Raw genomic sequence first — 72,089 nt, 5'->3', positions numbered from 1 at the left:
TAAACACCATGGGACCATGCAGCCGTCATACCGCTCAAGAAGGAGACAGGTTCTGTCTCCTAGAGATTAACATCCTTTGGTGCGAAAAGTGCAAATCAATCCCAGAACAACCGCAAAGGACCTTGTGAAGATGCTGGAAGAAACAGGTACAAAAGTATCTATATCCACAGTAAAAACGAGTCCTATATCGACATAACCTGAAAGGCCTCTCAGCAAGGAAGAAGCCACTGCTCCAAAACCGCCATTAAAAAGCCAGACTACAGTTTGCAAGTGCACATGGGGCCAAAGATCGTACTTTTTGGAGAAATGTCCTCTGGTCTGATGAAACAAAAATAGAAATGTTTGGCCATAATGACCATCGTTATGTTTGGAGGAAAAAGGGGGCAGCTTGCAAGCTGAAGAACACCATCCCAACCGTGAAGCACGGGGGTGGCAGCATCATGCTGTGGGGGTGCTTTACTGCAAGAGGGACTGGTGCACTTCACAAAATAGATGGCATCATGAGGAAGGAACATTATGTGGATATATTGAAGCAACATCTCAAGACATCAGTCAGAAAGTTAAAGCCTGGTCGCAAATGGTTCTTCCAAATGGACAATGACCACAAGCATACTTCAAAAGTTGTGGCAAAATGGCTTAAGGACAACAAAGTCAAGGTATTGGAGTGGCCATCACAAAGCCCTGACCTCAATCCTATAGAAAATGTGTGGGTAGAACTGAAAAAGCGTGTGCGAGCAAGGAGGCCTACAAACCTGACTAAATTACATCAGCTCTGTCAGGAGGAATGGGCCAAAAGTCACCCAACTTATTGTGGGAAGCTTGTGGAAGGCTACCCCGAAATGTTTGACCCAAGTTAAACAATTTAAAGGAAATGCTACCAAATACTAATTGAGTGTATGTAAACTTCTGACCCACTGGGAATGTGATGAAATAAATAAAAGCTGAAATAAATCACTCTACTATTATTCTGACATTTCACATTCTTAAAATGAAGTGGTGATCTTAACTGACCTAAGACAGGGAATTTTACTAGGATTAAATGTCAGGAATTGTGAAAAACTGAGTTTAAATGTATTTGGCTAAGGTGTATGTAAACTTCCGACTTCAACTGTATGCAGGCACCACTTTTCCGTTATTTATTTTTATACTTTTTTTTTTAAACAAGTTATTTTTTTCATTTCACTTCACCAATTTGGACTATTTTGTGTATGTCCATTGCATGAAATCCAAAAAAAATAAATGTAAATTACAGGTTGTAATGCAACAACATAGGAAAAACGCCAAGGGGGATGAATACTTTTGAAAGGCACTGTATAAACTGCTTACACAGATACATTATATTTGCATGATTTACATTATTCATAATGAATTCATAATTAACTTTTGGTTCCTGCATGTGACTGGCACAGTCTCCTATCTTAACTTGTAGAACATATTCTGGGCGTTCTGCCAAAAGGTCTGAGGAGGGGGTCATGACAGTCTCCCCCTCATACAGTGGGGGAAAAAAGTATTTAGTCAGCCACCAATTGTGCAAGTTCTCCCACTTAAAAAGATGAGAGAGGCCTGTAATTTTCATCAAAGGTACACGTCAACTATGACAGACAAAATGAGAAAAAAAATCCAGAAAATCACATTGTAGGATTTTTTATGAATTTATTTGAAAATTATGGTGGAAAATAAGTATTTGGTCAATAACAAAAGTTTCTCAATACTTTGTTATATACCCTTTGTTGGCAATGACACAGGTCAAACTTTTCTGTAAGTCTTCACAAGGTTTTCACACACTGTTGCTGGTATTTTGGCCCATTCCTCCATGCAGATCTCCTCTAGAGCAGTGATGTTTTGGGGCTGTCGCTGGGCAACACGGACTTTCAACTCCCTCCAAAGATGTTCTATGGGGTTGAGATCTGGAGACTGGCTAGGCCACTCCAGGACCTTGAAATGCTTCTTACGAAGCCACTCCTTCGTTGCCCGGGCGGTGTGTTTGGATCATTGTCATGCTGAAAGACCCAGCCACGTTTCATCTTCAATGCCCTTGCTGATGGAAGGAGGTTTTCATTCAAAATCTCACGATACATGGCCCCATTCATTCTTTCCTTTACACGGATCAGTCGTCCTGGTCCCTTTGCAGAAAAACAGCCCCAAAGCATGATGTTTCCACCCCCATGCTTCACAGTAGGTATGGTGTTCTTTGGATGCAACTCAGCATTCTTTGTCCTCCAAACACGACGAGTTGAGTTTTTACCAAAAGTTATATTTTGGTTTCATCTGACCATATGACATTCTCCCAATCCTCTTCTGGATCATCCAAATGCACTCTAGCAAACTTCAGACGGGCCTGGACATGTACTGGCTTAAGCAGGGGGACACGTCTGGCACTGCAGGATTTGAGTCCCTGGCGGCGTAGTGTGTTACTGATGGTAGGCTTTGTTACTTTGGTCCCAGCTCTCTGCAGGTCATTCACTAGGTCCCCCCATGTGGTTCTGGGATTTTTGCTCACCGTTCTTGTGATCATTTTGACCCCACGGGGTGAGATCTTGCGTGGAGCCCCAGATCGAGGGAGATTATCAGTGGTCTTGTATGTCTTCCATTTCCTAATAATTGCTCCCACAGTTGATTTCTTCAAACCAAGCTGCTTACCTATTGCAGATTCAGTCTTCCCAGCCTGGTGCAGGTCTACAATTTTGTTTCTGGTGTCCTTTGACAGCTCTTTGGTCTTGGCCATAGTGGAGTTTGGAGTGTGACTGTTTGAGGTTGTGGACAGGTGTCTTTTATACTGATATCAAGTTCAAACAGGTGCCATTAATACAGGTAACGAGTGGAGGACAGAGGAGCCTCTTAATGAAGAAGTTACAGGTCTGTGAGAGCCAGAAATCTTGCTTGTTTGTAGGTGACCAAATACTTATTTTCCACCATAATTTGCAAATAAATTCATAAAAAATCCTACAATGTGATTTTCTGGATTTTTTTTTCTCAATTTGTCTGTCATAGTTGATGTGTACCTATGATGAAAATTACAGGCCTCTCATCTTTTTAAGTGGGAGAACTTGCACAATTGGTGGCTGACTAAATACTTTTTTCCCCCACTGTATCTCTAACCAGCACCTATAGGAACCAATGATTGTCTGAGACAAGATGTACAATTCAAGACTCTCTCTTCAGACAACACCATTTCCCTCACACATGAATATACACTTAGCATTGTTGAAACATTATTCTATTCTATTATTTAATTCATAATAGGAGTTAATGAAAAAAGATACAGCTTTGAAAACCCCCACCAACCTCAACATCCTCCACCCCACAACACACAGCAATCCTACTCTGAGAAGCTTGATACATATGGATCCAGAGCTGCATATTATGCTAACAGGTTACCATGGTAATCAGACTTAGTACACTTTTAGAGAATGGGAGATCGATGACTCTTTACAATATGTTTTCTATTGAATCTTTATTTAGGGATCTGGAACCAGAGCAGGAGAGGAGGGAGATAAAAGATTACATGTTTGTGCTTTCTGGTGTTTTATCAGTGACCCTGAATGAGCAAAGCTCTTTCCACATAGACAGGAGTAAGGTTTCTCTCCAGTGTGTGTGAGCTGGTGTGTAGTCAGGGTGATATCTCGAGCAAAGCTCTTTCCACACAGATCACAACTATAAGGTTTCTCTCCTGTGTGTATGCGTTGGTGTGCAGTCAGGGTGGAATATCGAGCAAAACTCTTCCCACACTGGTCACAGCTGTAAGGCTTCTCTCCTGTGTGTATGCGTTGGTGTGCAGTCAGGGTGGAATCTCGGGCAAAACTCTCCCCACACTGATCACAGCTATAAGGCTTCTCTCCTGTGTGTATGCGTTGGTGTGCAGTCAGGATGGAATCTCTAGCAAAACTCTTCCCACACTGATCACAGCTATAAGGCTTCTCTCCTGTGTGTATGCGCTGGTGTGAAGTCAAAATTCCTGACTCCGTGAAGCTCTTCCCACACTGATCACAGCTATAAGGCTTCTCTCCTGTGTGTATCCGTTGGTGTCTAGTCAGAGTTCCTGACTCCATGAAGCTCTTCCCACACTGATCACAGCTATAAGGCTTCAATCCTGTGTGTATACGTTGGTGTCTAGTCAGGTTTCCGGAAAGAGCAAAGCTCTTCTCACACTGATCACAGCTATAAGGCTTCTCTCCTGTGTGTATGCGCTGGTGTCTAGTCAGGTGTCCGGATAGAGCAAATCTCTTCCCACACTGATCACAGCTATAAGGCTTCTCGCCTGTGTGTATGCGTTGGTGTCTAGTCAGAGTTCCTGACTCCTTGAAGCTTTTCCCACACTGATCACAGCTATAAGGCCTCTCTCCTGTGTGTATGTGTTGGTGTTTAGTCAGGGCTCCTAATTGATTGAAACATTTCCCACAATCAAAGCAGGGGTAAGGCCTCTCCCCTGTATGAAGTCTCTGATGAGATTTTAAGGTTTTAGATGCAGCAAAACTCTTCCCACACTGAGAGCAGTAGTAAAGTTTCTCTTTGATGTGACTCCGCTGGTGAATTATCAATTCCTTCTGTTTAGCAAAACTCTTCCCACAGTCAGAGCAGCAATGATGAGGATTCTTTCCTATACCTCTCTGCTGGTGTTTCTTGAGGTGTTCTGATCTGGAGAGACTCTTTTCTGTCTTTTCAGCATCATGATGTTGTTGAGGCTCCTCAGATGAAAAGCTCCTCCCACTGAGAGGGCAACGATTCGGGCTGTCCCCTGTGAAACAAAGACATTGAAAAGATAGATTTTGGGTCCATAAAAAGATGGGTCATTCCACGAAATGAATGCATTTTGCGTCCCTTTGATATTCTTTCAGTAGAAATTGTGCACCCATATTGAACTTAAAATTCTGATATATTAAATGAAGTGCCCTTTAATAAAGAACACATGGAGAATTCGATTAATCAGATTTTTTATATGAATAAAGACTTGCTAAAGTGACACAATTCAGCATTTTGACAGGTCCCTCAGTCAAACCTGTTTAACTTCTACAAAAATGTTACCCACCTAATACAATACTTTCTCAAAGTTTTACCTTCATTGAGTACGGTTACATGCACAGGATAATATGATTATTGGGAATAGTCAATTAGTACAGGAGTTTGATTTAAACGCTGACATGCTTTGAAAGAAGAAGAATTTCCCTAATAATCCTGTTTACGTGGACACATCTGAAATCAGGCTACCTGATGGGACTTTGATTAATGCAAAAAATTGGCAATCTAAATAAACGTTCTACCACAGAGGCCATGTTATTTTTTAAAAGCATATTTAATTCTGAGTTCGGACAAATAAAGTTTGTGAAAACTATTTCTAAGCTGCATACTTTCAGTTTTTCTGAACTCACTGCACTCGATCAAAAGAAGGTAGCTTGTGCCGCTTGTGCTAGCACATGTACAGATTAAATACACCACTATAACTCTGATTAAAGTGTTTACAATTCTAAAGATTGCTCAGAAAACCAGGTGTTTTTAAAGGCGTCTGCTTACTTCGGTTATGACCTCACGCCAATTAAGATAAGCAGAGTAATGTGTTTACATGACTAATGCCATACTCGGCCTACTGCCATAATCAGTTTAATAGGAAATGACTAGTGTGCATGTAAAGCCCTAGTTATTTGGTTGCTTTGACAGTCATTTCTGAAGATTATGTATTTCATGTGATTAGTGATTAATTTACATCTATCCCTCATTTTAAGTTCAACCCTGTTACATGAACTGAACTCTAGTTTTAATATGGTGAAACTATTCCTTATTTTGTTTTGCAAAAGATTAAATATCTAATAGTCAAATCATAGAGTAAAAGCAGGTGAGCTGGTTCTACTCTTTTTGTCAATTCTCTGGTGTTTTGTGGTGAAAAACTGAGCAAGTGACCCCTTTTACCCATAAATTAACATGGTAGAAATATTTTAACAATTACATTTTTTTGAGAAAATTGCATTCAATTGCCACTCCCTGTTGCACAAACCTAGCTTCCATTATCCCTGTCATAAGCGAATTTGCAGCTAATTTAAAGGACTATTTTACCAATGTAAACTATGGGTTGTGTTTGTTTTCAGTAGTCCCCTGTTACGGTCAACATAGGCACTTAATATAGTATTTATTTTTTATTTAACCTCTTGAAATGGGAAAACATGTTTTTTATGAAGTTAACACGTGCTCTTTATGACAGATCAATAAAATTAGGTGAAATCAAAAGTTTATTTTGACCAAGTTACACTTCTCAAATTTGAGTAGAATGACCAGATATTTTCATCAATATATAAATGAATCAATGAATAGTTACAGATGCAGACTGTAGTCTAATCCACACACCATGGTTCTTACTTAATGAAATCAAATCTCCATGATCCTCTTCTCCTCTCTCTGTTCCACTCTGCCCCTGTGTTTTCCTACAGTCGACCAGAACCAGAAGTAAAGTACCGGGAGGCGGTCGACCTGGGGACTCCTGGAGGGTGGAGGGGGACGGGCTAGATTTGTCCTGTTGGCGGCAAGAAGTATTCTACATAGATTAACATTAAACCAAATACTTGATTAATTTAGTCTAAACCTCTGATTGATTTGGGTGCATCCCTTGAAAATCTCCTTTTACCTGAAATGTTCAATCATTCACTACAGCCCACAAATCGAAGAGCATTGGATTGGTGGAGGCATGGGCTAGTTTCCACAATATTTCTTATACCAGTCATTTCCTATCAAACAGCGAGGAAGAGGCGAAGCGAGATGGATAACTGGGCCCAAAATCTGGCTTCTGGCTTATTTGATCAAATATAAATTTCGTAACGATTAGGTTGTTAGGAGTGTATTGGTAAAAGTAGGACACGTGACATCCCGGCAACTTTGAGAAGAAAAAAAAACGTTGTATGGGAGTAGTGCCTGGTTGTGACTAGTTACCACAAACAAAGTCATAAACCACGCCCATTTCTACAATTGATCTTATTAAAATGTGATCTTAACCCTAACCACACTTCTAACTTTATGGTTAACCCTAAATAAATAAAAAATATGATACAGGGAGGGCCGGTGGGGTAAGTAACTGATCTTGCCACAGGTGTTGGTAGTGGTGGTCAGCTAGTGAAGAGGTCCCTACGTATTCACGTCACGTAGCCTAGGCTAGACGTCTCCCTACTGAATTTGAATCGTGGGAAAGCCAAATAAAAAATAATGAATAAGAAAAGGCAATCGAGTTTGATTAAATGTTTAAAGTCCCAAAATCTTGAGAAAGATGGTAAATCGAAACCAGAACGAGCCAGAGAACTGTCCGTGCCTGAGGAGAGGAGTGAGGGGCAAACTGTTCCTGGTGGCGATGCCTTAGCTAGCAGCGCTGCTAATCCCGCCAGTTCAGCATCACCACCGGCACCTCCACTAGCTAGTAGGCAGAGTAGCGAGTCAGACTCAGCAGGAGAGGGAGACGGGGAGCTGGGGTAGGGGGGCAGTCCATCCACCGATGAAGTGCTCGGAGCTGGTGCAATTTGCAGGTCAAGAACAAGCAAACGTATAACCCCTGGCTTGTCATTTATAATTCAAAGTTGGGCTGTACAACATGCAAAAAGGTAGGGAGCTTGGGTCTAGTAACGACTGGAGGGATTAATCTAGCAAAATAGTGGGTGGAATGTACAGTAACATCCTCTGCCTCAGACGTAAAACAACAAAGAGACCTCAGAAAAAAGGTTTTTGAACATGCTCCAACCAAGGCACATTTGGTGGCAGCAAGCCTTGTAGACAAGGCTAAAGAGGACACCCAGGTTATAGTTAACACTCAAAATGAAAAAATAGACACTACAGCCAGAGTCTTCAGAACAGCCTTAGAAGGAGGCTAAACGTCACAGCCACAGGCCCGCTCATGGCTTTGAGCAAGAAATGTACTCTCAGGAGTTAAATGGACTTGACATGGGGATAGTCATTGTGGGAGGTTTTGAAAACTAAGGTAGGACTTTATTTTTTCTTTACAAACTTGTTCTATGCTGTGAAGGTAATCTGAATATTTGCTTCATATTATCACATAGGCAGGAGGCCTATATATTCTGATGTGTGTTCTAATGTAGCCTACATTGATTTATTTTATTTGAAGTTATATTCCGATATTGTGATATTTGTTCTACTGCTACATTGATGTCTTGAAAAGTATATGAAATGTGGTTATGTAAGCCCTACAGCTGAGTATGTGTGGATACGCATATGGCGGGTGTTCTGCAGTGTCTTCTAAAAATGTTGCTGTACATTGATGTCTAGAAAATTAGCCTATAAGAAATTCGGACTTGTGTAAGCCGAGCAGCTATACTCAACTATGTGGGCATACTGCCGTGACATTTAAAATGCTTTCAATTAATCAGCTCCTTGGAGAGTGCTGTCCGTTTCACCACCATAGATAGTAGGCTACTTAGCTGTTTACTCTTTCTGCTGCGCTGCTACGTTGTGTTTGACACTTTTTTTCTCAATGTGTTCCGGTACCTCAGAGCCCCTCGGATAACCACCACTCTAGTGCTCACTAGTGATGGGTCATGCGCACAAGCATCGGCTCTGAGAGCCGGCTCTTTGTAGTGAATCAGAAGAGCCGGCTCGCATCGAGTGAGAGCCGGCTCCCAGTTTTTTGCCCATTCGCTGCTTAGGTTTCACTTTCACAGAGGTCTGTTATGATTGGCCAGCATGGCGACCAGCATGCGGCATTCACGTGAGAATTAAGGATGTGTAAACAGAGAGGGGGCGGGGCAGACACACCACTTGACTCCACTGCAAGTGAAGAGAGAGACAGAGCGGACTGAGGAGCGTGTGTGCGTCTTGCATTGTCGTGTCGTTTAACTATGAGTGACACTAGAAAGCGAAGCAGCATCTGGCTGCAGTTTAAAGATATTGGGAACAAGAAAGCAGAGTGCCTTCACTGCAAAACGAAGGTCACTATAAGAGCAGGTTCCACCACAAACCTGCATAGACATACAAGAACTGTCCATCCTACAGTGCAGTTAGAGGAGAGAGGGCAAGCCAGCTCACCATCTACTGATCCTGGTGTGTCTCATACCAGAACAACAGCTGCTGTAACGTCTACTGCCATCCCCATGCGTGCAAGTATAACCTCTCCTACTGCAACTGATGTGATGGAGGGGAGACTATGTATTGTTGCCACATCAGTTCCTTCTGAGAGAATCTTCTCCAAAACAGGGCAGATACTCACGGAGAGGCGAAATCGTATCAGGCCTATCAGCCCATCCAAGCTGAGGCATCTGATCTTCCTGAATGCCAACCTGCCCTGAGGACTAATGCTGTTTGCTGGAGTTTGGTTCTGGTTTTGATTCTGTTCTGTGGATTTGTTTGAAGTTTATTGTTAATTTGTGCAATAAAAAAGTTTAATTGAAATAAACAAATGTAAGAGTGGTTTTGTCACAGAATAAATGCACAGAATTAGGCATTATAAGGTCTCTCATAAAAACACTGAAAGCAAAAGGGTTTTCAACACATAAACCATGATTTTTTTTCAAAGTTAAGGTAAAATATAGGCTACAAAAGATCCTAAATAAAGAGCCGTTCGGGAGTCGAAAGAGCCGGCTCTTCTTTGGGAGCCGAGTCAAAAGAGCCGGCTCTCAGAAAAGAGCCGAACTTCCCATCATTAGTGCTCACTATGTGTTACCGGACCTCCCGAAATACAAATTAAGCACTGCGATATAGACGTTTGACTTTGTGGCAACTAGTGGAAACACGCATATCTACCCTCTCATTGGCTATTATGGTCCCACCTGATCTTGCCTCTTCTCGACAGCCTTCCATTTTTGAAGACATTCATTTCTTTGTTAGACCTGCATCTGGTCAAATTATTGATAATGTGTTCAAAATCAGTGAAGGGATGTGAACATGTGCACACTTTGCGAGAAAGTGTAGTAGTAGGCTACTTTGTTGAAGTAAAAAAAAATCCCAACAAGTTTTTACCGTCATGTTTTGTTTTGTCCAGCCGTTTAAACCGAACACAGGAATGTGGAGGATCAAACATGATGAAAACTAGGCCTATACATTTTATACAGCACAGCAGACCTATAATGTTGAAACCAGACTTACCCGATTCATGGCGGAAGCTATTGTTTCTTTATATGACATGAAACGTTTTCGGCTACAACAGTACAGTTTGGCTGATTTGCTGTTGTCTTCTTCTTCTTCTTTAAGGTTTATGGCAGACTAGACCTATTTTTGTATTGCTGCCACCTCCTGTACGGGTAGTGAACGACAAATAAAAATATCCATTGCGGGAAAGGGGGGCCGGGGGCGCGGAAATACACTACCACCATCATAAACAATACAAACATTTAATGAATCCCAAAATGCCCCACCCCTTCAGTGATAATCCAAATCATATCCCTACATAGGCTCAGGGGCCTGTGTGGACGGAACATATATCGACCGGATTCCTTCTAATGCCTCTGCTGTAAAGTCCCAAAAAACGTTCAGCTGCACTCACAATTGATGCCTATTTTCTCAGATTTCTTCTTTGTTTGTACTGTGCATTTTAAATCCAATGCAATAAACCAGGGGTGCCACTTTGGTTTTAGATGTGGGGGGGACATAACCTGTCTGGGAGTCCTCCCCCAGAATTGTTATGGGTATCTAAATGTCATTTTCCGCATTTTTACACAATCCAATATGCCGTCTCCATTTAGAACAAAAAGTAAGCAAAAATGCCCACAGTCATCAAGCTAGGTAAGAGATCAGAATTTTTTTTGTTTAAGTGAATAATAAGACTGAACTACATCAAAGGTAATTCAATAATAAATATTGTGTTGCACCTTTAACCAATAGCCTAACAAATGAACAACTCTTGAAAAAAATACAAAGACTTTTGATTGTCTTTATTAAGACATCCTCTATATCAAATTTCAGCCAGACTGACCAGCCAGCCCGAGCCGCCTGCACGTCTAACCCACACCAGTCTAGTCAATAACTCAACTCTCTACCCAACACAATTTCCATCCCATCTTGAATTGTTTTAATACTTATGTAAAAAAGCTATTTCTGATGTTTTTATTTTTTATAAATTAGCAAAAGAAAATCTATAAACCTGTTTTCACTTCGTCATTATGGGGTATCGTGTGTAGATTGATGAGGGGAAAAAAATTGTATCCATTTTAGAATAAGGCTGTAACATAACAAATGTGGGAAAAGTCAGGGGTCTTCCGTATGCACTGTAGGTTAGGCTACTATGGTGAGCGAGCATTGTGCCTTTTCATTATCAATAAGTATTGATTACCCATCAATTTGTCTCTGCCTGCAAATCGTCCTCCTAAAAGGTAGGCTATATTCTATAGGACTATGCAAAACATGTCGCTGTCATCATTCTTGCTGCTTCCAGTTCAGTAGCCATACCTGCGAGATCAGATGCACGTGTGGCCTCAATTAAATAGAGTAGGCTATAGCCTATGCATGGGCGAAGAAGCACAGGGCAGTTATCTTTCCAAGGAAATGCACTTCCTAAATAGGCCTATTATTAGGCTATAGTTTACTAAACTCAGATAATTCAAAGATCATTCGTAAAAATCCAAATAACTTCACAGATCTTCATTGTAAAGGGTTTAAACACTGTTTCCAATGCTTGTTCAATGAACCATAAACAAGTAATGAACATGCACCTGTGGAACGGTCGTTAAGACACTAACAGCTTACAGACGGTAGGCAATTAAGGTCACAGTTATGACAACTTAGGACACCAAAGAGGCCTTTCTACTGACTCTGAAAACACTAAAAGAAAGATGCCTAGGGTCCCTGCTCATCTGCATGAACGTGCCTTAGGCATGCTGCAAGGAGGCATGAGGACTGCAGATGTGGCCAGGGCAATAAATTGCAATGTCCGTACTGTGAGATGCCTAACACAGCGCTACAGGGAGACAGGACTGACAGCTGATCATCTTCGCAGTGGCAGACCACGTGTAACAACACATGCACAGGATCGACAGGACTGGCATAAAGTGCTCTTCACTGACGAGTCGCGGTTTTGTCTTACCAGGGGTGATGGTCGGATTCGCGTTTATCGTCGAAGGAATGAGCGTTACACCGAGGCCTGTACTCTGGAGCGGAATCGATTTTGAGGCGGTGGGTCCGTCATGGTCTGGGGCGGTGTGTCACAGCATCATCGGACTGAGCTTGTTGTCATTGCAGGCAATCTCAATGCTGTGCGTTACAGGGAATACATCCTCCTCCCTCATGTGGTACCCTTCCTGCAGGCTCATCCTGACATGACCCTCCAGCACGACAATGCCACCAGCCATACTGCTCGTTCTGTGCATGATTTCCTGCAAGACAGGAATGTCAGTGTTCTGCCATGGCCAGCGAAGAGTCCGGATCTCAATCCCATTGAGCACGTCTGGGACCTGTTGGATCTGTGGGTGAGGGCTAGGGCCATTCCCCCCAGAAATGTCCGGGAACTTGTAGGTGCCTTGGTGGAAGAGTGGGGTAACATCTCACAGCAAGAACTGGCAAATCTGGTGCAGTCCATGAGGAGGAGATGCACTGTGGTACTTAATGCAGTTGGTGGCCACACCAGATACTGACTGTTACTTTTGATTTTGACCCACCCTTTGTTCAGGGACACATTATTCAATTTCTGTTAGTCACATGTCTGTGGAACTTGTTCAGTTTATATCTCAGTTGTTGAATCTTGTTATGTTCATACAAATATTTACACATGTTAAATTTGCTGAAAATAAACGCAGTTGACAGTGAGAGGATGTTTCTTTTTTTGCAGATTTTATATTGCCTAGAAATAGGCCTAAATATTGATCACCCATTATTTCTCCGTCAGAAAATCTTCCCTCTCCTAAAAGGTAGGCTGTAAAAATAGCTCAAGATAAAGTGCAAGTCTATCCAACTCTGCTCTCTTCAAACCACATTTAGCATATTGGCTGATATAGCCCTGTAAAAACATATAATCTATGGTAATTTAACCTATTTCTTAAGTAATTTTTTTGCGTTTTTGATATTGCCTATAGGGCGCATCACATACGCCTAAAATAGCATTACGGGACTGAGGTTGGGTTTGGGACCAGTTCTTACAGTAGCGGGCAGGAGTCGGACAGAAACCCAGCAGGTGTGGGTGGGAACGGGATGAAGAATCTGGTGTGCACCATGACAGTGAAGCCTGTAACATTAGAGATGTTTCCATGTGTTTTCCCGTCCATAGTGAAAGTTGCGCCCCTACAATAAATTATACAAAGTCCACCTTTTTAAATGTGCAACATTTAGTGGCGCAGTGGTCTAAGGCACTGCATCGCAGTGCTAGCTGTGCCACTAGAGATCCTGGTTCGAATCCAGGCTCTGTCGTAGCCGGCCGCGACCGGGAGACCCATGGGGCGGCGCACAATTGGTCCAGGGTATGGGAGGGAATGGCTGGCAGTGATGTAGCTCAGTTGGTAGAGCATGGCGTTTGCAACGCCAGGGTTGTGAGTTCGATTCCCACGGGGGGCCAGTATGAAAAAATAAAAATAATGTATGCACTCACTGTAAGTCGCTCTGGATAAGAGCGTCTGCTAAATGACTAAAATGTAAATGTAAAAATGTAAGGATCCTGTTGGCGAGTTACATTTAATGATGTTTCTAATCCAACTACCATGGTCTTCAACGTTACTCCCTTCTTCCATTCTCACCACCTCCGGATAGGAGACATGCTGGACAGCCCTTATTCTTGCCACCTGGGTCTCCTTCACCCTAACAGGACACTTCATTAATTCTGGTTCATGCTCGCCACCACAATTGTAGCATTTCACCTCAACTGGCATACAATACACCTCCCGTCTACATACACTTGACACACGTCCAAATAGTTTACATTTATCACACTGCAAGGGTTTGGGCATGAAGGCTCTTACAGGATATCTCACATAACTCAAATATACGTACGAAGGGAGAGACTCTTCTTCAAATAACAAAATAATGGATGGAATGGTCTTCCTCACTCCATCACCATACGGGTCAGTCAGCGTGCATCAACCACTACATCTACTTCTTCAGTTACATCCTTTACACTCACTTCTAGAGCCACTCCAGAGATAACCCCCTTGATAGGTGCCCTGCTTCACAGATCCACACGACACATTCCAATCCGATATCTTTTTCAGGTGCAAAGCACGCTCCTTCTGCTCCTTGGACATATAAAACAATTAAAAAATGAATACATCTTGATATTTTCACCAACGCCACCTCATCTAACGCATCTATGATTTTCATAGAGACTTCAGACGGATCTCCTTGGTATCTCGATCGATCCAAAACTATGGAGCCAGATAGCTGCCAAAAGGTTGAACGTACATATCGTTAGGATCATAAGAAAATCCATACGCAAATTGTTAGGATCGTAAGAAAAGCCATGAGTGAGACATAAAACATAACCGTGAAAGTTAATCGGTGAACATACAAACACCATGTTACGATTACGGACTAACATTTTAGGCTAGAACAAATCTTGTGTTACAATTCTGACGTACAATAATACCTTTCAGAGTTTTGGCAGTTTCATCTCACCAACAATCAAAAAAATTTACACCAAACGGCCTGTAAGGAGTGCTACGCCAACAAGCATAACACTGTATAAAAAATCCTGAAGTCAGGGAAACCGGAAAGAGGTAGCCGGCATGTTTTCAAATGAAAAGTCTCCACTCGCTATTACTCCTCAGTTGAGTTTACTTTACATTTAGGTAGCTAATGTAATGGATTTGTTTGCCAGTGCAAGTCTAGATAGCACTAGCTGTATTATGCCTACAACAGTGAAGTTTCAGTCCGCTAGGTGTATCTCTACAGCATGGGTATATTTCTGGGTGACGTGGACATCCCCATGCATGCACCTTATCAAAAGTTATACAACGGGTGGGTCTAATCGTGAATGCTGATTGGTTAAAAACTCATTCCAGCCGGTGTCTATTCCACAAGTTACCACCAGCTAAATCTATGACCTTAAAATGCCTATTTACTATTTATTTATCTGACTGTGCAATCCACTGTCTCATCAGCCCAGCCAGGCACTTTATAAACTTGATCTCCACTGTAAAACATTATTTCACATTTCTTTTACACTAACATTTACTTTTCAACAGCGGAGATTTGTATAAACCTTGCTGTCTGTCTCTCCGACATTTGCAACATTGTTTCAATATTCAAATTCGATCTCCAGCTGTCTCATTATAATGTGTTGGGAGTCGGGACGAGACAGACAGGCAGGCAGTGTTTCTCAGCCAGTCTAAATCATTAATCAGCTGGTATCATTTTAAAGGATATATACAAAGATATGTAAATTGAAAAAAGGTCAAACAAAACGAAGTGCAGCTAGTTTGCAATCTTTCCAGCTTCAGTTTGAAGTGATTGTGTTAGCTCGCTGTGTTGTTAGCTAGCTCCTCTGAACAACAGTGTCCTGACGAGTGAGTACATTTTCTATGCCAGGAGAAATCGCGCCTCATTAGCTCATTGCTATGGATGTATCTAAAATACTCTTAAAACAAATGCAAATGCAGCTGTTATTCTGGCTGCACTTTTTGACATGACTGTAAGTTAGCCGTAGTTGGTTAGCTAGCAAGCAAGGGATAAGAATGTTGCCAGCTGGTATGGCAATGGAACATTGCCATAGATACAGAACAAAAAGACTGAACGACTGGGTCGCGTCTCTAGCAACCAAACCAATAGAACAAACTACCAGCCGGCTTGGGTAGCAACCCTAGATTTGTGTCGGGACTATATCTTGTGGAAGATATAGTTCCGACTTGGGCCTGACAACTCATCTCTGGCCTGACAACACCCGTGCCAATATACAGTGGGGAAGAAAAGTATTTAGTCAGCCACCAATTGTGCAAGTTCTCCTACTTAAAAAGATGAGAGAGGCCTATAATTTTCATCATAGGTACACGTCAACTATGACAGACAAAATGAGAAAAAAAATCCAGAAAATCACATTGTAGGATTTTTAATGAATTTATTTGCAAATTATGGTGGAAAATAAGTATTTGGTCAATAACAAAAGTTTCTCAATACTTTGTTATATACCCTTTGTTGGCAATGACACAGGTCAAACGTTTTCTGTAAGTCTTCACAAGGTTTTCACACACTGTTGCTGGTATTTTGGCCCATTCCTCCATGCAGATCTCCTCTAGAGCAGTGATGTTTTGGGGCTGTCGCTGGGCAACACGGACTTTCAACTCCCTCCAAAGATTTTCTATGGGGTTGAGATCTGGAGACTGGCTAGACCACTCCAGGACCTTGAAATGCTTCTTACGAAGCCACTCCTTCGTTGCCCGGGCGGTGTGTTTGGGATCATTGTCATGCTGAAAGACCCAGCCACGTTTCATCTTCAATGCCCTTGCTGATGGAAGGAGGTTTTCACTCAAAATCTCACGATACATGGCCCCATTCATTCTTTCCTTTACACGGATCAGTCATCCTGGTCCCTTTGCAGAAAAACAGCCCCAAAGCATGATGTTTCCACCCCCATGCTTCACAGCAGGTATGGGGTTCTTTGGATGCAACTCAGCATTCTTTGTCCTCCAAACACGACGAGTTGAGTTTTTACCAAAAAGTTATATTTTGGTTTTATCTGACCATATGACATTCTCCCAATCCTCTTCTGGATCATCCAAATGCACTCTAGCAAACTTCAGACGGGCCTGGACATGTACTGGCTTAAGCAGGGGGACACATCTGGCACTGCAGGATTTGAGTCCCTGGCGGCGTAGTGTGTTACTGATGGTAGGCTTTGTTACTTTGGTCCCAGCTCTCTGCAGGTCATTCACTAGGTCCCCCCGTGTGGTTCTGGGATTTTTGCTCACCGTTCTTGTGATCATTTTGACCCCACAGGGTGAGATCTTGCGTGGAGCCCCAGATCGAGGGAGATTATCAGTGGTCTTGTATGTCTTCCATTTCCTAATAATTGCTCCCACAGTTGATTTCTTCAAACCAAGCTGCTTACCTATTGCAGATTCAGTCTTCCCAGCCTGGTGCAGGTCTGCAATTTTGTTTCTGGTGTCCTTTGACAGCTCTTTGGTCTTGGCCATAGTGGAGTTTGGAGTGTGACTGTTTGAGGTTGTGGACAGGTGTCTTTTATACTGATAACAAGTTCAAACAGGTGCCATTAATACAGGTAACGAGTGGAGGACAGAGGAGCCTCTTAAAGAAGAAGTTACAGGTCTGTGAGAGCCAGAAATCTTGCTTGTTTGTAGGTGACCAAATACTTATTTTCCACCATAATTTGCAAATAAATTCATAAAAAAATCCTACAATGTCATTTTCTGGAAAAAAAATTCTAATTTTGTCTGTCATAGTTGACGTGTACCTATGATGAAAATTACAGGCCTCTCTCATCTTTTTAAGTGGGAGAACTTGCACAATTGGTGGCTGACTAAATACTTTTTTCCCCCACTGTAGCTAACGTTAGCTTGCTAATGACAAGCTCATTTCTGCTGCCTGGATGCTTTCACGTTTCTCTCGCGCTAGCTAGCACATGGACAAGCAGTAGCCTACTGCAGTAGTCAGATTACCCCAATTACCAACATTTTATTTTTACACTTACAAATATTTGAGAACAGTCAGCCCTTCAATGCTAGCTAACTAACGTTAGTTGATTGTAACATTGACACTGTCTGTGTGCGGACTACAGGTTTAACTAACGTTTTGGGGGCTTTCTTCATGTTTTTTACACAAATCAATGAATCAATAATTGAATAACAATCAATTTAGTAACAAATCAAAATGATAAACTGAAAGATAAGTCTTAGAAAGATGCTCATCTGAACCACATGACAGAGGATGAGAACCTACAATTACAATTACTATAGCAGCATTCTTCTGTACATCTGTATGTTCCATCAGCTGCGCTAAAACCCGGTAAAGGGTTTTACAATAAATATGTCTAGATCTTTTTGGAGCAAATTTATTCTAGAAGAGGCCTCTGGTCCATATAAAAAACAACATATAAATGAAGTGATAAACAGATGTTGTTGAGCAGATCATGGATTTAATTTAGTGATCAATTGAATACATCAATACACACCTAGTATTGTTGAAACATTATTCTACATTATACAATTATTTAGTGGATATTAGGAGTTAATTAAATAAGATACATCCCTGAATACCCCCACCCACCTCATCATCCCCCTCTACACACAAACGGTTCACTATGACAATTTCCATGACATTTAGCCATTTAGATCAAAATGCATGAGAATAAATGGACACGGGACCTACTCCTAGATCAGCACTCCTATTCCAACACACTTGATACACATGGATCCAGATCTGCATATTATGCTAAACAGGTTACCATGGTAATCAGACTTAGTAAACTGTTCAAGAATGGGAGATAGAAAACATATTGTAAAGAGTAATGTATTGAAACTTTATTTAGGGATCTGGAACCGAGAGGAGGGAGATAAAAGAAAACTTTTTTGTGTTTTCTGGTGTTTTTTCAGTGACCCTGAATGAGCAAAGCTCTTTGCACTGTGGTGGACATTTTAATATTCATTACATACTATACTGTTTAATTAGACATACTATGCTGTTTTTACTTAGAGAATTGTCCATTGTTCTATGTGGGAAGTGCAGGGAGATATCAGCTATCTTGATCTACACAGACGAGCTAAATCACTTTTTTCAACTCTGTTTCCAGGGCCTATTTCTGCACATCTGCTAACTGTCACAAAGATAAAATTATGTACTTTCTATAAAAGGCAAAATACATCTCTGTTCATTGAGCTTTCAACTCTGACTATTCTTAGTGATGATTGATTGCTTAATGTTTTCAAATCTCACAATAAATATGTTGTTTGAATGAATCTGCAGTCTCACTTCCTATAGAATTTCTCTGACAATCAAAGACAGGAGTAAGGATTCTCTCCAGCTTGTGTGAGCAGGATTTGAGTTTAATAAGCATACTGAGTAGAATATCGTTAGATACAGTCGCAAGTATTTATATTTTTTAAGAGAAACCGGGCTGGCAGATAGGATTTAGTTCCCATGTTGCTGGCCAACACTCCAGTACAGTAGGTGACCTAATGCACCATGATGTTGGATGCCAACCGTCGATAAACCCCACAGAAGTAAATATATTTTCATTGTTAAGGTGGCCACTTGAGTTTCTGGTCATATAATGGATTATTTGACTTTCAAATCAGTGGAGGTGAACAAGTGCACACTTTGTGATGAAGGAGAGATAATTAAGTAATAGACACAGATTCCTTTAGTAAGCTACTTTGCTGATGGAAACAAAATCCCATCAAGTTTTACCATCATGTTTTTTTTGTCCAGCCACTTAAACCGAACACTGGAACATGGAGGATCAATTGATGATGAAAACTAGGCCTAGACATTTTAAACAGCGCAACAGACCTATAAGACCTGTTAAAAGGAAACCAGACTTACCGGATCCATCGTGGAAGCTATTGTTTTCTTCAGTGTTTCTTACTAAGACAATGCATGTGTAGGCTACAGTACAGTTACTATGTTGTCACAGTGTTCAGATAAGGTTTAGTGGGTTGTCGGGAGAGAATTCCAGTCTCAAGGCTCAACTGTGGCACCCCTAGACCAGAGCAATCAAACAGCTATTTAAATATCAAAGCTCAATTACATTATGACAACATAACGTTTGACATCTCATGTAGGCTAATCCTACTTCAGAAAGTTCCTGGATAACATTTTACCTGATCTATAAAAGTTTAGTAAAGTCAACAAAACGTTCAACAACACCCCGTTCCCTAAGAATGCTTTTGTCTGCTATCGTCTACTTTTACCTGACAGCATCTTGGAACAGAGTTCTATATTAGTCCAGATGTTCTCAAGGCTATTGTTGCATCTCCCTCCCTTCAGCCTTAGAAACATAAAGATAGACAACAAACACACTTTATAACTGGTGAAAAATGACACCTGATACTTCAATTAAGCAGGAAAAAGCACTTATTATAACAGATGTGTAGCGCTGTAAGTAACGTGTTTCTCTGTTGATTATTTTAAACCTGTTTTATTCTCAGGACCATGACTAAAACATTGAGTGTTGGGACACAGGGCAAGAACATATCCTGGTATCTTCTACATAATACAACTAAACATTTAAAAGATACATTTTAAAAAATTAATATGCAATAAGCAATGAAGAAAAAAAACAATAAAACATGAAACCACATTGCAGATGTATGTTTTAGAATTACATTTACATGCAAACATTCGTTCCGCGTAACAAATCCCCAATAAAAAGTAGAATGGTAGGTATAAGATATTATCAAGTGTATTTCCAGAGTGAAGAGAGAGAAGTTTGGTAGGAGACCTTACTGGCCGTGAGAAAACAGAAGAGTGTGAGGTCTGTGGTTGACATGACCTATAAGTAATGATGGGAAGAGCTGGCTTCCTGCCCCCATGATGCCTCTTCCTAACAACCAACACATAATTCGATTCACAAAAAATGTGTTAACATCTTTCTGGATGACACTTAATATGCACTAAAAATATTAAAATCCTTTAAAATAAATGCAACAACATAATTTGACCACACTAATAGGCCTACGGCTTCTGTACTTCTGTATATCCCATCAGCTACACTAAAACCTGGTGAAGGGTTTAACAATAAATATGTGAACATCTCTTAGGAGAAAACAAATTATACAAGAGGCCTATGATTTAAGCAGATGTTGTTAAGCAGATAATGGATTTAATTTATTGATCTATTGAATACATGAATACACACCAAGTATGGTTGAAACATTCTACAGTTATTTAATGGATGATAGGAGTTCATTAAATAAGACACAGCCCTGAACACCCCCACCCACCAAATGGACACTACTACTCCTAGATCAGCACTCCTACTCCAAGAGACTTACATTTTACATTTTAGTCATTTAGCAGATGCTCTTATCCAGAGCGACTTACAGTTAGTGAGTGCATACATTTTTCATACAGGCCCCCCCTTGGGAATCGAACCCACAACCCTGGCGTTGCAAGCGCCATGCTCTACCAATTGAGCTACAGGAACAGAGTTCCAGACTCAGGTTTCTGGATAGACTTGATACATATGGATCCAGAACTGCATATTATGATACACAGGTTACCATGGTAATCAGACTTAGTAAACTGTTTGAGAATGGGAGATAGAAAATATATTGTAAAGAGTAATGTATTGAAACTTTATTTAGGGATCTGGAACCGGTGCAGGAGAGGAGGGAGATAAAATATGACATGTTTGTTCTTTCTGGTGTTTTTTCAGAGACCCTGAATGAGCAAAGCTCTTTCCACATAGACAGGAGTAAGGTTTCTCTCCAGTGTGTGTGAGCTGGTGTGTAGTCAGGGTGAAATCTCGAGCAAAACTCTTCCCACACTGATCACAGCTATAAGGCTTCTCTCCTGTGTATACGCACTGGTGTGTAGACAGACTTCCTGATTGATTGAAGCTCTTCCCACACTGATCACAACTATGCTTCTCTCCTGTGTGTATTCGCTGGTGTGTAGTCAGGGTGGAATCTCGAGCAAAACTCTTCCCACACTGATCACAGCTATAAGGCTTCTCTCCTGTGTGTATGCGTTGGTGTGTAGTCAGGGTGGAATCTCGAGCAAAACTCTTCCCACACTGATCACAGCTATAAGGCTTCTCTCCTGTGTGTATGCGCTGGTGTCTAGTCAGACTTCCTGAATCCATTAAGCCCTTCCCACACTGATCACAGCTATAAGGCTTCTCTCCTGTGTGTATGCGTTGGTGTGTAATTAGGGATCCTAAATGATTGAAGCTCTTCGAACACTGATCACAGCTATAAGGCTTCTCTCCTGTGTGTATTCGCTGGTGTGTAGTCAGGTTTCTGGATAGAGCAAAGCTCTTCCCACACTGATCACAGCTATAAGGCTTATCTCCTGTGTGTATTCGCTGGTGTCTAGTCAGACTTCCTGAATCCATTAAGCTCTTCCCACACTGATCACAGCTATAAGGCTTCTCTGCTGTGTGTATGTGTTGGTGCTTAGTCAGGCCTCCTGATTGATTTAAGCATTTCCCACAATCGAAGCAGGGGTAAGGCCTCAACCCTGTATGAATTCTCTGATGATATTTTAAGGTTTTAGATGCTTTACACCTCTTCCCACACTGAGAGCAGTGGTACAGTTTCTCTACGATGTGAATCCGCTGGTAAATAAATAAATAAAAATACGATATAGACATTTGACTTCGTGGCTGTAGTAACTAGTTGAAACACGCATATCTGCCCTCTCATTGGCTATAATTGTCCCACCTGATCTTGCCTCTTCCCGATTACCTTCCATTTTTGAAGACATTTATTTTTCTATGTTAGAGCGGCCACTTGAGTATCTGGTCAAAGAATTGGTAATGTGTTCGAAATCAGTGAAGGAATGTGAACATGTAGTGTATTAGGATTATGCCTTTGTTAAATGTTTTTCATGATGGAATGTTGTTTATGTTAGTTCAAAAGTAGCAGTTGTAGGGTGACGCCCCAGGGGAGACGGTGATTGGACCGCAGAGGGAGCCACCCATATTTTCACATTGTTTATAAGTATATGCTGGGGGCACAGGAAAGCAGAGCAGCCATTAGAATTCAAGGACACTGCTCTCCAGACCCTGCAAGTCTGTAACTCATGCTGAAAGCTTGCGATATGAATAAAACGTATGATCCAGGTTCAGTATGAGCGGACTCCTTTGTTTATCAGCAATAATTGCCAGCATTTACTCGATACGACAAATGGCGCCCAACGTGGGGCTGGTCTGCAAATCTTCTTTGCTTCATTCGTAGCCGACAAGCTAACTCGTTCTGAAGTCATGGCCAGAAAAGGGTGAGTTTTTTCTCACAAGCTTTGGGGGTTGTTAGTTTGGATACTACTTGTGTACACTGGAGGAATGTACCATTACGACCGAAATGTGCCTCGTGTGGCGTTATTGCTGTCGACTGGGGGTCTGTAATAATTATTTTTAATTTTGGGTGCATTGGTAATTGGCGCAAATAGGGGGAAGAATTCTAGAGCAATCGATGGAAGTGAATAAGGCAGAGATACGTATACATTAGGGCATTGTGAATCTGATAAAGACCCCAGGGGAGCCATCATATAGGATGGGCCATAAATCCTGATTATGCATTCGGTGTTTCAGGTTAGTTCTGGGAACTATGCAGTGGACGGTTATATTGTAAGTTATTCTCATCTTGTAGCCGACGGGGTATCTGCTTGGGGTGACCGCTCATATAATATCCATATCTCACGGCAGCATAAAGTTAGAAGGGGATAAATGGACAATGATTTAGGCACAATGCAGGTTACTTAGGGCGTGGTGCAAGCCACAGGGTAGCTAAAGGCTAATGGTAATGCTGATGCTAAATGCTGGTTGGGTTTTATGCCACATTGTACATAAAGGCTAAGGCTAAATGCTAAATGCTAATTGTGTTGCGTGCTACATGCTAACGGGTGTCCTTGGGGGTCCATTGCGATGGGATAAGCCTCTTAAAATATGTCTGTGTGTGTAGAATTCAGAGTTCTACGCAAATGTGAGCTCTGTTATGTGTAATTGTTTGATTATAAGGTATAAAATAGTGAAGCTGTAGCGGAATGCTAGCGTTCTGTTGTCTGGGAATCGTATGGTTGGATGTATTTGCGCATGCGTTTAATTTTATGACACTACACTACAAAACGTGGGAGTTGGAGTTTATTGCACGAGATTATGAGACGTTGGTTTACGGTACTAAACTACAACACGGTGGGTACTAAAACTACAACAGGGGGATTGTGGGTAAAGTGTCATATTTCTGTTGGGCTGTGCCGCAGGGGGAGACAGAGAAACACAGACGAGGGAACAAAGAGGAAAGATTTGAAAATGAATTAAATCTTCTAGTTGTTACATCGGCTGTTGGTTAAAGATGAAACTTGTTTTGTGACCTATTGAATTGATAAATTAGATATATGTTGACGGATTATAATAAATTAAATTAAATGACGATTAAAATAAATAAAAATTTAATAAAAATGTTATTGATCTATTTAGTCCTGAGTTGATTCTTAGAGCGAATGTGAACGAAGGAATATTAAATATGGTTGAAATAACTCAGTGATTGCATTAACTACTAAAATATTTTTGTGTCTCTGTTCTTTTGTCATATGAGAGGAGCAATAGGACAATACGACAGGAGAGAGAGAGAGAAAGAGAGGGGGTGCTGACGTACACGTCACGTGACGCGACAGAGGATCAAGTCAAAAAGGTTTTGGTACTGGTCTGGTTACAAAATCTTCCCCTACAGGATATTTGATGTTATGACAATTTCACATAGGCTTGGCAAATACTGATTCATTAAAAATGGCATTTTAGAGTCTCTGGCATCACTTGGATTTGATTGCAGTTGTGTTGGGAATCAAGGACTGACATTATTCTGTAAAAATTAAGATAATTAGGTGCTTATAGAGCAAGGGGGTTTATGGTAATTGTAGTGTTGTAAGGTTAGAAGGCTTTGTTTTTGGGATTGCTGTGAAGTTGACTAACTTGCATTTTCTTTCCTGATGGGTTGTGCTAAGATAGCCACTAATTGATAAATTGGTAAGATAGGATATAGAAATAAAAAATTGGTTTTAATTATTCATAAGTTTTAATTGATTCTTTAATTGATTTTTTATTTTAATTAAAAATATTTGTTGAATAAAATTTTTAATAGAATTTTTTGATATTCATATTTTTGTTGATTGATTAAAAAAAAAAAAAAAAATTCACAATAAAGGAATATAAAAGAGTAGTTACAATGGGGAGAAAGGACAGCAAGGCTATGAAAGTGATTACACCAGTTGGTATAGTACAAAATAGTAATCCTTTAACTAAAGTATTGTTAGGTTATCCAGCAAATGAAACAAAAGTTGCCCTTCATTCTCAAACAAAAACTGATAAAAGATTCCAGCGATAAGATAAACAGAGGTATAGAGAAAATGCTAAAGGAAGGAAAGGCGACAGAAAAACTAATGGCAGAAGTTAGTACACCTTTCTCACATACGGATTCAGCAAAAAGACACCCACCTTACGAGAAGGAAGTAGAGCTTAGGGATGTTTATCCTCAGCTTCCAGTGATCATCCAGCAGGGTGATTGTTGCATCGGAGAGGAAGATGAACGAATAATAGATAGAGGACAAGCAGAAACGACCAGAAAGATGAATCCAAAACTCCAGAAGGAAGAAAATGAGATGTCTGGAAGAGAAGAGTGAGGTTAAGGAAGATGGAACTTGAAGAAGATGATGAAGATGAAGATCAGAGTGATTGAGAAGAGATCATGGGTGGATATGACTCTGTGATCAGAAGGAAGTTATCAAGAGAGGAAAGAAGGATACTAGAGATTGGAGTTCAGATGAAGACAGCGATAAAGAGGAGACTAAAGGTGCTGTGTATTCAAAAGGAGTTTATCCTACAAGGACTGGCACAGAAGAAATAGAAGGAGATATAGACCGATGCTTATCATGCCTGGATAAAGCGACTAGTTTAGAAGAAGTAACACAACTGGATGAACAACTCAAGAAGAGAAGATACAGAAGGAGAAAACCTGCTGAGAAAATAATCCCAAGAATTGGAGGAGAAGAATAATACATTGAGGTCAAGGAAAGGCCAATAGTAAGAAGATGATGGAAGATGATATTTCGAGGACAGAACTTAGAATATACGCTTTTGAAGAATCCTGATATGTCAACAGCAAGAAAGAACAGGATCAAGAAACTCTCAGAAAACTCAATCATACAACTGGTGGAGAAGAGAAGCTTTGGTTATGAAGAATCAGAGTGAACCAAATCAACAATCACTGTTACAGCTTCAACTGAACAAGGCCAACCGCAATTGTACCAGCCACCAAGGGGGGTACCAGGTGTTCCATATCCACAGCCAGTTTCTGGACAGACACAGAATTGGAGAGGAAGAGGACGAGAAGGCTTAGAAGGAGGAGGAAGATTTCAGCTACACTTCCAGCAACTTTCAGAAGACTGTTATAATTGTGGACAGGTTGGTCACTTTACCTATGAGTGCAACAAGTCAGGAGGAAACATCAGAGGGAATTTCAGAGGAAGATACAGGGGCCAGTCAAGATCATCTGGAGGACCGGTGAACCCCTACAGGGGGCCGGAGCAAGGAGTCTAGAGCCTAGAAGATCCGAAAGGGGGGTGTCAGCTGATAGCACCGATTAGAGAAGAAGAGAAAATATCTAACAATTGAAGTGAAAACAAAGGACTATGAGAAATAATGGTGAATAGTGGAAAAGCTTTTATCTGTGTTCAGCCTAAAGAGGGTAAACATCTCACTATGTAAAATTAACTAATTAGGATAGGGATTTGAGGTAGTAAACAGCTAATTACTCTTAAGGAACCAATTGAGCTCTTATATAAAAAATCAAAGAGAAATTAAAATAGACATACTAATATTAGAACATATACCTATTGCATTGTTGGAAAGAGATGCATTGTGTAAATTGGACTGTACAATAAGATGTACACTAAACGGCTGTCTGGTAGAGGATTTAAAAAAAGTAGGGTTTTTGGGAATCATATTGGCTTAAAAAGATAATATCATAGGAAGGATGATAATCTATTAGACTGCCTATTAGACAATCTGTCTGGAAAATTAAGTTAAAAGGGGTGACTGTTATTCTGGGTTACATTCTTACACCAAGAGATTTCAGGCTAGGCTAAAAGGTGTTTAGTCGTTTGCCAAGTCTGTGTGTAAAGAAGTCATCACATATTCTAAAATTGGTGGTAAAGGATTTTGTGAATAAATCAGTGGAAAAGGTTTTTAAAGGTTAGGAGAAAAGATTAGATTAAAATAAGTTAGGAGAACTAGGTTGAAGGGACTCTAAGACAGTAAGCTAAGTTTCAAAGTTAGTAGTAAGAGAGAGAACAGTGGTGAAGGACACTTTAGAGTAGGAAGATCAAGGTAATTGTAGGTGTATTTTTATAATCAAAAGGTTGAAAGTCAGGGATTAGAGGTAGGACTGAGAGTTGAAAAAGTGACACTAGTGGTGATAGATGGAAGCACAAGCAAAGAGTTCAAAGCTTTGGGGAAAATGGATGAAGTAACAACAATGACATCAACACTTCAGTCTATTATAACAACAGTGAGAAGCAATTTAACTCTTTCAACATTGATAGTTATTAAAGCCATAAATATATCGCATTTGATTATAAGGGAACCAATAGCTCCAGCACCAATTTTAGACGAAAAGACTGTTATTAGGGTTAGGATGAGTGATCCAGCTCATCTTCATTGTAGATGTGAGAGATGGAGTGGAGAGGGGACGTTCCTCCCACATGGAGAGATAATTATGGAGAATAAGTATTGTTATCAGGACCAGATGTAGAAGCTGTTGCACCTAGTCAAAGGAAGTATATTTTGTACAACGATATGAAGTGGAAGAGGGTTATGAGTGATTGTTCATTTATTTTGCGTAATGTTACAGAGAAAGATCAGGGAGAATATATGTGTACTTATCTAGTGCAAGCATTAAAATTTGTTCCGGTTAAGAATTATTGGTTAAAAGGCTATGTAATTCGTAAAGTGACGCTTATAATGGAAGATTTGAAATCTGTTGAAGTTTCCGCAGTCACCAAAGGAGGTCAGGAGAAGTATATTATTACAGTGGCCACTCCAACAGTAAATAATACACATAGGATATCGGTAGCTTTCCCACTAGAAGTAGTTAAGGGTGTTAATACATCAACTAAATCAACTACTTTAATGGTAACTTTGGAAAGGGATTAATGATACGATGGCAATAACAAATGTAGGAAGTATGACACAGACACAAACAACAACTTTTCTGAAATTAAAGGGGGTAGCAAGAAGGACTCAGGGGTTTATGTTACGGATGGAGAGTGCTTTCAATGATAGTACGAATAGGGTTAAAATAGGAGAGCAGATAGTAGTAGAGAACAATATAGATTCATCTGAAATAGTGAAGGATACTATCATGGAGGTACAGGATGAGGTCTTTGATTTTAATGACAGACAAGGAGAGGTATCTGATCAGTACCGCTCGTTAGGGAAGAGAGAAACTAAATGGATGGGTTTGATTCTTCTGTTGTGAAAATTAGAGATAGCTGGGCAGGTAGGAATCTTTGGTTCCAGCAGCTCATTCTGTAAGATCAGTGAGGAATCTTGAGGGTCCATGTCTGTTGAGAATTCCAGCCAAACATTTTAGAGACGGTCGCTCGACCTCTATCAAGTATGTGTCAATCTTATGCTTTGTCATGACTGTTGTATCAGCAACAACGATCAGTAAACAGATAAAATAATGTCGTTGTCAAAACATTTGTTTAAGCCTAGGTTTAAGTGTTCTTGGTTAAATGAATTACCCTCTGGGAATTTGTTAAATGGGAAGAAAAATCAGGTAACAGCGAACCCTGAAGCACTGGAGGTGAAACCATTGAGGGCTAAAAGTTGTTTTGTTCTAATAAAACATATGATGTAAGGGGTATGTTTATGGGAATATCAGATTGTGATGATTATATGATAACTTTGGGTATGCATGACCTTAAGGGTAGTAATGAGAAATATAATGTAACTTTTTATGTTCCAGTTAGTAAGAAGAGCAGGACTTTGAGGGTTAAAAGATTAGCTTTTGCCTGACAATGTGACTATTGGGAATTTTAGAGATATTTGGAGGGTTTGTGGTGATGAAGCATATATATTCTTACCCTATGGATGGATAGGATGTTGTTACATGTCAACGTTGAAGCTTCCATATGAGGTTTCTACCATTATAAGAGGGGTAGCACCGGACACAGATAAATCTAGGGTTGAAAATAGGGTGAAAAGAGACATGGCGACATGTCATAGTCTTCAAGCCTATCATTGAAGGATAAATCTTAGGGAGAAGGGGGGACTTTTTCCATGGTATGGTGTAACATTTGGGAAGATCATATTGATAGTATTAGCTATACTTTGATTCCAGATAGTTCAGATAGTTATAGATGCATTGAAGAATATAAGGGATGCATTTGGTAGATCTGAAGGAGCTGGATGGTCAGCGAAGACTTGGTTGCAAGATCAGTTAGGCCAGTAGGAGCAGTGATGGATTACATTTTAATAGCAGTTCTGATAGCACTGTGTGTGATGTTTGTAATTTGTTACTGACCTTTGAGAAAGCTATGATATTGAGATAGGTTGGAGTAGTGATGCCTGGAGACAACACTCAGATGCCGGTGTTGACTGTTCCTGATCTGGATGAAGATGGACAAGTAGAATTGGATGGATAAATATCCTTTTTGATGATTTGATCATTTTTCAAAAAAAATTCAATATTAGTGTGATTTTAGTATGATGTTATGAATCAAAGGGGGGAAATGGTTAATGTGATTCATACATCATTTATATATCATTTTTATATTCGTAGTTGATATTGATGTTTAATTTGAAAGTGTTGTTTTGCAAAAGATACTGTTTGGCCTTTTCTTTTCTTCCAGAAGCATTTGGGGGAACATGTAGAGATTGAAATACTCAAACAAGGACAATATGAAGGGACAATATGAAAGGACAATGACTGGAGGAGATGGAACCAGGAAGGAGTGGAAAGGTTCTGATTCCATCATCAACAATGCATTGGAAGTCGGGACTACGGGGGAAATGAAGTGTAGTGGACTACATTCCAGTGTCTGCAATGAAATATAGACATATTTGCATGTGTAATACATAATTTGTGTCATATTCTTAGGTATTAATTTTTGTAGAATGATATTTGATGTTATTGGATACATGTGGGGATCTTAGATGTTTTTGTTTATTTCGTGAATGCTTAGGGACAGGGAGTCTAGGCAGAGAGAGGTCCACTGTAGGGTCCAATGGGTTGACCAGCCTTAGAGTGGACATTTTTTGGATAGTATTTTGTTTGCAGGGGCTTACATGTGTATTTAATTGCATCATAGTTTCAAATGCATTGATAGGGATTTATGAGTTTATCGGGAGTACCTAGGTGGTTGCCTGGGGCAGAGGGACCGTGAGAGAATTTTACTGTCTTGATTGATGGATGGATTTGGAACGAAGGTTGCCGGACAGTTTTTCGCTCTCACACTCCATAAAGATTTGTTCATATTTCATAGTAATTTATTCACGCTTCATAAACATTTGTTCATATTTCATAGTAATGTATTCACACTTCATAAACATGTATTCATATTTCATAGAAAGGTATTTACACTCTAGAGGAGAATGGTTTTGGTTCAATGTTAAAGATACTCAATAAGATAAATTGTTACTGGTCATAATCCTATTCTGTATGTTTTCGAGACTTTTAGTTAGTCTCGAAGGGGGGAAATGTAGTGTATTAGGATTATGCCTTTGTTAAATGTTTTTCATGATGGAATGTTGTTTATGTTAGTTCAAAAGTAGCAGTTGTAGGGTGACGCCCCAGGGGAGACGGGTGATTGGACCGCAGAGGGAGCCACCCATATTTTCACATTGTTTATAAGTATATGCTGGGGGCACAGGAAAGCAGAGCAGCCGTTAGAATTCGAGGACACTGCTCTCCAGACCCTGCAAGTCTGTAACTCATGCTGAAAGCTTGCGATATGAATAAAACTTATGATCCAGGTTCAGTATGAGCGGACTCCTTTGTTTATCAGCAATAATTGCCAGCATTTACTCGATACGACAAACACTCCCAACAAGTTTTACCGTACTGTTTTTTTTTCAATTTCCAGCCGTTTAAACAGAACACAGGAATGTGGAGGATCAAAGATGATGAAAACTAGGCCTAGACATTTTATACAGCACAGCAGGCCTATACTGTTAAAAGGAAACCAGACTTACCGGATCCATCGTGGAAGCTATTGTTTCTTAGTATGACATGAAATGTTGTAGGCTACAGTACAGTTAGACTACTTTGTTGTAGTGTTCAGATAATGACTAGGGAGTTGCCGAGAGAAAATTTCATTCTCATGGCTGCAATTGATGCGGCCCTAGACTAGAGATATCAAACATCTATTTAAATATCAAAACGTAATTAATTTACGACAAATAAACGTCTTATGTAGCCTAATCTTACTTCAGAAAGTTCCTGGATAAAATTTTACGTGATCTTTAAAAGTCAAGTAAAGTCAAGAAAACTTTCAACAACACCCCCTTTCACTAAGAATCCTGTTGTCTGCTATCACCTACTTTAACCTGACAGCCACTTGGAACACATGCGCAAAGAGGGAGTATCTCAACAGGCCTATCTCTCCTGAGGGGGTGTCTGGGAATTACTGGTTACGGTTTTTCGCTGCTGCTATAATGGCATCTGCTGTACACTACCAGCACGACCTAATTCACAAGGAATTCTCCGGTCAAAAATAAACGTAAATCTTCTAAACTAAGCTACAGCCAAATATACTGTATTTATAACTAACCCCCTTCTGTCTATGTATATAACTTGTATACAATAACATAAAGTTGTTATTTCAAAATAACAGTAAACATAATGCTTTTTGGCTACAATATAGCTAACGTTAGCTAGCTAATGACAAGCTAATCTCTGCTGCCTGAATGCTTTCACGTTTCTCTCGTCTGGGTTTATTGCTGTTAGCTAGCACATGGACAGTCAGCCTCGAAGGCTAGCTATCAACGTTAGTTGATTGTAACATTGACACTCTGTGTGCTGACTACAGTTTGGAGGCCACTCTAAAGATGAACCCTCTATCCTGACACCTCTGGAGCAGTGCTGCAGGTAAAACTTGGGTGCATGATTAAGCATTAAGACGCAAAAAAGTGTTATCATTAATATATATACTCAAATATAAAGGGTGTTGTTCGGGTAGACACGCTAGAGGAGAGCACATGATAAATGAAAAATATAATTTATTAATTTCTTTCTTTCTCAACTTTCACTCCATTTCTCTCTAGCTCTCTTTCTCCCTCTAGGATACGTCGCTCCACCCTCCTGCGTGTCCTCTCCCTGCTACAGTCTGTGACGTCACGAGGGACTCTCTTTTCCACGATCCTCTATTCTCCGTGGCCCCTCTCTGAGCTGCACCTCTCTGCCCTGGACCGTCGCCTAGCGACCGTGCTCAGAACCGTGAGCAGCTGCCAGGAGCGACAGTGTAGCCGCCATGGAGGGGGCGAGGATGATGTCACTCATTATAAGACCTTGGTTACACCTATGACACATGCAGGGTACTCTCTTAGAAAAAAGGATTCCAAAAGGGTTCTTCTGCTGTCCCCATAGACAAACCCTTTTGGGTTCCAGGTAGAACCCTCTGTAGAAAGAACCCTTTAAGGTTCTTAATAGCACCTTTTTTTCTAAGAGTGTAGTGTTGCCACACCCACTCGACAACCACACTTCAACCCTCAAAATAAATTGTTGGGGTGCATCACCATGGCGTTGATTAATTGTGTGACATCATTGTATCAGCAATCCACAAGAGTGACATAAGGACATTTGGAGTTCCTGGCATTATTTGTTTGGCTTCTAACTGTTAGAGAGGATAGCTGCATCCCAAATGTAAACCAACATTATATAGAGAGTAGGATGCCATTTCAGACAGACTATTTGTAGGTCTATTCTAGTCTGGTGTATGGATGTGATGTTTAAATCACTGTGTACATTTATTGTTAGGCCTCATGAAATAAAGTTGATTATATTGTTATGTAATACATGGAGCGTACTTAATGAAATAGAGGCCAGTAATGAAATACAGCTCAGTCTCAAGCCATGAGACCACAACCCATGTAGAACTTAACCAAGACCCTATAGTATACTGCACTGCTCAAAAAAATAAAGGGAACACTTAAACAACACAATGTAACTCCAAGTCAATCACATTTCTGTGAAATCAAACTGTCCACTTAGGAAGCAACACTGATTGACAATACATTTCACATGCTGTTGTGCAAATGGAATAGACAACAGGTGGAAATTATAGGCAATTAGTAAGACACCCCCAATAAAGGACTGGTTTTGCAGGTGGTGACCACAGACCACTTCTCAGTTCCTATGCTTCCTGGCTGATGTTTTGGTCACTTTTGAATGCTGGCGGTGCTTTCACTCTGGTGGTAGCATGAGACGGAGTCTACAACCCACACAAGTGGCTCAGGTAGTGCAGCTCATCCAGGATGGCACATCAATGCGAGCTGTGGCAAGAAGGTGGTTTGCTGTGTCTGTCAGCGTAGTGTCCAGAGCATGGAGGCGCTACCAGGAGACAGGCCAGTACATCAGGAGACGTGGAGGAGGCCGTAGGAGGGCAACAACCCAGCAGCAGGACTGCTACCTCCGCCTTTGTGCAAGGAGGAGCAGGAGAAGCACTGCCAGAGCCCTGCAAAATGACCTCCAGCAGGCCACAAATGTGCATGTGTCTGCTCAAACGGTCAGAAACAGACTCCATGAGGGTGGTATGAGGGCCCGACGTCCACAGGTGTTTACAGCCCAACACCGTGCAGGACGTTTGGCATTTGCCAGAGAACACCAAGATTGGCAAATTCGCCACTGGCGCCCTGTGCTCTTCACAGATGAAAGCAGGTTCACACTGAGCACGTTACAGACGTGACAGAGTCTGGAGACGCCATGGAGAACGTTCTGCTGCCTGCAACATCCTCCAGCATGACCGATTTGGCGGTGGGTGAGTCATGGTGTGGGGTGGCATTTCTTTGGGGGGCCGCACAGCCCTCCATGTGCTCGCCAGAGGTAGCCTGACTGCCATTAGGTACCGAGATGAGATTCTCAGACCCCTTGTGAGACCATATGCTGGTGCGGTTGGCCCTGGGTTCCTCCTAATGCAAGACAATGCTAGACCTCATGTGGCTGGAGTGTGTCAGCAGTTCCTGCAAGAGGAAGGCATTGATGCTATGGACTGGCCCGCCCGTTCCCCAGACCTGAATCCAATTGAGCACATCTGGGACATCATGTCTCGCTCCATCCACCAACGCCACGTTGCACCACAGACTGTCCAGGAGTTGGCGGATGCTTTAGTCCAGGTCTGGGAGGAGATCCCTCAGGAGACCATCCGCCACCTCATCAGGAGCATGCCCAGGTGTTGTAGGGAGGTCATACAGGCACGTGGAGGCCACACACACTACTGAGCCTCATTTTTACTTGTTTTAAGGACATTACATCAAAGTTGGATCAGCCTGTAGTGTGGTTTTCCACTTTAATTTTGAGAGTGACTCCAAATCCAGACCTCCATGGGTTGATACATTTGATTTCCATTGATCATTTTTGTGTGATTTTGTTGTCAGCACATTCAACTATGTAAAGAAAAAAGAATTTAATAAGATTATTTCATTCATTCAGATCTAGGATGTGTTATTTTAGTGTTCCCTTTATTTTTTTGAGCAGTGTATATTAAACCCTATAGTAGACCCTATGTTATACTATATTAAACCTTATAGTAGACCCTATAGTAGACTATATTAAACCCTATAGTAGACCCTATATTATACTATATTAAACCCTATAGTAGACCCTATAGTATACTATATTAAACCCTATAGTAGACCCTATAGTATACTATATTAAACCATATAGTAGACCCTATAGTATACTATATTAAACCCTATTGTCGTATCGAGTGAGTGGTGGCAATTATTGCTGATGAACAAAAGGAGTCTGCTCATACTGAACGTTGATCATAAGGTTTATTCAGACCACAAGCTTCAGCATGAGTGACAGGTGACATGACACCTGGAGAGTGACGCCTCAGAATGGCTGCTCGTTCTGCCTTTCTTCTTCGTTTTCCCCCCTATTTATAACCAATGATGCTCCCTCTTCTGGCCAATCCCCAGTCTCCCCTGTCTACAACACACTTCCGGTCTGTTGTATGTGACGTTACACCTAAAACCTTCCCTCTTGATACTAACATAAACAACATTCAATTTCTTCATGAAAAACATGTAACACCATCATAATCTTAATACACTACATATTAGTATACTATATTAAACCCTATAGTAGACCCTATAGTATACTATATTAAACCCTATAGTAGACCCTATAGTATACTATATTAATCCCTATAGTATACTATATTTAAACTCTATAGTAGACCCTATAGTATACTATATTAAACCCTATAATATACTATATTAAACCCTATAGTAGACCCTATATTATACTATATTAAACCCTATAGTAGACCCTGTAGTATACTATATTAAACCCTATAGTAGACCCTATAGTATACTATATTAAACCCTATAGTAGACCCTATAGTATACTATATTAAACCCTATAGTAGACCCTATAGTATACTATATTAAACCCTATAGTATACCATATTAAACCCTGTAGTAGACCCTATAGTATACTATATTAAACCCTATAGTAGACCCTATAATATACCATATTAAACCTTATAGTAGACCCTATAGTATACTATATTAAACCCTATAGTAGACCCTATTTTTAATAATAAAAAGTAATAATAAAAATAGAAAGACTTCTTTCTTCTGTGCTGCCGACAACGCAGCTTATAAAGACAATTTCCCTGACGTTTACAATCACATTCACGGTAAATGCTGCGGAGGTCGGCTTAAGTGTTATTACCTTTAAAATTCAAGTGCAGTATGCTTGTCCATAATGCAACTTTGATTGAATCCCAGGCAGTCATCTTTTGTTCAGGTCTTCTGGTGTTCAGAGTGCATCCATAACGGAACCCTATTCCCTACATAGTGCACTAGAGGGAACAAGGTAACATTTGGGACGCACCCAAGATCATCTTCTATTCAGGTCTGGTTGTAGTCTTCTTGGTTCTGGGTTTGTGGACTGTGCTATAGAGCACAGAGGGCTCCTCCTCAGCTTCTTGTGCTGGAGGTCTGTTATGAAAGGAGACGCAAAATGTCATCATCAATCTTCACTTCTGAGGTCTCATTTTATGAAATTATGTAGATGTTAATATGTTTAAACCAAACAACTGCTGGTCTGCTTAACATACAAGTGTTGTATGCATTCCTAACTGTCAAGCACAAGTACCATCTAATTTAAAAATTATCTGAGATGTTGGAATGGCTGGACTTGCTCACCGGGTGGCAGCACTGGGGGGTTTGAATTTCAGAACATCATACTGGACATCCTCATCCTCTTTCTGTGGTTGAGACAGTTGGACAGGGGAGTACAGAGGCACTTCCTGGTTATTGGAGCAATAGAGGTGGACATTGGCGTAGTGAACTTCACCCTGCTCGTCTGTACTGCAGTAGGGGCCATGGCCATGCCTGAGACGTTGTCATACACTGGACTGAGTCTCCCTGGAGAGGAGAAAAGACAGACAATAGAATCATACCTTGGGACTATTCCATTGGTTCCATTGTGCCAGGCAAGATTAATCGAGCACTGACAAAAACATCTGAAAGAAAACAAATACTTTTTGACCTCAACTCACCTGCCCATTCCCTGCTGTGTCCCTTGTGTCAGATTTGGAGGCTTTCTAAATCATTGAATAACAATCAAGTTAGTAACAAATCAAAATGATAAAGTGAAAGATAAGTCTTAGAAAGATGCTCACCTGAACCACATGAAGCCAGAGAGACAGAGGATGAGAACCACAACTACAATTCATATAGCTGCATTCTTCTGTTCTTCTGTATATCCCATCAGCTGCACCAAAACCTGGTAAAGGGTTTTACAATAAATATGTCTAGATCTTTTTGGAGTAAATTTATTCTAGAAGAGGCCTCTGGTCCTTATAAAAAACAACATATAAATGAAGTGAGAAGCAGATGTTGTTAAGCAGATAATGGATTTAATTTTATTGATCAATTGAATACATGAATACACACCTGGTATTGTTTAAACATTATTCTACATTATACAATTATTTAATGGATAATAGGGGTTAATTAAATAAGGTACAGCCCTGAATACCCCCACCCACATCAACATCCTCCTCTACACACAAAGGCTTCACTATAACATTTTCCATGAGGACATTTGGCCATTTAGACGACATGTTTGTGCTTTCTGGTGTTTTTTTCAGTGACCCTGAATGAGCAAAGCTCTTTCCACAAAGACAGGAGTAAGGTTTCTCTCCAGCGTGTGAGAAGGAATTGAGTTTAATAAGCATACGGAGTAGAACATTGTTAGATTCAGTCGCAAATACTTATATTTTTAAAGAGAAACGGGGCTGGCTGATAGACTTTAGTTCCTCGATCGCTGTTGCTGCCCAATACTCCATTACAGTAGGTGGCCTCATGCACCATAACGTTGGATGCCAACCAACGATAAACCCCACAGAAGATGATCTATTTTCATTGTTAGGGTGGCCACTTGAGTATCTAGTCATATGATGAATAATCTGACTTTCAAATCAGTGGATGTGAACAAGTGCACACTTTGGGAGGAAAGAGAGATAATTAAGTACTATCACAGATTCCTACACACTATATAGTAGTAGGTTACTTTGCTGTAGGAAAAAAAGTTTTAGTCTTTCTGTTGTTGTCCAACCAATTAAACAGAACACGGGAATGTGGAGGATCAAAGATGATGAAAACTAGGCCTAGACATTTTATACAACACAGCAGACCTATACTGTTAAAAGGAAACCAGACTTACTGGATCCATCGTGGAAGCTATTGTTTCTTCAGCGTTTCTTACAAAGACAAGAAATGTGTAGGCTACAGTACAGTTACTATGTTGTCACAGTGTTCAGATAAGGATTAGCGGGTTGCCGGGAGAGAATTCCAGTCTCAAGGCTGCAACTGATGCACCCATAGACCAGAGCAATCAAACATTATTTAAATATCCAAGCTCAATTACATTATGGCAACATAACGTCTCACATCTCATGTAGGCTAATCTTACTGCAGAAAGTTCCTGGATAAGATTTTACCTGATCTATAAAAGTTGTGTAAAGTCAAGAAAACGTTCAACAACACCCCGTTCCCTAAGAATCCTTTTGTCTGCTATCGTCTACTTTTACCTGACAGCAACTTGGAACAGAGTTCTATATTAGTACAGATGTTCTCAAGGCTACTGTTGCATCTCCCTCCCTTCAGTCTTAGAAACATAAAGATAGACAACAAACACACTTTATAACTGGTGAAAAACGACACCTGATACTTCAATTAAGCAGGAAAAAGCACTTATTATAACAGATGTGTAGCACTGTAAGACACGTGTTTCTCTGTTGATTATTTTAAACCTGTTTTATTCTCAGGACCATGACTATAACATTGAGTGTTGGGACACAGGGCAACAACATATCCTGGTCTCTTCTACATAATACAACTAAATATTTAGAAAATATATATTTCACAAAATGAATATGCAATCAGCAAATTTAAAACAAAGAAAACATGAAACCACATTCCAGATGTATGTTTTAGAATTACATTTACATGCAAGCATTCGTTCCGCGTAACAAATCCCCAATAAAAAGTAGAATGGTAAGGTATAAGATATTATCAAGTGTATTTCCAGAGTGAAGAGAGAGAAGTTTGGTAGGAGACCTTAGTAGTCGTGAGAAAACAGAAGAGTGTGAGGTCTGTGGTTGACATGACCTATAAGTACTGATGGGCAGAGCTGGCTTCCTGCCCCCATGATGCCTCTTCCTAACAACCAACACATCATTCGCTTCACAATAAAAATGTGTGAACAACTTTTTGGAGAACACTTAATATACAATAAGGAAAGCTGAAAGATATGTGATAGAACAATTACAAGATTATGTTTAATACTGTTTATGCATCGAATGGTTGTTTTATGCAATAGAATAGGGTTCTTAGAACTCTTTCATCTGTGTGTGAACTCAGTTGAGCCTCTGAAGCTTGGGCTGGCAACTGATTAAATGATGACTAGGTGATAAAACCAACATCCACATTCCATTCTATTATTAGTGGTGTATGACAGGGAGATGTCTCCGGTCTGACTGAGCCTGCATTTAATAGACTGAATTGGTGTCTGTGTGTGTAAGGTACCAGGGACGAGATCTGTTATGAATAGCTGATAAGAAGAACCTCATCTTGGAGGCCAAACCCTTGTTTCCATACAACGAGAAGTCTTCACAGCAGATACTGTCTGCTATTGTACGAAACCCAGAGTTTGGCCTCCAAGACGAGGTTCTTCTTATCAGCTATTCATAACAGATCTCGTCCCTGGTACCTTACACACACAGACACCAATTCAGTCTATGAAATGCAGGCTCAGTCAGACCGGAGACATCTCCCTGTCATACACCACTAATAATAGAATGGAATGTGGATGTTGGTTTTATCACCTAGTCATCATTTAATCAGTTGCCAGCCCAAGCTTCAGAGGCTCAACTGAGTTCACACACAGATGAAATAGTTCCAAGAACACTATTCTATTGCATAAAACAACCATTCGATGCATAAACAGTATGATAACAATCTTGTAATGTCTCCACCACAGGATTTACAATAAATATGTGAACATCTTTTAGGACAAAACAAATTATACAAGAGGCCTATGCTCCTCATAAAATAAATTGTTTATTAAATATTTTAATAATGTGATAAGCAGACGTTGTTGAGCAGATAATGGATTTAATTTATTGATCTATTGAATACACACCTAGTATTGTAAAAACATTATAACATTATTTCATGGATAATAGGAGTTAATGAAATAACATACAGTCCTGAACACCCCCACCCCACCACACACACAGCATCCAGAGTTGCATATTATGCTACATGTTAATCACTTAGTAAACCCTTAGAGAATAGGAGTTAGATGACTCTTTACAAGATATTTTCTATTGAAACTTTATTTAGGGATCTGGAACCGGTGCTGGAGAGGAGGGAAATAAAAGACAACATGTTTGTGCTTTCTGGTGATTTTTCAGTGACCCTGAATGAGCAAAACTCTTTCCACATAGACAGGAGTAAGGTTTCTCTCCAGTGTGTGTGAGCTGGTGTGTAGTCAGGGTGAAATCTCGAGCAAAACTCTTCCCACACTGATCACAACTATAAGGCTTCTCTCCTGTGTGTATGCGCTGGTGTCTAGTCAGGTCTACTGATTGATTGAAGCTCTTCCCACACTGATCACAGCTATAAAGCTTCTCTCCTGTATGTATGCGTTGATGTATAGTCAGGTGTCCTGAATGATTGAAGCCCTTTCCACACTGATCACAGCTATAAGGCTTCTCTCCTGTGTGTATGCGTTGGTGTTTAGTCAGGGATCCTGAATGATTGAAGCTCTTCCCACACTGATAACAGCTATAAGGCTTCTCTCCTGTGTGTATCCGCTGGTGTGTAATCACAGATCCTGAATGATTGAAGCGCTTCCCACACTGATCACAGCTATAAGGCTTCTCTCCTGTGTGTATGCCTTGGTGTGTAATTAGGGATCCTGAATGATTGAAGCTCTTCCCACACTCATCACAGCTATAAGGCTTCTCTCCTGTGTGTATGCGTTGGTGTGTAATCAGGGATCCTGACTTCCTGAAAAGCTTCCCACACTGATCACAGCTATAAGGCTTCTCTCCTGTGTGTATGCGTTGGTGTGTAGTCAGGTGTCCTGACGTCCTGAAATTCTTCCCACACTGATCACAGCTATAAGGCTTCTCCCCTCTGTGTATTCGCTGGTGTGTAGTCAGGGCGAAATCTTGAGCAAAACTCTTCCCACACTGATCACAGCTATATGGCTTCTCTCCTGTGTGTATGCGTTGGTGTGTAGTCAGGTGTCCTGATCGACTGAAGCTCTTCCCACACTGATCACAGCTATATGGCTTCTCTCCTGTGTGTATGCGTTGGTGTGTAGTCAGGTGTCCTGATCGACTGAAGCTCTTCCCACACTGATCACAGCTATAAGGCTTCTCTCCTGTGTGTATGTGTTGGTGTGTAGTCAGGTCTCCTGATCGACTGAAGCTCTTCCCACATTGATCACAGCTATAAGGCTTCTCTCCTGTGTGTATGCGTTGGTGTGTAGTCAGGTGTGCTGATTGATTGAAGCTCTTCCCACACTGATCACAGCTATAAGGCTTCTCTCCTGTGTGTATGCGTTGGTGTCTAGTCAGCTGTACTGATTGATTGAAGCTCTTCCCACACTGATCACAGCTATAAGGCTTCTCTCCTGTGTGTATGCGTTGGTGTGTAGTCAGGGATCCTGAACGATTGAAGCTCTTCCCACACTGATCACAGCAATAAGGCTTCTCTCCTGTGTGTATGCGTTGGTGTCTAGTCAGGTCTCCTGATTGATTGAAGCTCTTCCCACACTGATCACAGCTATAAGGTTTGTCTCCTGTGTGTAGATGTTTGTGTGTAGTATGGGCTCCTGATTGATTGAAGTATTTCCCACAATCAAAGCAGTTGTAAGGCCTCTCTCCTGTATGAATTCTCTGATGATATTTTAAGGTTTTAGATGCAGCTAAACTCTTCCCACACCGAGAGCAGTGGTAAGGTTTCTCTCCATTGTGAATCTGCTTGTGAATGATAAATTCCTTATGATTAGCAAAACTCTTCCCACAGTCAGAACAGCAGTGGTGAGGTTTCTTCCCTATACGTCTCTGCTGGTGTTTCTTGAGGTGTTCTGATCTGGAGAGACTCTTCTCTTTCTTGTCAGCATCATGATGTTGTTGAGGTTTCCCAGATGAAAAGCCCCTCCCACTGAGAGAGCAACGATTAGGGCTGTCCCCTTTGAAACAAAGACATTGAATAATTAAGTTTTGCAAATATAGGTCCATAAACAGATGTCTTACCATGAAATGAATGCCTTTTGCGTCCCTTTGTTATTTTCCCAGTAACAATTGTGCACCAATATTCAATATTAAATCTGTTTTATTAAATAAAGTGCCCTTTAATACAGAACACATGGAGAATACGATAAATCAGATTTTTAATATGAATAAAGACTTGCTAAAGTGACACAATACAGCTTTTTGACAGGTCCCTCTGTAACTTCTAGAAAGATTTTAACCCACCTAATACAATCATTTCTCCAAGTTTTACCATCATTGAGTACGGTTACAAGCACAGAATAATATGATTATTATGAATAGTCAATTAGTATAGAAGTTTGATTTAAAACGTTGACATGCTTTGAAAGAAGAACTATTTACCTAATAATCCTGTTTACATGGACACATCTGAAATCAGGCTACCTGATGGGACTTTGATTAATGTAGAATATTGCCAATCAAAATAAATGTTCTACCACAGCGACCATGTTATTTTTTAAAAGCATATTTGATTCTGAGTTTGGACAAATAAAGTTTGTATTTGAAAACTATTTCTAAGCTGCATACTTTCAGTTTTTCTGAACTCACTGCACTCGATCAAAAGAAGTTAGCTTGCGCTGCTTGTGCTAGCACATGTACAGATTAAATACACCACTATAACTCTGATTAAAGTGTTTACATGTCCTAATAATTCTAAAGATTGCTCAGAAAACCAGGTGTTTTTAAAGGCGTATGCTTACTTCGGTTATGACCTCACGCCAATTAAGATAAGCAGAGTAAGGCGTTTACATGACTAATGCCATACTCGGCCTACTGCCATAATCAGTTTAATAGGACATTTTTAGCGTGCATGTAAAGCCCTAGTTATTTGGTTACTTTGACAGTCATTTCTGAACATTATTTATTTCATGTTATTAGTGATTCATTCACTGTCCCTAATTTTGAGGTCTACTCTGTTACATGAACTGAACACTTGTTTTAATATGGTGAAACTGTTCCTTTTTTTTTTTTTGCAAAAGAAACATTAAACATCTAATAGTCAAATTATAGAGTAAAAGCAGGTGAGCTCTTTTTGTAAATTCTCTGGTGTTTTGTGGTGGAAAACTGAGCATCTCAACCCTTTTACCCATTCATAGACATGCTAGAAATGTTTTAACAATAACTTTTTTTGTGAAGATTGCATTCAATTGCCACTCCGTTGCAAAAACTAGCTTCCATTGCCCCTGTAATAAGCGAATTTGTGGCTGATTTAAATGACTATTTTACCAAGGTAAAGTAGTGGTGTTCTTGTTTTCAGTAGTCCCCTGTTACGTCAACCCGGTTACTTTATTTGGCACTATAGTATTTGTTTGTTATTGAACCCCTTGAGATGGGAAAACATGTTTTTAATGAAGTTGAACAGGTGCTCTTTATGACAGAATGTTAAAATTAGTTGAAATCAAACGCTTTCTTTGACCAAGTTACACTTCTCAAAATTGGGTGGAACGACCAGAGATTTTCATCAATATATAATTAGTCAATTAATTGTTACAGAAGCAGACTGTAGTCTAATCCACACACCATGCTTCTTACTTAATGAAATCAAATCTCCATGTTCCTCTTCTCCTCTCTCAGTTCCACTCTGCCCCGGTGTTTTCCTGCAGTCGACCAGACCCAGCAGTAAAGTACCGGGAGGCGGTCGACCTGGGGACTCCTGGAGGGTGGCGGGGGACGGGCTAGATTTGTCCTGTTGGCGGCAATAAGTATTCTACATAGATTAACACTAAACCAAATATTTTATTAATTCAGTCTGAACCTCTGATTGATTTGGGTGCATCCCTCGAATATGCCCTTTTACCTGAAATGTTCAATTGTTCACTAAAACCCACAAATCTAAGAGCATTGGATTGGTGGAGGCATGGGCTAGTTTCCACCATATTTCTTATACCAGTAATTTCCTTTCAAACAGCGAGGAAGAGGAGAAGCGAGAGGGATAACTGGGTCCAAAATCTGGCTTCTGGCTTATTTGATCGAATATACATTTAGTAACGATTAGGTTGTTAGGAGTGTATATGTAAAAGTAGGACACGTGACATCCCGGCAACTTTGAGAAAAAAAAACACATTGTATGGGAGTAGTGCCTGGTCGTCACTAGATACCACAAACAGTCAAACCACATTCATTTCTACAATTGATCTTATTAAAATGTGATCTTAACCCTGACCTTAACCACACTTCTAATGTTATGCTTAACCCTAAATAAATAAAAATACGATATAGCAGTGCTTAATTTGAGCCGGATCCTGCCGGAACAGCATCAGGCACTTCTCAGATTTGACTTTGTTTGTTCTGGCAACTATTTGCCAGGATCTGGTACCTCTCGCAGCATGATTTATTAATTGTTAAGTCAAGTTGCCTCCTCGTTATTTCTCCCGCCCCCAGAAAGACCATGTAAAAGCGCTGTGATCTTCCTGCGTAATCATCCTATCCTGCCACACTGATTCCAGACCTGCTCTCTTAATTGTACATAGAGGTTATGGGGATGGCCGGTGGGGGTAAGTAACTGATCTTGACACAGGTGTTGGTAGTGGTGGTCAGCTAGTTAAGAGTGCCCTACATATTCGTCTCCCTACTGAATTTGAATCGTGGGAAAGCCAAATAAAAAAATGGATAAGAAAAGGCAATTGAGTTTGATTACATTTTTGAAGTCCAAAAAGAGAAAGATGGTGAATTGAACCCAGAACGAGCCAGAGAACTGTCAGTGCCTGAGGAGAGGAGTGAGGGGCAAACTGTTCCTGGTAGTGATGCCTTAGCTAGCAACCAAGGCACATTTGGTGCCAGCAAAGAGGACACCCGGGTTATAGTTAACACTCAAAATGAAAAAATAGACACTACAGCCAGTCTTCAGAACAGCCTTAGAAGGAGGCTAAACGTCACAGCCACAGGCCCGCTCATGGCTTTGAGCAAGAAATATTCTCTCAGGAGTTAAATGGACTTGACATGGGGAGTCATTGTGGGAGGCTTTGAAAACAAAGGTAGGACTTTATTTTTTCTTTACAAATTTGTTCTGTGAAGGTAATCTGAATATGTGCTTCATATTATCACATAGGCAGGAGGCCTATATATTCTGATTTGTGTTCTAATGTAGCCTACATTGATTTACTTTATTTGAAGTTATATTCCGATATTGTGATATTTGTTCTATTGCTACATCGATATCTTTAAAATTATATGAAATTCGGGTATGCAAGCCCTACAGCTGAGTATGTGTGTATATGCATATGGCGGGTGTTCTGCAGTGTAGTCTAAAAATGTTGCTGTACATTGATGTCTAGAAAATTAGCCTATAAGAAATTCGGAATTGTGTAAGCCCCGCAGCTATACTCAACTATGTGGGCATACTGCAGTGACATCTTATATGCTTTGAATTAATCAGCTCCTTGTAGAGTGCTGTCCGTTTCACCACCATAGATAGTAGGCTACTTAGCTGTTTACTCTGTCTGCTGCTACGTTGTGTTTGACACTTTTTTTCTCAATGTGTTCCGTTACCTCAGAGCCCCTCGGATAACCACCCCTCTAGCGCTCACTATGTGTTACCGGACATCCCGAAATACAAATTAAGCACTGCGATATAGACGTTTGACTTTGTGGCAACTAATGTAAACACGCATATCTGCCCTCTCATTGGCTAAAATGGTCCCACCTGATTTTACCGATTGCCTTCCATTTTTGAAGACATTTATTTTCTTTGTTAGAGCGGCCACTTGAGTATCTGGTCAAATAATGGATAATGTGTTCGAAATCAGTGAAGGAATGTGAACACTTTGGGAGGAATGTGAGATAATTAGGGTATAGTCACAGATTCCTAAACATGATATAGTAGTAGGCTACTTTGTTGAAGTAAAAATAATCCCAACAAGTTTTACCGTTTTACCGTTTTTTGTCCAGTGGTTTAAACCGAACACAGGAATGCGGAAGATCAAACATGATGAGAACTAGGCCTAGACATTTTATACAACACAGCAGGCCTATAATGTTAAAACCAGACTTACCGGATCCATTGTTGAAGCTATTGTTTCTTTGTATGACATGAAATGTTGTCGGCTACAACAGTACAGTTAGGCTGATTTACTGTGGTCTTCTTCTTCTTTATGGTTTATGGCAGACTAAACCAATTTTTGTGTTGCCGCCACCTACTGTACGGGTAGTGAACGTAAAATAAAAATATCCATTGCGTGGAAATACAGTACCACCATCATAAACAATACAAATATTTAATGAATCCCAAAATGCCCCACCCCTTCAGTGATAATCCAAATCATATCCCTACATAGGCTCAGGGGCCTGTGTGGACTGAACATATATCGACTGGATTCCTTCTAATGCCTATTTTCTCAGATTTCTTCTTTGTTTGTGCTGTGCATTTTAAAACCAATGCAATAAACCAGGGGCGCCACTTTGGTTTTAGAAGTGGGGGGACATAACCTGTCTGGGGGTCCTCCCCCATAATTTTTATGGGTATCTAAAGGTCATTTTCTGCATTTTTACACAATCCAATATGCCATCTCCATTTAGAACAAAAAGTAAGCAAAAATGGCAACAGTCATCAAGCTAGGTAAGAGATCATAAAAAATATTTAAGTGAATAATAAGACTGAACTACATCAAAGGTAATTCAATAATAAATATTGTATTGCACCTTTAACCAATAGCTATATCAAATTTCTGCCAGACTGACCAGCCAACCCGAGCTGCCTGCACGCCTAACCTACACCAGTCTAGTCATTAACTCAACTCTCTCCAAACACAATTTCCATCCCATCTTGATTTTCTTTAATACTTATGTGTAAAAGGTATTTCTGATGTTTGTTCTTTTTATAAATTAGCAAAAAAAATCTAAAATCTATCTGACTGTGCAATCCACTGTCTCATCAGCCCAGCCAGGAACTTTATAAACTTGATCTCCACTATAAAACATTATCTCACATTTCTTTTAGACTAACATTTAGTTTTCAACAGTGGAGATTTGTATAAACCTTGCTGTCTGTCTCTCTGACATTTGCCACATTGTTTCAATATTCAAATTCGATCTCCAGCTGTCCCATAGGTATGAACGTGTTGGGAGTCGGGACGAGACAGACAGGTAGGCACCGTTTCTCAGCCAGTCGAAATCATTAATCATCTGGCATCATTAAAAAGATATATACAAAGATATGTCAATTGAAAAAGGTCAAACAAAACGAAGTGCAGCTAGTTTGCAGTCTTTCCAGCTTCAGTTTGAAGTGATTGTGTTAGCTGTATTGTTGGCTAGCTCCTCTGAACAACAGTGTCCTGACAAGTGAGCACATTTTCTATGCCAGGCGAAATCGCGCCTCATTAGCTAATTGTATAAAAGTGATAATGCCAGAGAAGCCGGTGTTTGCAATAACTCTGTTGCAGTGGTCTTAGGTAGTCTCCGTATAGGCTGTTCCCTCCATTGCGACACTGCTCATTATATCCTAATATAGGCCAACTTGCCTACTAGCCAAAAAAAGTGCAGAGCATGCATGATGTGTGCAACTCATCATTGCAACATATTTGAACATTTAATTAATCCTTCATTCATTTCAGTCAGTCAGTATGTCATCCATTCTGTCATTTGTCTGAGTTGCAATAGGAACTAAATCAAAGAGAATAGAACAGTCTTATCCATTTGTTTATTGAAATCCATTTGTGTATTCAAAATTATCTAAATTCTCCAAAGTTCTTTAGCCTATCATTTTAATAATGCAATATTTAATTTAGGCCTATCCAAATTTGCCATCATTTTGGGTACTTGTGTCTTGCAGGATAATTTTAGAACTCTATTTGTGTTTTATAACAGTTTTTATTATAGGCCTCCCCTTTAAAAAGAGACCCTAGCTCACAGGCCTCTAAATATAGTCTCTAAATACATTTTAAACAAAATAGTTGAAGAAGCACATGCAGGGGCTGATGGGGAAAACAGATCTGGCAATAAGAATAGGTTATAGATCGTCTTGACCATTTGGGACCCCTTGGCTATTAAACTCAGGACAGGTTATAGCCAAGACTTAATCAATGTTTAGTTTTGTCTCATTTATTGATATTGATATAGCCTCTGCGTGATGGGGTTGTGCAACGCAAATGGTTCTAACAAGCCTACATACAGAGTGGAATTATCCAATACAACAGTCAAAATGCCTAATATAAGGCCTACAGTCCCTGCTCCCAAATACTGGAAAAAGTGTGATTCATTAGGTTACATGATCCCCACAGTAGCCCCACACGGCTATAAAAATAAAATATGCAATTTTATTGCCATTCAATAACACACAACAGCATGGCATATTTAGATAGTGGAATAGGCCTAGCCTAAATCATATTTACTTTCTATTTTGCAGCTCAGGCGGTTATTCTAGACAAGGCTCTTTCCTGAAGGCCCAAGCCTCTATACTACGCCATCTACTGGTATAACGTCGTTATCAAATGCTGTTCTAAAACAAGCTCTAGACTTTTATTTTGGAAATAAAACCGGAATCTGCAAAGCAACTAGTGTCTGGGCTAGAGTTGCTTGATTGACTAACTAACTTTGACTAACTACGTTCGGTTCATGTCCTTTGCAGATGCCACAATCCTGACAAAAGTTTGTACGTATAAAAAAGATCTGTAACCCGAGTAAAGGGAGACGTAAAGTAGGAATTGAATGTGTAAATGTTAGTTCATCGTCGTAACCCTAATTGCTCCTGTAAGTCGCTCTGGATAAGAGCGTCTGCTAAATGACTAAAATGTAAATGTAAATGTAACATAGGGTTTGTACATTGACAGATCTAATTTAACAGTTATGTTTCACACAAACAAGTGCATACTTTAGGAGGAAGGAGAGATAATTAAGTAACAAGCATAGATTCCTACGCATTATATGGTAGTAGGCTACTTTGCTAAAGGAAAACAAATATTAACAAGTTTTGTCCAGCCATTTAAACCGAAGGAGGATCAAATATAATAATAACTACGCCTAGACATTTTATACAGCACATCATACTTAAACTGTTAAAAGGAAACCAGACATAGCGGATCCATCGTGGAAGCTATTGTTTCTTCAGCGTTTCTTCCTCAGACAATAAATGTGTAGGCTACAGTACAGTTACTATGTTGTCACAGTGTTCAGATAAGGATTAGGGGGTTGCCGGGAGAGAATTCCAGTCTCAAGGCTGCAACTGATGCACCCCTAGACCAGAGCAATCAAACATCTATTTAAATATAAAAACTCAGTTACATCATGACAACATAACATCTCACATGTCATGTAGGCTAATCTTACTTAAGAAAGTTCCTGGATAAGATTTTACTTGATCTATAAAGGTCGAGTAAAGTCATGAAAACGTTCAACAACACCCCTTTCACTAAGAATCCTGTTGTCTGCTATTGACGACTTTTACCTGACAGCAACTTGGAATAGAGTTCTATCCGAGTACAGATGTTCTCACGGCTGTTGTTGCATCTCCCTCCCTGCAGCCTTAGAAACATAAAGATAGACAACAAATACAATTTATAACTGTTGAAAAACGACACCTGATACTTAAATTAAGCAGGAAAAATCACTTATTATAACAGATGTGTAGCACTGTAAGACACGTGTTTCTCTGTTGATTGTTTTAAACCTGTTTTATTCTCAGGACCATGACTATAACATTGAGTGTTGGGACACAGGGCAACAACATATCATGGGTTCTTCTACATAATACAACTAAATATTTAGAAAATATATATTTCACAAAATGAATATGCAATCAGCAAATTTAAAACAAAGAAAACATGAAACCACATTCCAGATGTATGTTTTAGAATTACATTTACATGCAAGCATTCGTTCCTTCTAACAAATCCCCAATAAAAAGTAGAATGGTAAGGTATAAGATATTATCAAGTGTATTTCCAGAGTGAAGAGAGAGAAGTTTGGTAGGAGACCTTAGTAGTCGTGAGAAAACAGAAGAGTGTGAGGTCTGTGGTTGACATGACCTATAAGTACTGATGGGCAGAGCTGGCTTCCTGCCCCCATGATGACTCTTCCTAACAACCAACACATCATTCGCTTCACAATAAAAATGTGTGAACAACTTTTTGGAGCACACTTAATATACAATAAGGAAAGCTGAAAGATATGTGATAGAACAATTACAAGATTATGTTTAATACTGTTTATGCATCGAATGGTTGTTTTATGCAATAGAATAGGGTTCTTGGAACTCTTTCATCTGTGTGTGAACTCAGTTGAGCCTCTGAAGCTTGGGCTGGCAACTGATTAAATGATGACTAGGTGATAAAACCAACATCCACATTCCATTCTATTATTAGTGGTGTATGACAGGGAGATGTCTCCAGTCTGACTGAGCCTGCATTTCATAGACTGAATTGGTGTCTGTGTGTGTAAGGTACCAGGGACAAGATCTGTTATGAATAGCTGATAAGAAGAACCTCGTCTTGGAGGCCAAACCCTTGTTTCCATACAACGAGAAGTCTTCACAGCAGATACTGTCTGCTATTGTACGAAACCCAGAGTTTGGCCTCCAAGACGAGGTTCTTCTTATCAGCTATTCATAACAGATCTCGTCCCTGGTACCTTACACACACAGACACCAATTCAGTCTATTAAATGCAGGCTCAGCCAGACTGGAGACATCTCCCTGTCATACACCACTAATAATAGAATGGAATGTGGATGTTGGTTTTATCACCTAGTCATCATTTAATCAGTTGCCAGCCCAAGCTTCAGAGGCTCAACTGAGTTCACACACAGATGAAATAGTTCCAAGAACCCTATTCTATTGCATAAAACAACCATTCGATGCATAAACAGTATGATAACAATCTTGTAATGTCTCCACAACAGGATTTACAATAAATATGTGAACATCTTTTAGGACAAAACAAATTATACAAGAGGCCTATGCTCCTCATAAAATAGATTGTTTATTAAATATTTTAATAATGTGATAAGCAGACGTTGTTGAGCAGATAATGGATTTAATTTATTGATCTATTGAATACATGAATACACACCTAGTATTGTAAAAACATTATAACATTATTTCATGGATAATAGGAGTTAATGAAATAAGATAGAGCCCTGAACACCCCCACCCCATCACACACACAGCATCCAGAGTTGCATATTATGCTACATGTTAATCAGACTTAGTAAACCCTTAGAGAATAGGAGTTAGATGACTCTTTCCAAGATATTTTCTATTGAAACTTTATTTAGGGATCTGGAACCGGTGATGGAGAGGAGGGAAATAAAAGACAACATGTTTGTGCTTTCTGGTGTTTTTTCAGTGACCCTGAATGAGCAAAACTCTTTCCACATAGACAGGAGTAAGGTTTCTCTCCAGTGTGTATTCGTTGGTGTGTAGTCAGGGTGAAATCTAGAGCAAAACTCTTCCCACACTGATCACAGCTATAAGGCTTCTCTCCTGTGTGTGTGTGTTGGTGTATAGTCAGGTGTCCTGATTGATTGAAGCTCTTCCCACACTGATCACAGCTATAAGGCTTCTCTCCTGTGTGTATGCGCTGGTGTCTAGTCAGGTCAACTGATTGATTGAAGCTCTTCCCACACTGATCACAGCTATAAAGCTTCTCTCCTGTATGTATGCGTTGATGTATAGTCAGGTGTCCTGAATGATTGAAGCCCTTTCCACACTGATCACAGCTATAAGGCTTCTCTCCTGTGTGTATGCGTTGGTGTATAGTCAGGTGTCCTGATTGATTGAAGCTCTTCCCACACTGATCACAGCTATAAGGCTTCTCTCCTGTGTGTATGCGCTGGTGTGTAGTCAGGTCTCCTGATCGACTGAAGCTCTTCCCACACTGATCACAGCTATAAGGCTTCTCTCCTGTGTGTATGCGTTGGTGTTTAGTCAGGGATCCTGAATGATTGAAGCTCTTCCCACACTGATAACAGCTATAAGGCTTCTCTCCTGTGTGTATCCGCTGGTGTGTAATCACAGATCCTGAATGATTGAAGCGCTTCCCACACTGATCACAGCTATAAGGCTTCTCTCCTGTGTGTATGCCTTGGTGTGTAATTAGGGATCCTGAATGATTGAAGCTCTTCCCACACTCATCACAGCTATAAGGCTTCTCTCCTGTGTGTATGCGTTGGTGTGTAATCAGGGATCCTGACTTCCTGAAAAGCTTCCCACACTGATCACAGCTATAAGGCTTCTCTCCTGTGTGTATGCGTTGGTGTGTAGTCAGGTGTCCTGACGTCCTGAAATTCTTCCCACACTGATCACAGCTATAAGGCTTCTCCCCTCTGTGTATTCGCTGGTGTGTAGTCAGGGCGAAATCTTGAGCAAAACTCTTCCCACACTGATCACAGCTATAAGGCTTCTCTCCTGTGTGTATGCGTTGGTGTGTAGTCAGGTGTCCTGATCGACTGAAGCTCTTCCCACACTGATCACAGCTATAAGGCTTCTCTCCTGTGTGTATGTGTTGGTGTGTAGTCAGGTCTCCTGATCGACTGAAGCTCTTCCCACACTGATCACAGCTATAAGGCTTCTCTCCTGTGTGTATGCGTTGGTGTGTAGTTAGGTGTGCTGATTGATTGAAGCTCTTCCCACACTGATCACAGCAATAAGGCTTCTCTCCTGTGTGTATGCGTTGGTGTCTAGTCAGGTCTCCTGATTGATTGAAGCACTTCCCACACTGATCACAGCTATAAGGCTTCTCTCCTGTGTGTATTCGCTGGTGTGTAGTCAGGTTTACGGATAGCGCAAAGGTGTTCCCACACTGATCACAGCTATAAGGCTTCTCTCCTGTGTGTATGCGTTGGTGTGTAATCAGGGCTGCTGAATGATTGAAGCTCTTCCCACACTGATCACAGCTATAAGGTTTGTCTCCTGTGTGTATATGTTTGTGTGTAGTATGGGCTCCTGATTGATTGAAGTATTTCCCACAATCAAAGCAGGTGTATGGCCTCTCTCCTGTATGAATTCTCTGATGATATTTTAAGGTTTTAGATGCAGCTAAACTCTTCCCACACCGAGAGCAGTGGTAAGGTTTCTCTCCATTGTGAATCTGCTTGTGAATGATAAATTCCTTATGATTAGCAAAACTCTTCCCACAGTCAGAACAGCAGTGGTGAGGTTTCTTCCCTATACGTCTCTGCTGGTGTTTCTTGAGGTGTTCTGATCTGGAGAGACTCTTCTCTTTCTTGTCAGCATCATGATGTTGTTGAGGTTTCCCAGATGAAAAGCCCCTCCCACTGAGAGAGCAACGATTAGGGCTGTCCCCTTTGAAACAAAGACATTGAATAATTAAGTTTTGCAAATATAGGTCCATAAACAGATGTCTTACCATGAAATGAATGCCTTTTGCGTCCCTATGTTATTTTCCCAGTAATAATTGTGCACCAATATTCAATATTAAATCTGTTTTATTAAATAAAGTGCCCTTTAATACAGAACACATGGAGAATACGATAAATCTGATTTTTAATATGAATAAAGACGTGCTAAAGTGACACAATACAGCTTATTGACAGGTCCCTCTGTCAACCGTGTTTAACTTCTAGAAAGATTTTAACCCACCTAATACAATCATTTCTCCAAGTTTTACCATCATTGAGTACGGTTACAAGCGCAGAATAATATGATTATTATGAATAGTCAATTAGTATAAGAGTTTGATTTAAACGTTGACATGCTTTGAAAGAAGAACTATTTACCTAATAATCCTGTTTACATGGACACATCTGAAATCAGGCTACCTGATGGGACTTTGATTAATGCAGAATATTGCCAATCAAAATAAACGTTCTACCACAGAGGCCATGTTATTTTTTAAAAGCATATTTGATTCTGAGTTTGGACAAATAAAGTTTGTATTTGAAAACTATTTCTAAGCTGCATACTTTCAGTTTTTCTGAACTCACTGCACTCGATCAAAATAAGTTAGCTTGCGCCGCTTGTGCTAGCACATGTACAGGTTAAATACACCACTATAACTCTGATTAAAGTGTTTACATCTCCTAATAATTCGAAACATTGCTCAGAAAACCAGGTGTTTTTAAAGGCGTATGCTTACTTCGGTTATGACCTCACGCCAATTAAGATAAGCAGAGTAAGGCGTTTACATGACTAATGCCATACTCGGCCTACTGCCATAATCAGTTTAATAGGACATTTTTAGCGTGCATGTAAAGCCCTAGTTATTTGGTTACTTTGACAGTCATTTCTGAACATTATTTATTTCATGTTATTAGTGATTCATTCACTGTCCCTAATTTTGAGGTCTACCCTGTTACATGAACTGAACACTTGTTTTAATATGGTGAAACTGTTCCTTTTTTTTTTTTTTGCAAAAGAAACATTAAACATCTAATAGTCAAATTATAGAGTAAAAGCAGGTGAGCTCTTTTTGTAAATTCTCTGGTGTTTTGTGGTGGAAAACTGAGCATCTCAACCCTTTTACCCATTCATAGACATGCTAGAAATGTTTTAACAATAACTTTTTTTGTGAAGATTGCATTCAATTGCCACTCCGTTGCAAAAAACTAGCTTCCATTGCCCCTGTAATAAGCGAATTTGTGGCTGATTTAAATGACTATTTTACCAAGGTAAAGTAGTGGTGTTCTTGTTTTCAGTAGTCCCCTGTTACGTCAACCCGGTTACTTTATTTGGCACTATAGTATTTGTTTGTTATTGAACCCCTTGAGATGGGAAAACATGTTTTTAATGAAGTTGAACAGGTGCTCTTTATGACAGAATGTTAAAATTAGTTGAAATCAAACGCTTTCTTTGACCAAGTTACACTTCTCAAAATTGGGTGGAACGACCAGAGATTTTCATCAATATATAATTAGTCAATTAATTGTTACAGAAGCAGACTGTAGTCTAATCCACACACCATGCTTCTTACTTAATGAAATCAAATCTCCATGTTCCTCTTCTCCTCTCTCAGTTCCACTCTGCCCCGGTGTTTTCCTGCAGTCGACCAGACCCAGCAGTAAAGTACCGGGAGGCGGCTCGACCTGGGGACTCCTGGAGGGTGGCGGGGGACGGGCTAGATTTGTCCTGTTGGCGGCAATAAGTATTCTACATAGATTAACACTAAACCAAATATTTTATTAATTCAGTCTGAACCTCTGATTGATTTGGGTGCATCCCTGGAATATGCCCTTTTACCTGAAATGTTCAATTGTTCACTAAAACCCACAAATCTAAGAGCATTGGATTGGTGGAGGCATGGGCTAGTTTCCACCATATTTCTTATACCAGTAATTTCCTATCAAACAGCGAGGAAGAGGAGAAGCGAGAGGGATAACTGGGTCCAAAATCTGGCTTCTGGCTTATTTGATCGAATATACATTTAGTAACGATTAGGTTGTTAGGAGTGTATATGTAAAAGTAGGACACGTGACATCCCGGCAACTTTGAGAAAAAAAAACACATTGTATGGGAGTAGTGCCTGGTCGTCACTAGATACCACAAACAGTCAAACCACATTCATTTCTACAATTGATCTTATTAAAATGTGATCTTAACCCTGACCTTAACCACACTTCTAATGTTATGCTTAACCCTAAATAAATAAAAATACGATATAGCAGTGCTTAATTTGAGCCGGATCCTGCCGGAACAGCATCAGGCACTTCTCAGATTTGACTTTGTTTGTTCTGGCAACTATTTGCCAGGATCTGGTACCTCTCGCAGCATGATTTATTAATTGTTAAGTCAAGTTGCCTCCTCGTTATTTCTCCCGCCCCCCAGAAAGACCATGTAAAAGCGCTGTGATCTTCCTGCGTAATCATCCTATCCTGCCACACTGATTCCAGACCTGCTCTCTTAATTGTACATAGAGGTTATGGGGATGGCCGGTGGGGTAAGTAACTGATCTTGACACAGGTGTTGGTAGTGGTGGTCAGCTAGTTAAGAGTGCCCTACATATTCGTCTCCCTACTGAATTTGAATCGTGGGAAAGCCAAATAAAAAAATTGATAAGAAAAGGCAATTGAGTTTGATTACATTTTTGAAGTCCAAAAAGAGAAAGATGGTGAATTGAACCCAGAACGAGCCAGAGAACTGTCAGTGCCTGAGGAGAGGAGTGAGGGGCAAACTGTTCCTGGTAGTGATGCCTTAGCTAGCAACCAAGGCACATTTGGTGCCAGCAAAGAGGACACCCAGGTTATAGTTAACACTCAAAATGAAAAAATAGACACTACAGCCAGAGTCTTCAGAACAGCCTTAGAAGGAGGCTAAACGTCACAGCCACAGGCCCGCTCATGGCTTTGAGCAAGAAATGTACTCTCAGGAGTTAAATGGACTTGACATGGGGAGAGTCATTGTGGGAGGCTTTGAAAACAAAGGTAGGACTTTATTTTTTCTTTACAAATTTGTTCTGTGAAGGTAATCTGAATATGTGCTTCATATTATCACATAGGCAGGAGGCCTATATATTCTGATGTGTGTTCTAATGTAGCCTACATTGATTTACTTTATTTGAAGTTATATTCCGATATTGTGATATTTGTTCTATTGCTACATCGATATCTTTAAAATTATATGAAATTCGGGTATGCAAGCCCTACAGCTGAGTATGTGTGTATATGCATATGGCGGGTGTTCTGCAGTGTAGTCTAAAAATGTTGCTGTACATTGATGTCTAGAAAATTAGCCTGTAAGAAATTCGGAATTGTGTAAGCCCCGCAGCTATACTCAACTATGTGGGCATACTGCAGTGACATCTTATATGCTTTGAATTAATCAGCTCCTTGTAGAGTGCTGTCCGTTTCACCACCATAGATAGTAGGCTACTTAGCTGTTTACTCTGTCTGCTGCTACGTTGTGTTTGACACTTTTTTTCTCAATGTGTTCCGTTACCTCAGAGCCCCTCGGATAACCACCCCTCTAGCGCTTAGTATGTGTTACCGGACCTCCCGAAATACAAATTAAGCACTGCGATATAGACGTTTGACTTTGTGGCAACTAATGTAAACACGCATATCTGCCCTCTCATTGGCTAAAATGGTCCCACCTGATCTTACCGATTGCCTTCCATTTTTGAAGACATTTATTTTCTTTGTTAGAGCGGCCACTTGAGTATCTGGTCAAATAATGGATAATGTGTTCGAAATCAGTGAAGGAATGTGAACACTTTGGGAGGAATGTGAGATAATTAGGGTATAGTCACAGATTCCTAAACATGATATAGTAGTAGGCTACTTTGTTGAAGTAAAAATAATCCCAACAAGTTTTACCGTTTTACCGTTTTTTGTCCAGTGGTTTAAACCGAACACAGGAATGCGGAAGATCAAACATGATGAGAACTAGGCCTAGACATTTTATACAACACAGCAGGCCTATAATGTTAAAACCAGACTTACCGGATCCATTGTGGAAGCTATTGTTTCTTTGTATGACATGAAATGTTGTCGGCTACAACAGTACAGTTAGGCTGATTTACTGTGGTCTTCTTCTTCTTTAAGGTTTATGGCAGACTAAACCAATTTTTGTGTTGCCGCCACCTACTGTACGGGTAGTGAACGTAAAATAAAAATATCCATTGCGGGGAAATACAGTACCACCATCATAAACAATACAAATATTTAATGAATCCCAAAATGCCCCACCCCTTCAGTGATAATCCAAATCATATCCCTACATAGGCTCAGGGGCCTGTGTGGACTGAACATATATCGACTGGATTCCTTCTAATGCCTATTTTCTCAGATTTCTTCTTTGTTTGTGCTGTGCATTTTAAAACCAATGCAATAAACCAGGGGCGCCACTTTGGTTTTAGAAGTGGGGGGGACATAACCTGTCTGGGGGTCCTCCCCCATAATTTTTATGGGTATCTAAAGGTCATTTTCTGCATTTTTACACAATCCAATATGCCATCTCCATTTAGAACAAAAAGTAAGCAAAAATGGCAACAGTCATCAAGCTAGGTAAGAGATCATAAAAAAATATTTAAGTGAATAATAAGACTGAACTACATCAAAGGTAATTCAATAATAAATATTGTATTGCACCTTTAACCAATAGCTATATCAAATTTCTGCCAGACTGACCAGCCAACCCGAGCTGCCTGCACGCCTAACCTACACCAGTCTAGTCATTAACTCAACTCTCTCCAAACACAATTTCCATCCCATCTTGATTTTCTTTAATACTTATGTGTAAAAGGTATTTCTGATGTTTGTTCTTTTTATAAATTAGCAAAAAAAATCTAAAATCTATCTGACTGTGCAATCCACTGTCTCATCAGCCCAGCCAGGAACTTTATAAACTTGATCTCCACTATAAAACATTATCTCACATTTCTTTTAGACTAACATTTAGTTTTCAACAGTGGAGATTTGTATAAACCTTGCTGTCTGTCTCTCTGACATTTGCCACATTGTTTCAATATTCAAATTCGATCTCCAGCTGTCCCATAGGTATGAACGTGTTGGGAGTCGGGACGAGACAGACAGGTAGGCACCGTTTCTCAGCCAGTCGAAATCATTAATCATCTGGCATCATTAAAAAAGATATATACAAAGATATGTCAATTGAAAAAAGGTCAAACAAAACGAAGTGCAGCTAGTTTGCAGTCTTTCCAGCTTCAGTTTGAAGTGATTGTGTTAGCTGTATTGTTGGCTAGCTCCTCTGAACAACAGTGTCCTGACAAGTGAGCACATTTTCTATGCCAGGCGAAATCGCGCCTCATTAGCTAATTGTATAAAAGTGATAATGCCAGAGAAGCCGGTGTTTGCAATAACTCTGTTGCAGTGGTCTTAGGTAGTCTCCGTATAGGCTGTTCCCTCCATTGCGACACTGCTCATTATATCCTAATATAGGCCAACTTGCCTACTAGCCAAAAAAAGTGCAGAGCATGCATGATGTGTGCAACTCATCATTGCAACATATTTGAACATTTAATTAATCCTTCATTCATTTCAGTCAGTCAGTATGTCATCCATTCTGTCATTTGTCTGAGTTGCAATAGGAACTAAATCAAAGAGAATAGAACAGTCTTATCCATTTGTTTATTGAAATCCATTTGTGTATTCAAAATTATCTAAATTCTCCAAAGTTCTTTAGCCTATCATTTTAATAATGCAATATTTAATTTAGGCCTATCCAAATTTGCCATCATTTTGGGTACTTGTGTCTTGCAGGATAATTTTAGAACTCTATTTGTGTTTTATAACAGTTTTTATTATAGGCCTCCCCTTTAAAAAAGAGACCCTAGCTCACAGGCCTCTAAATATAGTCTCTAAATACATTTTAAACAAAATAGTTGAAGAAGCACATGCAGGGGCTGATGGGGAAAACAGATCTGGCAATAAGAATAGGTTATAGATCGTCTTGACCATTTGGGACCCCTTGGTTATTAAACTCAGGACAGGTTATAGCCAAGACTTAATCAATGTTTAGTTTTGTCTCATTTATTGATATTGATATAGCCTCTGCGTGATGGGGTTGTGCAACGCAAATGGTTCTAACAAGCCTACATACAGAGTGGAATTCTCCAATACAACAGTCAAAATGCCTAATATAAGGCCTACAGTCCCTGCTCCCAAATACTGGAAAAAGTGTGATTCATTAGGTTACATGATCCCCACAGTAGCCCCACACGGCTATAAAAATAAAATATGCAATTTTATTGCCATTCAATAACACACAACAGCATGGCATATTTAGATAGTGGAATAGGCCTAGCCTAAATCATATTTACTTTCTATTTTGCAGCTCAGGCGGTTATTCTAGACAAGGCTCTTTCCTGAAGGCCCAAGCCTCTATACTACGCCATCTACTGGTATAACGTCGTTAACAAATGCTGTTCTAAAACAAGCTCTAGACTTTTATTTTGGAAATAAAACCGGAATCTGCAAAGCAACTAATGTCTGGGCTAGAGTTGCTTGATTGACTAACTAACTTTGACTAACTACGTTCGGTTCATGTCCTTTGCAGATGCCACATTCCTGACAAAAGTTTGTACGTATAAAAAAGATCTGTAACCCGAGTAAAGGGAGACGTAAAGTAGGAATTGAATGTGTAAATGTTAGTTCATCGTCGTAACCCTAATTGCTCCTGTAAGTCGCTCTGGATAAGAGCGTCTGCTAAATGACTAAAATGTAAATGTAAATGTAACATAGGGTTTGTACATTGACATATCTAATTTAACAGTTATGTTTCACACAAACAAGTGCATACTTTAGGAGGAAGGAGAGATAATTAAGTAACAAGCATAGATTCCTACGCATTATATGGTAGTAGGCTACTTTGCTAAAGGAAAACAAATATTAACAAGTTTTGTCCAGCCATTTAAACCGAAGGAGGATCAAATATAATAATAACTATGCCTAGACATTTTATACAGCACATCATACTTAAACTGTTAAAAGGAAACCAGACATAGCGGATCCATCGTGGAAGCTATTGTTTCTTCAGCGTTTCTTCCTCAGACAATAAATGTGTAGGCTACAGTACAGTTACTATGTTGTCACAGTGTTCAGATAAGGATTAGGGGGTTGCCGGGAGAGAATTCCAGTCTCAAGGCTGCAACTGATGCACCCCTAGACCAGAGTAATCAAACATCTATTTAAATATAAAAACTCAGTTACATCATGACAACATAACATCTCACATGTCATGTAGGCTAATCTTACTTAAGAAAGTTCCTGGATAAGATTTTACTTGATCTATAAAGGTCGAGTAAAGTCATGAAAACGTTCAACAACACCTCTTTCACTAAGAATCCTGTTGTCTGCTATTGACTACTTTTACCTGACAGCAACTTGGAATAGAGTTCTATCCGAGTACAGATGTTCTCACGGCTGTTGTTGCATCTCCCTCCCTGCAGCCTTAGAAACATAAAGATAGACAAAAAATACAATTTATAACTGTTGAAAAACGACACCTGATACTTCAATTAAGCAGGAAAAATCACTTATTATAACAGATGTGTAGCACTGTAAGACACGTGTTTCTCTGTTGATTGTTTTAAACCTGTTTTATTCTCAGGACCATGACTATAACATTGAGTGTTGGGACACAGGGCAACAACATATCATGGGTTCTTCTACATAATACAACTAAACAAAACAAAAAAATTTAATATGCAATCAGCAATGTAAAACAAAACAAGAAAACATGAAACCACATTCCAGATGTATGTTTTACAATGACATTTACATGCAAGCATTCGTTTCACGTAACAACTGGGCAGAGCTGGCTTCCTGTCCCCATGATGCCTCTTCCTAACAACCAACACATCCTTCGCTTCACAATAAAAATGTGTGAACATCTTGTTGGAGCACAGTTGATATACAATAAGGAAAGTTGAAAGATATCCCTATTAAAATACGTTAAAATAAATGCAACAACATAATTTGACCACACTAATAGGCCTATGGCTTCTGTACTTCCGTATGTCCCATCAGCTACACTAAAACCTGGGATTTACAATAAATATGTGAACATCTTTTAGGACCAAACTAATTATACAAGAGGCCTTTGATCCTTATAAAAAAATAGATTATTATTAAAGATTTCAAAAAACATTGTGATAAGCAGACATTGTTGAGCAGATAATGGATTTAATTTATTGATCTATTGAATACATGAATACACACCTAGTATAGTTGAAACATTATTCTACATCATAAAAGTTATTTAATGGATAATAGGAGTTAATTAAATAAGATACGGCTCTGAACACCCCCCACCCCACCACACACACAGCACTCCTACTCCAAGACGCTTGATACATATGGATCCAGAGCTGCATATTATGCTACACAGGTTACCATGTTAATCCGATTTAGTAAACAGTTAGAGAATAGGAGATAGATTAATCTATACAAAATGTTTTCTATTGAAACGTTATTTAGGGATCTGGAACCGGTGCCGGAGAGGAGGGAGATGAAAGAAAACATGTTTGTGCTTTCTGGTGTTTTTTCAGTGACACTGAACGAGCAAAGCTCTTTCCACATAGACAGGAGTAAGGTTTCTCTCCAGTGTGTGTGAGCTGGTGTGTTGTCAGGGTGAAAAATCGAGCAAAACTCTTCCCACACTGATCACAGCTGTAAAAATTATCTCCTGTGTGTATGAGGTGGTGTGTAATGAGGGATCCTGATATACTGAAGCTCTTCCCACACTGATCACAGCTATAAGGCTTCTCTCCTTTGTGTATGCGTTGGTGTGTAGTCAGGTGTCCTGATTGATTGAAGCTCTTCCCACACTGATCACAGCTATAAGGCTTCTCTCCTTTGTGTATGCGTTGGTGTGTAGTCAGGTGTCCTGATTGATTGAAGCTCTTCCCACACTGATCATAGCTATAAGGCTCCTGACTATAGTGTGAATATGCTGGTGAATCATCAATTCTGTCTGTTTAGCAAAACTCTTCCCACATTCAAAGCAACGGTGGTGAGGTTTCTTCCATATAAGTCGCTGCTGGCGTTTATTCAGATCTGGAGAGACTCTTCTGGAGAGACGTCTTGTCAGAATCATGTTGTTGTTGAGGCTCCACAGATGATAAGCCCCACTGAGAGAGCAATGGTTAGGGCTGCCCCCTGTGAAACAAAGATATTGAATAGCATGGACATCGGAAATCAGGCAACATGATGGAACTTTGATGAATGCAGAAAATTGCCCATCAAAATAAACGTACCACCACAGCGACCATGTTATTTTTGATAAGCATATTTGATTCTGAATTCGGACATATAAAGTTTGTTTGTGAAAACTATTTCTAAGATGCATCATTTCATTTTTTTCCTAACTTACTGCACTCGCGCAAAAGAAGGAAGCTTGCGTTGCTCGTGCTAGCGCATGCACAGATTAAATACACCGCTATAACTCTGATTAAAGTGTTTACATGTCCTAATAATTCTAAAGATTGCTCAGAAAAGCAGGTGTTTTTAACAGCGTTACTTGTATTGTCACCTTAAGCCAATTAAGATAAGCAGAGTGAGGTGTTTACATGACTAATGCCATACTCAGCCTACTGCCATAACTAGTTTAATGTCAAATTATGAGTGTGCATGTAAACATACTCATTGTAAAGCACTAGTTATTTTGTTGCTTTGACAAAGTCATTTCTGAAGATTATTATGAATGTAATTAGTGATTTATTTACAGTGGAAGTCTGAAGTTTACTTACACTTAGGTTTGAGTCATTAAAACTCGTTTTTCAACCACTCCACACATTTCTTGTTAACAAACTATAGTTTTGGCCAGTCGGTTAGGACATCTACTTTGTGCATGACACAAGTAATTTTTACAACAATTGTTTACAAACAGATTATTTCACTTACAATTCACTGCATCACAATTCCAGTGGATCAGAAGTTTACATACAATAATTTGACTGTGCCTTTAAACAGCTTGGAAAGTTCCAGAAAATTATGTCATGGCTTTAGAAGCTTCTGATAGGCTAATTGACATCATTTGAGTCAATTGGATGTCACGGACGTTGAAGGACAGTCAGACCAAGGCGCAGCGTGAAATGCATCCATGTTTATTAAACCGAATAAACATACAAAACAACAGGCAACGAACCGTGACATCGGAAGGCTATACACACAAGCCAAACTCACCGAGCACGAACAAGATCCCACAACACAGGCAGGAAAACTGGCTGCCTAAGTATGATCCCCAATCAGAGACAACGAGGGACAGCTGCCTCTGATTGGGAACCACACCCGGCCAAACATAGAAATACAAACATAGAATCAACACACACATGATATTCACACCCTGACCAAACAAACTAGAGTTCTATAGGTCAGGGCGTGACATTGGAGGTGTACCTGTGGATGTATTTCAAGGCCTACCTTCAAACTCAGTGCCTCTTTGCTTGACATCATGGGAAAATCAAAATAAATCAGCCAAGACCTCAGAAAAATAATTGTAGACCTCCACAAGTCTGGTTCATCCAAAAGTACGCAAGTATAAACACCATGGGACCACGCAGCCGTCATACCACTCAGGAAGGAGACGCATTCTGTCTCCTAGAGATGAACACACTTTGGTGCGAAAAGTGCAAAACAATCCCAGAACAACAGCAAAGGACCTTGTGAAGAGGCTGGAGGAAACAGGTACAAAAGTATCTATATCCACAGTAAAAACGAGTCCTATATTGACATAACCTGAAAGGCCGCTCAGCAAGGAAGAAGCCACTGCTCCAAAACCACCATAAAAAAGCCAGACTACGGTTTGCAACTACACATGGGGACAAATATCGTACTTTTTGGAGAAATGTCCTCTGGTCTGATGAAACAAAAATGGAACTGTTTGGCCATAATGACCATCGTTATGTTTGGAGGGAAAAGGGGGCGGCTTGCAAGCCGAAGAACACCATCCCAACCGTGAAGCACAGGGGTTTGCAGCATCATGCTGTGGGGGTGTTTTGCTGCGGGAGGGACTGGTGCACTTCACAAAATAGATGGCATCATGAGGAAGCGAAATTATGTGGATATATTGAAGCAAAATCTCAAGACATCAGTCAGGAAGTTAAAGCTTGGTCGCAAATTTTTCTTCCAAATGGACAATGACCCCAAGCATACTTCCAAAGTTGTGGCAAAATGGCTTAAGGACAACAAAGTCAAGGTATTGGAGTGGCCATCACAAAGCCCTGACCTCAATCCTATAGAAAATGTGTGGGCAGAACTGAAAAAGCATGTGCGAGCAAGGAGGCCTACAAACCTGACTCAGTTACACCAGCTCTGTCAGGAGGAATGGGCCAAAATTCACCCAACTTATTGGGGGAAGCTTGTGGAAGGCTACCCGAAACGTTTGACCCAAGTTAAACAATTTAAACGCAATGCTACCAAATACTAATTGAGTGTATGTAAACTTCTGACTCACTGGGAATATTAATTAATTAATGATGAATTGAATAAAAGCTGAAATAAATTATTTTCTCTGCTATTATTCTGACGTTTCACATTCTTAAAATAAAGTGGTGATCCTAACTGACCTAAAACAGGACATTTTTTACTAGGATTAAATGTCAGAAAATGTTAAAAACTGAGTTTAAATGTATTTGGCTAAGGTGTATGTAAACTTCCGACTTCAACTGTACGTCTGTCCCTCATTTTAAGGTCAACCCCGTTACATGCACTGAAGTCTCGTTTTAATATGGTGAAACTATTCCTTTAAAAAAAATTTTTTTTCAAAAGAAGCATTGAACATCTAATAGTCAAATCATAGAGTAAAAGCAGGTGAGCTGGTTCTACTCTTTTTGTAAATGTACTGCTGTTTTGTGGTGGAAAACTGAGCAAGTCAACCCATTTACCCATACATAGACATGCTGGAAATGTTTTAACAATTAGATTTTTTTGTGAAGATTGCATTCATTTGCCACTCCCTGTTGCACAAAACAACCTTCCATTCCCCATCACAATCGGTTTTATTGCTGATTTAAAGGACTATTTTACCCACGTAATCCAGTGGTTTTGTTGTTTTCAGTACTCCCCTGTTACATTATTTGGCACATAGGCACTTAGTATAGTAATATTTTTATTCAATGTCTTGAGATGGGAAAACATGTTTTTTTATTAAGTTGAACATGTGCTTTTTATGACAGAATGTTAAAAAGTTACACTTTTAAAAATGGGTGGAATTACCTAGATATTTTCATCAATATATAATTAATCAATGAATGACGAAAATGCATAAAGATGGCAGAATTATGATATTACGTCATTGTTTTAGCACTATCCACTGTTCCAATAAATCAACACAATCTACTTTTTAGTTTTTTCAATTTGCCGTTGTCTTGAAGCTAAAATTGGGATCATGTTTATTGTGCTAATGACCATATAAAAAAAACAGTAAAGGAGAGAAATGTACAATACAGTGAACTTAGCAAAATGAGGAATTTGTGGTAAGTACATGGTCGTGGTACGTGGTCCTCTGTAGCTCAGCTGGTAGAGCACGGCGCTTGTAACGCCAAGGTAGTGGGTTCGATCCCCGGGACCACCCATACACAAAAATGTATGCACGCATGACTGTAAGTCGCTTTGGATAAAAGCGTCTGCTAAATGGCATATTATTATTATTATTATTATTATTATTATTATTATTACATGCGGGCCGCCATCTTTATGCACCTCCGCTATTGTTACAGAGGCAAACTGTAGTCTAATCTACACACCATGGTTCTTACTTAATGAAATCAAATCTCCATCTTCCTTCTCTTCCTCTCTCAGTTCCACTCTGCCCCGGTGTTTTCCTGCAGTCGACCAGACCCAGCAGTAAAGCGGTACCAGGAGGCGTTTGACCTGGGGACTCCTGGAGGGTGGAGGGGAACGGGCTACCTTTGTCCTGTTGGCCACAATAAATATTAAACAGTTTATCATTAAACCAAACATTTGATTAATTTAGTCTACACCTCTGATTGATTTGGGTGCATCCCTAGAATATCTAATTCTTCCTGAAATGTTCAATCATTCACTACTTCCCACAAATCTAATGGCATTGGGTTGGTGGAGGCATGGGCTAGTCAGAGTTTCCACCATATTTCTTACACCAGTCATTCCCTTTCAAAACAGAGAGGAAGAGGCGACTTGTGGCTTATTTGATCGAATATACATTTCATAATTATTAGGTTGTTACTAGTGTACTGATAAAAGTAGGTCACGTGACGTGTTGGAAAAATTTTGAGAAAAAAAAATGTTTCGGGATTGTGCAAGGTCATCACTAGTTACCACAACCACAAAGTCATGAACCACGCCTATTTCTACAATTTATCTTCTTAAAGTATAATCCTAATCCTAACCTTAACCACACTGCTAACCTTATGCCTGACCCTAACCGCATTTTTTTTCATGAATTTCTACGCTATACATTTTTGACTTTGTGTTTGTGGTAACTAGTGTTGTTCACATGCGTATCTGCCCTCTCATTGGCTAGAATGGTCCCACCTGATCTTGCCTCCTCCCGACTGCCTTTCATTTTTTAAGACATATCTTTCATTGCCGTTACATATTAGAAGACAATTAATTATTGGAACATGGGGTGTGTCACCCCACAAAAGGGGTTCTACAGAAAAGTTGGGAGCATGAACATGGACAGAATAAAACCTTTGGATGGGTGGGTGATAACCAGGCAAGGCAGATGGGATTGTATGGTAGGGACTTTAGCCCCACGGTACCTATCCCTGTGAGTCCACCATGGCTACTCCCACCTCCAGTAGTTGATTTACAAGTGTTGGAGAGAGTAGTAGGTTACTTTTTTGAATGAAAAAAAATCCCAACAACTTTTACCATCGTTTTTTTTTGTTCAGCCATCAACACAGAACACATTAATGTGGAGGATCAAAGATGATGAAAACTAGGCCTAGACATACAGTGGGGAAAAAAAGTATTTAGTCAGCCACCAATTGTGCAAGTTGAGTTTTTACCAAAAAGTTATATTTTGGTTTCATCTGACCATATGACATTCTCCCAATCCTCTTCTGGATCATCCAAATGCACTCTAGCAAACTTCAGACGGGCCTGGACATGTACTGGCTTAAGCAGGGGGACACGTCTCGCACTGCAGGATTTGAGTCCCTGGCGGCGTAGTGTGTTACTGATGGTAGGCTTTGTTACTTTGGTCCCAGCTCTCTGCAGGTCATTCACTAGGTTCCCCCGTGTGGTTCTGGGATTTTTGCTCACCGTTCTTGTGATCATTTTGACCCCACGGGGTGAGATCTTGCGTGGAGCCCCAGATCGAGGGAGATTATCAGTGGTCTTGTATGTCTTCCATTTCCTAATAATTGCTCCCACAGTTGATTTCTTCAAACCAAGCTGCTTACCTATTGCAGATTCAGTCTTCCCAGCCTGGTGCAGGTCTACAATTTTGTTCCTGGTGTCCTTTGACAGCTCTTTGGTCTTGGCCATAGTGGAGTTTGGAGTGTGACTGTTTGAGGTTGTGGACAGGTGTCTTTTATACTGATAACAAGTTCAAACAGGTGCCATTAATACAGGTAACGAGTGGAGGACAGAGGAGCCTCTTAAAGAAGAAGTTACAGGTCTGTGAGAGCCAGAAATCTTGCTTGTTTGTAGGTGACCAAATACTTATTTTCCACCATAATTTGCAAATAAATTCATTACAAATCCTACAATGTGATTTTCTGGATTTTTTTATTCTCAATTTGTCTGTCATAGTTGACGTGTACCTATGATGAAAATTACAGGCCTCTCTCATCTTTTTAAGTGGGAGAACTTGCACAATTGGTGGCTGACTAAATACTTTTTTTCCCCACTGTGTTATTTTATACAGCACAGCAGGGCAGGGCTCCCGCGTGGTGCAGCGGTCTAAGGCACTACATCTCAGTGCTAGAGGCGTCACTACAGACCCTGGTTCGATCCCGGGCTGTATAACAACCGGTCGTGATCGGGAGTCCCATAGGGCGGCGCACAATTGGCCCAGCGTCGTCCGGGTTAGGGTAAGGTTTGGCCGGGGTAGGCAGTCATTGTAAATCAGAATTTGTTCTTAACTGACTTGCCTAGTTAAATGAAAATAAATACTGTTAAAAGGAAACCAGACTTACCGGATCCATTGTGGAAGCTATTGTTTCTCCATCAGACAACTTGTCTTAGACAAGAAATGTGTTGCCTACAGTACTACAGTTCCTTTGTTTTAAGTGTTCACAAGGGGTTTGCAGAGAGTCTAAATTCCCTTCAGCAGGAAGGGGGCAATGTCATGAATATTCATAAGTCTCGACATAGGACCCATCGGGTGATTGGTTGAGCTTTCTTAACGAAATACAAAACATGGAGGACAATTTATCTTGCTTCAGATCTGAAACCAGTAGTAAACATCAACGTCAATGACAGTTAACATGAAATTAAAACACTTATCTGACATTCCTTCGCCACAATAACATTGTCGCTGAGGATGGCTTGCCAGCTAGCTATAGTGTATCATCCATTTTGTTATAATACAGCTAGCTGGATAGGCCATCATTGTAAATAACAAATTGATCTTAACTGACGTGCCTAGTTAAATAAAGGTTAAAATAAAATGAAAAAATAGGTAGCGAAATGCTAATTATTGACGCTAGCTAATGTTAGCTAGACTCGGGAGCACGTGTGGGGACATAACATGCTTCAGGAGCCTGTGGGTTAGATATGATTTCACCATGGGCAACAACAACTGGCTGAAAATGGCGGCGAGCACAAAAGAGATTTTATCGTGATCTGAATAACCGTATTTTTAGTTTTTTTTGTCATTTAGCAGATGCTCTTATCCAGAGCGACTTACAGTTAGTGAGTACATACATTTTTCATACTGGCCCGTGGGAAACGAACCCACAACCCTGGCATTGCAAGCGCCATGCTCTACCAACTGAGCTACAGGAGGCCTGTATCCCTCTCAAATGTACTTACATGTTACAAAACCCGGTTTCTAGTAAACAACAGAGCACAACGCTCAGTAGACCGCTAATTTGATCTGAAACTTGGCAAAATGGAAGTAGAATATGTTCGAAAGAGCAAAGGGATGAGAAGGCAGTTGCTAGCTGACCACTCATACACCGGAGAGAAACCGCCACCTGACTCCTCGGGAGAAGAAATGGAGGAATCTAGACATTCGGTTGATTCAGAATCTCCAGCCAATCGGCCTGCACCCAAAAAGACACAGAAATAATTGTCTTTGCGCGAACTCCAGGCCAACATAATCGATGCTGTCACTGCAAAGATAAACGAAAGAGCCGATGATTCTGGAGAAAATGCTACGCGAAAACACATAAAAAATCGTTGACCTCGAGACCTCTCTGAATCATGCATACGAGAGTATAGAAGAGCTTAAACGTGCAAACACTGCAACCTCTGATAAATGCACTGCACAGGAGAAGACCATAGCTGACAAGGGCTTGTCGGAAGCAGAGCGATACCGGAGAAGGTGGGGGCTGCGGCTTTACGGTGTCCCAGAGGACCATGGTGAGAATGTGAAGCGCATAGTAAGTGACATCTGTAACCGTGTGGCTCTGGACTTCCCCGAAGGATATATGGACATGGCTGTGGATGTCACTCATCGTATTGGGTAGAAGCAAGATGCCATCAGCAGCCGCTCGATCATCATCCAGTTCGCTTTCCGCACAGCTAGAGATGCAGTTTGGAAGAAAGCAAAGGAAAGTAGAAATGTAGATTCGGTAAGGACCTGATTGCAGCAGACAAGGCAGCAAAGGCAAAGTTGTGGCCTCTCGTCCAACAGGCCCGAAATCAAGGAAGTGGTGCATACTACAGGGGAATCAGAGCCTTTTTCGCCGACGGAAAATAAATTTGACCGGGTTGATTTGCTCCACCGGTAGGCTTACAAGGTAGCCCCTTCCCCACAACAAACTGAGCATTCTAGTTTTGAATTCTGGTGTTATGGTTTACAAGTTAAGACTTATGTTAATTAATAAATAATAATAATAATTATTATTATTATTATTATTTATTATTATTATTATTATTATTATTATTATTATTATTATTATTAATTAATACATATATGAAGCACCTTTTATAGAGAGGGTAGAGTTGAGATTGCATAGGATTTTCCTTTCTATTTTGTGTATATGGATTTGAAGTTAATGCCAATACGAAACCTGTTGAAGACGAAAGCTTTTTTTTTGTAAGGACTGCAACGCATATCTTGTATTCGTTCAAGAAACACATTCATGCAAAGAGGATTATAATATTTGGAAAAATCAGTGGGGCAGTGACATTTTCTTGGACCACGGGACTAATCATTCTGCTGGGGTTGCAATTTTAGCACACAATTTCAGAGGGACATTTTTGTTTACTCAAATGGACACCAATGGACATTGGCTAGTAGAGGTCATCAACCACATGGACAGATTATTTGTGTTGTGTAATGTATATGGATACTGTTCTAGTCCTCCAAATAACTTACTTCTTGAGGAAATTGAGGAAATTCTTAAAAGTCTTCTGAGAAAATATCCATCCAGTCAGATTATAGTTAGTGGGGATTTTAACATGGTTTATTATAATGGGACTGATAGATTGCCCCATAGGCCTAACATCGGTGTGACCAACTTGGTGAATTTCTACCAAAGCCTGGACTTAACTGACATATGGAGAGTTAAAAACCCTGGAGAGAAACAGTACACATAGAGTAATAGAGATCGTTCACTACAATCAAGAATTGACTTGTGGGTGATAACCTCTAGTCTTGAGCCCAACACTGTAGAGGTAAAAATACTGCCTGCAGTCCTGACGGATCATAAAGTCATATGGCTGACTGTGAGAATGTGCAGTAATGATGATAAGAAATACTCTGGTGGTTTTTGGAAGTTGAATAACTCATTGTTATTGCATGATGATTAAAAAAATGTGATTAAGAATCTAATTTCTGTTTACTGGAATGTAGCTACTTCTAATGCAGAATATGGGAAATATTGGGAACTGCTGAAATTTAAAATCCACTCAGCCTGTATTACTTACGGGAAACGGCTTGCTTTAAGAAGGTGATGTGAAGTAGCTGAGCTCTCGAAGAAAATTGCTGATATCACAGAGATCGAGCATCTTGATCTTAATGAGAAAGCTAAATTGAATGATTTACAGAATCAACTAGATACATTTTATGAGGAAAAGGCTAGAGGAGCCTTCATAAGGTCCAGAAAACAATGGCTTGAAAAAGGCGAAAAGAACAGTAGATACTTTTTTAATTTGGAAAAGAGGAGAGGGGTACTTCGGAAACTTAAGATTAATGGAGTAACCTCTGAGGATAGAGAGTTGTTATCAGACTTTACCATTAAGTTTTATGAGAATCTTTACTCCTTAGATAACAGTTTGAGTGACTAAGGATCTCCTTGATTGCATAGGGAATGTTAACTCTGTTAGTGAAGAATTCAATCGGTCTTGTTGTGAAGATTTATCCATTATGGACATCCAATATGGGGTTGCTCAATTAAGAAATAACAAGTCTCCAGGTTGTGATGGATTAACCACTGAATTTTACAAAACCTTCTCTGAAGAGGCTATAAAGAAGGGAAAACTACTCTGAAACAAGGGGTTATCACTCTTATACCTAAACCACAAAAGGATCTCTTAATTATTGATAATTGGCGTCCAATCACACTCCTAAATAACGACTACAAAATTATAGCCTTTGCGAAAAGGTTAAAGTCATGCTTGAATGATCTGATTGATGAATGTCAATCTGGGTTTATGAAAGGGCTCCATATATCTACTAATCTGAGGCTGGTGTTAGATTTGGTTGAGTATTGTGATCTATTGGATGACTCCCCTGTTATCTTATTTTTGGATTTTCAGAAAGCATTTGATACCGTAAGTCACCATTTTATCTTTGATTGTCTTAAGCATTTGAAGTTTGGTAATTTTTTTGTTGATGCTATTTGAACTCTGTATAATGGTAGCAATAGCTGTATCAAACTCTGTCAAGGGACATCCTCAAGGTTGAACATTTACAAAGGAATATGACAAGGTTGTCCAATCTCACCTTTTTTTTTGTTAGTTTCTCAAACCTTATGCTCATTAGTTCATCAAAGTCAATTTGAAGGCATTACATTCCAGGCCAGAGAGATCAAGATATCCCAACTGGCGGACGA

At 40.0% G+C, this 72,089-nt stretch overlaps 3 protein-coding genes across 4 annotated transcripts; all 3 read right to left on the bottom strand.

Moving 5' to 3' along the window:
- Nucleotides 1–3,104: 3,104 nt before the first annotated feature.
- On the bottom strand, nucleotides 3,105–10,147 carry LOC121555882 (zinc finger protein 501). Of its 2 annotated transcripts, none has more exons than XM_041869737.2 (3): nucleotides 10,063–10,147; nucleotides 6,334–6,499; nucleotides 3,105–4,735 (listed from the first exon to the last, which is right to left on the bottom strand). In XM_041869737.2, exons 1-3 carry the CDS (start codon nucleotides 10,099–10,101, stop codon nucleotides 3,459–3,461), a joined length of 1,482 nt encoding a protein of 493 aa, XP_041725671.2. In that variant the 5' UTR covers nucleotides 10,102–10,147; the 3' UTR covers nucleotides 3,105–3,458. The 2 variants fall into 2 exon arrangements, with proteins under 2 accessions (XP_041725671.2, XP_041725672.2); XM_041869738.2 differs by having other exon boundaries at nucleotides 6,346–6,499.
- A 10,941-nt stretch (nucleotides 10,148–21,088) lies between these two features.
- LOC121555876 (zinc finger protein 271-like) lies at nucleotides 21,089–45,667 on the bottom strand. The gene is made up of 5 exons (XM_045213159.1): nucleotides 45,582–45,667; nucleotides 43,123–43,276; nucleotides 39,738–41,507; nucleotides 30,406–30,423; nucleotides 21,089–21,972 (listed from the first exon to the last, which is right to left on the bottom strand). Exons 1-5 carry the CDS (start codon nucleotides 45,618–45,620, stop codon nucleotides 21,146–21,148), a joined length of 2,808 nt encoding a protein of 935 aa, XP_045069094.1. The 5' UTR covers nucleotides 45,621–45,667; the 3' UTR covers nucleotides 21,089–21,145.
- A 4,327-nt stretch (nucleotides 45,668–49,994) lies between these two features.
- LOC123483346 (zinc finger protein 271-like) lies at nucleotides 49,995–54,555 on the bottom strand (the record flags this gene model as incomplete). Its single annotated transcript, XM_045213162.1, has 2 exons — nucleotides 49,995–52,822; nucleotides 54,438–54,555. Coding segments are annotated over 2 exons (2,151 nt in total), but the record flags the coding sequence as incomplete, so codon positions are not given.
- Between the last annotated feature and the right edge of the window lie 17,534 nt (nucleotides 54,556–72,089).

Source organism: Coregonus clupeaformis, unplaced genomic scaffold, assembly GCF_020615455.1.
Source record: "Coregonus clupeaformis isolate EN_2021a unplaced genomic scaffold, ASM2061545v1 scaf0083, whole genome shotgun sequence".
NCBI lineage: Eukaryota > Metazoa > Chordata > Actinopteri > Salmoniformes > Salmonidae > Coregonus > Coregonus clupeaformis.
This window is presented reverse-complemented; position numbering and strand designations above follow the sequence as displayed.

Bases quoted from the DNA above. Each gene is read 5' to 3' on its own strand.
- LOC121555882 (XM_041869737.2), bottom strand. From the start codon at position 10,101: ATGTCATATAAAGAAACAATAGCTTCCGCCATGAATCGG. The intron at 6,500-10,062 runs GTAAGTCTGGTT...TGCCGCCAACAG, and splicing joins TAGCTTCCGCCATGAATCGG to GACAAATCTAGCCCGTCCCC. The intron at 4,736-6,333 runs GTGTGTGGATTA...TTTGTTTCACAG, and splicing joins TTCATTAAGTAAGAACCATG to GGGACAGCCCGAATCGTTGC.
- LOC121555876 (XM_045213159.1), bottom strand. From the start codon at position 45,620: ATGTCATACAAAGAAACAATAGCTTCAACAATGGATCCG. The intron at 43,277-45,581 runs GTAAGTCTGGTT...TGCCGCCAACAG, and splicing joins TAGCTTCAACAATGGATCCG to GACAAATCTAGCCCGTCCCC. The intron at 41,508-43,122 runs GTAAGAAGCATG...TTTGTTTCAAAG, and splicing joins TGGAGATTTGATTTCATTAA to GGGACAGCCCTAATCGTTGC.